At 38.0% G+C, this 72,089-nt stretch overlaps 1 long non-coding RNA gene across 2 annotated transcripts; it reads right to left on the bottom strand.

The window, feature by feature from the left end:
- Window positions 1–25,039: 25,039 nt before the first annotated feature.
- LOC116575481 lies at window positions 25,040–67,006 on the bottom strand. 2 transcript variants are annotated; one of them, XR_004279801.1, is made up of 7 exons: window positions 66,871–67,006; window positions 47,055–47,214; window positions 39,686–39,780; window positions 37,971–38,053; window positions 36,206–36,304; window positions 25,751–25,819; window positions 25,040–25,629 (listed from the first exon to the last, which is right to left on the bottom strand). It is a non-coding gene; the product is annotated as an uncharacterized LOC116575481 (long non-coding RNA). The 2 variants fall into 2 exon arrangements; XR_004279802.1 differs by lacking the exon at window positions 37,971–38,053.
- Window positions 67,007–72,089: the final 5,083 nt, after the last annotated feature.

Genomic DNA, 72,089 nt, shown 5'->3' with positions numbered 1-72,089 from the left:
AGGCAATTTGTCATTAGATAAAATATTTTTTAAATTACATGCATTTGACCCAGAAGTTATCCTTCTAAATATCGATTCTATAGATATGCATTCCAATTATAAAGATGAATTACTGTAGAATTGTTAATAAAACAAAAGAAATCCTGAAAGTAACCTGTCTTTCAAAGACAGAATAGTTAAATTATATACAGATACATTAAAGAATATTATATAGGGAAATCTGGGTGGTTCAGAGGGTTAAGCCTCTGCCTTCTGCTCAGGTCATGATCTTGGGGTCCTGGGATCGAGACCTTCATGGGGCTCTCTGCTCAGCAGGGAGCCTGCTTCCTCCTCTCTCTCTGCCTGCCTTTCTGCCTACTAGTGATCTCTGTCAAATAAAAAAAAAATCTTAAAAAAAGAATATATAGACTTTAGAAATAAGAAAGTAGATTTATGTGTGTTGAAATAAAATAAATAAATAAATAAATAAATAAATAAATAAATAAATAAAATAATCCCTATATGTTGTGATATAAAATGGGGGTGTTTAAGCGACTCAGTTGGTTAAGAACACAATTCTTTATTTCAGCTCACGTCATGATATCCACGTTATAAGATCAATCCCTGCCTCAGAGTCTGTTCTCAGTATGCAGTCTGCTTGAGATTCCTTCTCCGTCATCATCTGCCACGCCCCCCACCCATGCACGCCCTCTCTCTCTCTCTTTCTCAGCTAACTGAATAAATAAGAGAAACTGAGTCATGGTGTGACAAAAGAGTTTGCCTACATCTAGACACTAAGAAGTAAGAGCTAGTATTTGAGCCAAAGTCATCAGGCCCCAGAGGCTCTCATGTTAACATTTTCAGTGCACTGTTCAAGCATGATCTTTATGTGCTCAAGCATGATCTTTATAATTAAACATAAGTCTAAGCACAGATCTGGAAAGCATATGCCAACTGACTGAGAGTGGCTATTAAGGGTCAGAAACATGGGTTGAGGGTAAAAGGAAATTTAAATTTTACTTTTTATGCTTCTATAGTGTTCTGGTATTTTATAGTAAATACCAGATTTAGTTTCCAGAGTGGTGATAATACGAGTAGACCGTTGGAAAACAGCTTGGCAGTAGCACACATACCATAATTAGAAGCAGTAAAAAATTGAGACATGAAGAACAAGTAGGTACAATGAAGACCTAAAAATGTAGAGGAAAGATGATTGTATGTCTAGAAAGCATTGTTTCTTCATAATGGATAAGATTTTTTCCAGCTCTTTGAATATATTGTCCCACTGCCTTTAGTCCTCCTTGTTTGTATGTGACATCACTGTTAATCCTTTGTGTGTGTGAGTCATTTTTCTCTTGGCACCTTCCAAATTCCCTTTTGGCTTTGATGCTTTGAAGTTTAAATATAATGTGTCTAGGTGTAGATCTTTTTGAGTTTATCCTACCTGAAATTTATTGATCTTCTTAAATATGTAGATTAGTGTTTTTCCTTCTTATTTGTAAAGTTTCCATCCAATATTTCTATAAAATATTTCCTCTACCTGTTCCTCTCCTCCCCTCTGGGACTCCGTGTTGCATATGTTGGTAAACTTGATGGTGTTCCACAGGTGTCTGCAGCTCTGCTCATTTTTCTTCATTCTTTTTTTTTTCCGCCATTCCTTAGATTAGACTATCTCAGTTGACCTATTTTCCAAGTTCCCTGATTATTTCTTTTGTCAGCTTGAACCTGCTATTAAGCCATTCTGGCAGATTACTCATTTTGAATATTGTACTGAATTGTACTAAATTATTTTTTAAAATAATTTTATAATTTACTGTTATTTCTAATTTGGTGAGACATGTTGCCACACTTTAATTCTTCAGATATGACTTCTAGTTCTTTGAAGATATTTATAATTCTGGTTCAGAGACTTTATCTAGTAATTCCAACATCTGACTCCTTCTGTGACAGTTATTATTGACCATACTTTACTATCTCTTTGCATGTCTCATAATGTTTTTGTCGAAAATTGGACACTTCAAATAATATAATGTTGCAACTCTAGAAATCAGACCTCTTCCTTCAGGGCTTATTATTTGCTATTTGTTGTTGCTGCTGCTGCTGCTGTTTGTTTGATGATTTTTCTGGAAAATGCCAAAAGCCCATTGCTTTTAGTGAGATTCACCCATTTTTCTTAAATAAATGCCCATTAAATTTCCGAAGGCCTTTCATTTATTTCTAGGGTTCTGGAAGGGTTAATTTCAAAATTCATTGTTCTCATTTTTATGGAGGAGGAGGAGATTTTTAAATTTTGTTTTGTTTGTTTTTTAATTCTGAAAGTGCTTCTAAGTTACAAGCCTTGACAAGTAATAAGATAGCATGACATATGGTAATGTAAAGATAAAGAATTCAAACAAAAATCTGGAGTTGTAAGTTTTGACTTCTTTTTTTTTTTAATTTATTTTTTCAGCATAACAGTATCATTATTTTTTCACCACACCCAGTGCTCCATGCAATCCGTGCCCTCGATAATAACCAACACCTGGTACCCCGACCTCCCACCCCCCCACACTTCAAACCCCTCAGATTGTTTTTCAGAGTCCATAGTCTCTCATGATTTACCTCCCCTTCCAATTTACCCCAACCCCCTTCTCTCTAACTCCCCATGTCCTCCATGCTCCACAAATAAGTGAAACCATATGATAATTGACTCTGCTTGACTTATTTCACAGAGCATAATCTCTTCCAGTCCCATCCATGTTGCTACAAAAGTTGGGTATTCATCCTTTCTGATGGAGGCATAATACTCCATAGTGTATATGGACCACATCTTCCTTATCCATTCATCTGTTGAAGGGCATCTTGGTTCTTTCCACAGTTTGGCGACCGTGGCCATTGCTGCTATAAACATTGGGGTACAGATGGCCCTTCTTTTCACTACATCTGTATCTTTGGGGTAAATACCCAGGAGTGCAATGGCAGGGTCAAAGGAAAGTTCTATTTTTAATTTCTTGAGGAATCTCGACACTGTTCTCCAAAGAGGCTGCACCAACCTGCATTCCCACCAACAGTAGAAGAGGGTTCCCCTTTCTCCACATCCCCTCCAACACATGTTGTTTCCTGTCTTGTTAATTTTGGCCATTCTAACTGGTGTAAGGTGATATCTCAATGTAGTTTTAATTTGAATCTCCCTGAGGGCTAGTGATGATGAACATTTTTTCATGTGTCTGATAGCCATTTGTATGTCTTCATTGGAGAAGTGTCTGTTCATATCTTCTGCCCATTTTTTGATATGATTGCCTCTTTTGTGTGTGTTGAGTTTGAGGAGTTCATTATAGATCCTGTATATCAACCTTTCGTCTGTACTGTCATTTGCAAATATCTTCTCCCATTCCGTGGGTTGCCTCTTTGTTTTCTTGAATGTTTCCTTGGCTGTGCAGAAGCTTTTGATTTTGATGAAGTCCCAAAAGTTTATTTTTGCTTTTGTTTCTTTTGCCTTTGGAGACATATCTTGAAAGAAGTTGCTGTGGCTGATATCGAAGAGGTTACTGCCTGTGTGCTCCTCTAGGATTCTGAGGGATTCCTGTCTCATGTTGAGGTCTTTTATCCATTTTGAGTTTATCTTTGTGTACAGTGTAAGAGAATGGTCATTTCATATAGCTACATATAGCTGTCCAGTTTTCCCAGCACCATTTATTGAAGAGACTGTCTTTTTTCCACTGTATATTTTTTCCTGCTTTGTCAAAGATTATTTGACCATAGAGTTGAGGGTCCATATCTGGGCTCTCTACTCTGTTCCACTGGTCTATGTGTCTGTTTTTATGCCAGTACCATGCTGTCTTGATGATCACAGCTTTGTAGTAAAGCTTGAAATCAGGTAGCATGATGCCCCCAGTGTTATTTTTGTTTTTCAACATTTCCTTAGCGATTTGGGGTCTCTTCTGATTCCATACAAATTTTAGGATTATTTGTTCCAGCTCTTTGAAGAATACCTGTGGAATTTTGATCGGAATGGCATTAAAAGTATAGATTGCTCTAGGCAGTAGAGACATTGTAACAATGTTTATTCTTCCGATCCAAGAGCATGGAATGGTCTTCTAACTTTTTGTGTCTTCTTCAATTTCTTTCATGAGTGTTCTGTAGTCCCTCGAATACAGATCCTTTACCTCATTGGTTAGGTTTATTCCCAGGTATCTTATGGTTCTTGGTGCTATAGTAAATGGAATCAATTCTCTAATTTCCCTTTCTCTATTTTCATTGTTAGTGTATAAGGAAGCCACTGATTTCTGTACATAGACTTTGTATCCTGCCACGTTACTGAATTGCTGTATGAGTTCTAGTAGTTTGGGGGTGGAGTGTTTTGGGTTTTCCATATAAAGAATCATGTCTTCTGCAAAGAGAGAGAGTTTGACCTCTTCATTGCCAATTTGGATACCTTTTATTTCCCTTTGTTGTCTGATTGCTGTTGCTAGGACTTCTAATACTATGTTGAACAAGAGTGGTGAAAGTGGGCATCCTTGTCTTGTTCCTGATCTCAACGGGAAGGCTGCAAGCTTTTTCCAATTGAGGATGATATTTGCTGTGGATCTTTCATAGATAGATTTGATGAGGTTCAGGAATGTTCCCTCTATCCCTATACTTTGAAGCGTTTTGATCAGGAAAGGATGCTGGATTTTGTCAAATGCTTTTTCTGCATCTATTGAGAGGACCATGTGATTCTTCTCTCTTCTCATATTAATTTGTTGTATCACATTGATTGATTTGCGAATTTTGAACCATCCTTGTAGCCCAGGGATGAATCCCACCTGATCATGGTGGATAATCTTTTTATGTGCTGTTGGATCTTCTTGGCTAGGATCTTGTTGAGAATCTTAGAATCCATATTCATCAGTGATATTGGTCTAAAATTCTCCTTTGTGTTAGGGTCTTTGCCTGGTTTGGGGATCAGGGTAATGCTGGCTTCATAGAAAGAGTCAGGAAGATTTCCTTCTGCTTCAATTTTTTGAAACAGCTTCAGGAGAATAGGTGTTATTTCTTCTTTGAAAGTTTGGTAGAATTCCCCAGGGAATCCGTCAGGTCCTGGGCTCTTGTTTTTTGGGAGGTTTTTGATCACCGCTTCAATCTTGTCACTAGATATTGGACTATTCAGGTTGTCAATTTCTTCCTGATTCAATTTTCGTAGTTTATATTTTTCCAGGAATGCATCCATTTCATCTAGGTTGCTAAGCTTATTGGCATAGAACTGTTGATAATAACTTCTGATGATTGTTTCTACTTCGTTGGTGTTAGTTGTGATCTCTCCCTTTTCATTCATAATTTTATGTATTTGAGCTTTCTCTCTTTTCTTTTGGTTTAGTGTGGCCAATGGTTTATCAATCTTATTGATTCTTTCAAAAAACCAGTTTTTAGTTTCATTGATACGTTCTACTGTATCTCTGGTTTCTACCTCATCAATCTCAGCTCTAATCTTGATTATTTCCCTTCTTATGTGTGGAGTTGGTTTGATTTGTTGTTGATTCTCCAGTTCTTAAGGTGTAGAGACAGCGGCTGTGTTCTGAATTTTTCAATTTTTTGGAGGGAGGTTTGGATGGCTATGTATTTCCCCCTTAGAACCACCTTTGCTGTATCCCATAGGTTTTGGATCAAACTGTCTTCATTGTCATTGGTTTCCATGAATTGTTTCAGTTCTTCTTTGATCTCCTGGTTGATCCAAGCATTCTTAAGCAAGGTGGTCTTTAGCTTCCAGTTGTTTGAGTTCCATCGGAACTTTTCCTTGTGATTGAGCTCCAGTTTCAAAGCATTGTGATCTGAGAATGTGCAGGGAATAATCTCCGTCTTTTGGTATTGGTTGAATCCTGATTTGTGACCCAGTATGTGGTCTATTCTGGAGAAAGTTCCATGTGTACTTGAGAAGAATGAGTATTCTGTTGTTTTAGGGTGGAATGTTCTGTATATATCTATGAGTCCATCTGGTCCAATGTGTCATTCAAAGCTCTTGTTTCTTTATTGATTTTCTGCTTCGATGATCTGTCTATTTCTGAGAGAGGCATGTTAAGATCTGCAATGATTAGTGTATTCATATCAATATGACTCTTTATCTTGATTAACAGTTTTCTTATGTAATTGGGTGCTCCCATATTGGGGGCATAGATATATACTATTGTTAGATCATCTTGGTGGATAGTCCCTTTAAGAATGATGTAGTGTCCTTCTGTATCTCTCACTACAGTCTTTAGTTTAAAATCTAATTTGTCTGATTTGAGAATAGGTACCCCAGCCTTCTTTTGAGGCCCATTGGCATGAAAGATGCTTATCCATCCCTTCACTTTCTGTCTGGGTGTATCTTTAGGTTCAAAATGGGTCTCTTGTAGACAACATAAGGATGGGTCCTGTCGTTTTATCCAGTCTGCAACCCTGTGCCATTTTATGGGCGCATTTAGGCCATTCACATTGAGGGTGATTATTGATAGATATGTTTTTATTGACATCGAGTTACCTTTGAAGTTTTTCTTTCTGTAGATTGTCTCTATATTTCTGTTCAATGCTATTCTTGGGCTTTTTCCTCCTTTAAAGAAGCCCCCTTAATATTTCCTGCAGGATTGGCTTGGTGGTTGCACAGTCTTTTAAGCCTTGCCAGTCTTGGAAACTCTTTATCTCTCCATCCATTTTGAATGTCAGTCTTGCTGGATAAAGTATTCTTTGTTGCATGTTCTTCTCAATCAGTGCCCTGAATATATCTTGCCAGCCCTTTCTGGCTTGCCAGGTCTCTGTGGACAGGTCTGACGTTCTTCTGATGGGCTTTCCTCTGTACGTAAGGATCTTCTTTGTCCTATCTGCTTTCAAGAGGTTCTGCCTACAATTATAATTCTTCATTCTTACTATTAGGTGTCTCGAGGACTTTTGAGAATCTGTAATCTTGGAGGGAAACCTTTCGGCCTTTAGTACATAAACGCTGGTTCCATTCACGAGATTGGGAAAATTTTCATGAAGAATTTGTTCCACTATATCTTCTAGACTTCTTTCTTTCTCCTCCCCTTCAGGGATTCCAATAATTCTGACGTTGGAACGTTTCATGGCATCATTTATTTCCCTGATTCTGTTTTTGTGGCTTCTAAGCTGCTTGTTTCAGGCTTCCTCCTGATCCTTTCTCTCTATCTGTTTGTCCTACAGGTCACTAATTTTATCTTCTGTCTCAGTTACTCTAGCATTGAGAGAATTTAGATTAGATTGGAACTCAGTGAGAGCATTGTGAATATCATCCCTGGTAGCTTTCAGCTCTTGCCTCATACTGAAAACATGATCTCTCATTGTTTTTAGTTCGGCCCTAATCAATTCTGTTTGGTCACCCATGGCTTTCTCCAACCTAGCTATTGCTTGGATAATTGTTAGCCTGAATTCTCTTTCCGACATATTGTCTATGTTGATAGCCATTAGCTGTGTTGCAGAAGGCCCATACTCTGTATTTTCTTCTGTTGAGCAATCCTCCTCCTAGTCATTTTGGTGAGAGATGGCTGAATGGGTGTAGCTGGGTTTATCGACAGTGGTGCAGTCAAGGTGCACCCTGGAATGCTTCTGAGCAATCAGGGTTCCCCACCCAAATAAGAGGAAAAAGAAAAGGAAAAGAAAAAAAGAGAGGGAGAGATACAGGAAAGAAAGATGAGATAAAAGAGAAGGTTTAGCCCAAATGGGCCCCAAGGTAAGATTTATGAAGTATACAAACAGACACAGACAAACAAAAAGACTGATAAAAGTATATGACAAGAGAAAAAAATAGATATATATATTTGCATATATATATATATATATATATGAAGAACCTCCTCAAAAAGAACCCCGAGTGTAAGATTTATATACTATCAGGACAAACACAAAAACACAGAAATACTGGTGGAAGAAAAAGATCGGAGAGTGGTTGTAAATTCTCAGTGTGGGTGAGGAAGGTTGTTTTGATTCTTCCTGGATGTATCTTGATATCTTTGTTAAAGGAGTCAACTTTCCTAAGATAAGGGGGGATTAGGAATTGGTTTACCTATAGGGGTGGCATTGATTGGGGAAAGGGGATTTCCTTGAAGTTTAACTCTATATGAATACTAGAAAATAAAAATTAAAAAAAGGAATAAACTAAACTAAACTAAAAAAAAAAAGAAATTTAAAAAATAGAAATGCAAAAGGAAAACACAGGTGTATGTATCAAAAAGTTCAGGTTAGAAGGTTATTATGGAATTTGATGTACTGGACATCTCACTGTGATGGTAAATAGGTTAAAAAATTATCTATATAATAATAAAAAATAAACTATATAAAAAAATGAGCCACAATAGTGGGATCGAATTAATAATAAAAATTGTCCTATGAAGTAGTGCTGGTTGTTCACGCTTAGTCTTTTTCTTTTTTTTTCCTTTCCTGGTTGGTTTTCTGGGGGAGGGGCCTGCCAAGTGGGTTTTCAGTCCCTGAAGTTCTCTCAGCTAAGTCCTCCAGCCCCCCTCAAGGGGGTGGGCTCTGAGGAAACTGGTTTTTTTCAGGCCTTTGTTCTCTGGAGGTTTTTATATTTGTTCACTTTTGTTTTTCTCTCTCGACTTGACCGCTTTTGATGGTTTTTGTAGGTTTAGAGGAAAGCAAACTGCATCCTGACCTCCCTCTCAGAGAGAAGCCTCAGTCTGGCTGCAGGGCCCATATAAATCCCCCCTTGGCCGCTGGCAGAGCAGGTTCCCTGTCGCGGCCCCTGAGACTCAGGATTTTTTGCTTGTACCCAAAACCAGGGCAGCGTGGGCTGTCTGGGCAGCTCAAGACTGCCAGAGAAGTTTCAAGCAGTGATCACACACAGATTTTCCCACTGGCCCAGGCTGGGAGTGCCTGGTCTTTCTGGTCTGAGAGCACCGGGCTGCGGTTGTGTGCACCTCTCTCAGGGGAGGGCGCACCTCTCTCAGGGAAGGCGTGGGGCACAACGAGGACTCTGATGGCACAGCAGGGCACTCGCATGGGGACTGCAAAAAGGCTGTGCTTCTGTTGGCTGGCGAGGCTCCCAGCCCCTCATGGGAGCCAGGTGCCATGCGCTCTCAGGCGTGCTGATGGTTCAGGGACTGAGACCTGGTTTCTCTGCCACACTCTCTCTGGCTCTGTGCCAGGGGTGGCTCTCCTGGGTCTGGGGACTTAAGCTCAGACCCTAACATCCTGATTCCCGCAATTTCACACACACACACACACACACACACACACACACACACACACACACCCCACCCCCGGTGATCCTTTGCTTTTTTTGAGTGCTTTCTACCAGACTCCGGAGTTAATGCTGGTCCCCAGGCGCAAGGCACTCTCCTATTGGGATATTACTTCCCAATGGGTCGCCTCTGGTGGCTCCTCCCCCTTTTGTTTATCTTCCGATATCAGTCCGACTTTCCCACTCCACTTTACCTGCCCACTGGCATCTTCTGCTCCAGTAGAGATCCAGACATGTATAATTCTGATCTTAGGCTGATTTTGTGGGTGATTGGAGATCTTTGGAAGGTAATCAGCTCACTTTAGGATGCAGGTTGAACGGGCGCCTCCTCCTACTTCCCCGCCATCTTGTCTCCCAAGTTTTGACTTCTTAAATAATGTCAGTATTTAATGGCAATTGGTGAAAGAAGTAGAGAAATTGGAATATAAATAGCTATTTAACATGTATGGAACGCCTCTTCTATGCCGACTAGTTTTTAAACTATTTCCATGTACATGCAGTATGCCAGTCAATGTTCATCACTACTCTGAAGGAAGGGACCATTATACCTACCTTATAAATGAAGGAGAGAGAAAGAGAGAGAGAGAGAGAGAGAAACAAATGGACTAAGAATATGTCATACAGGTAGTAAGGGGCAGAGCCAGGCTGTGATGAAAGGACCCTGGCTTTTAGGCACTAATGTACATCTGTGGATGAGATGATGACTTTAGCCTATAGAGGATCTCAAAATCAAGGTTTTATTATTTTTTTTTTCCCACCAAAGGTCATTTGGGAAAGTCAGAAAATGGAGCAGTGTTTGCATAGGAAAATAGAAAAGTTCACCAACTATGAGTTTTTAGTCACTGAGAGATAATAAATAAGTAGTGTGAAAGGGTATGAATTTCAGAGCCTGGATCTCAGCTGCACCTGGGAATGATTCTATAGTTGTTACTGACTGGAGCAGACAGTTACCTTCCCATTAGGGAAGAAAGACTAACCTGAAAAAAATGAGTATTTTATGGCAGGATTTCAGGCCATGAAACAGGCACTCAGAAAGATTTTTGGGATCTAAGGAAGACTTTCCTAGTTCTCTCAAATCAGCCATCTTAAGTGCTCCATCCATGAGCAAATACAGCTGGGAATCTCTCTCCCCTTTTCTTTGATGAATCTCCCAATAGATGCTGTGCAGACTAACAGTGGCATATACAGAAGGTTATAACCTAGAAGCCGTTGTTGATGCCCCTATAGCCACAAGTTTCTGAGGATCACACTGATTCATTCTGAGTGTGGGGAAGAACTGGTAGAACTTTAAATATTCAATTCGTTAGGCAAATAATTTTTACAGTGGTCTATGACTGTACATGTTACTTAGACAATAAATCTAGCCAAATATAAAACCATGATCCTGAAAAACCTATGATTTATAAATATACATTTTCAAACTTAACTGACATGTCAGTATAAAATCTATAGTTAAACTGGAAAGCATTAGTCCCAAAACACTCTTGGATAAAGGAGTGTGTATTTCAATAACTGAAGACATTTTGTTGAACATAACCATCCACAGGAGTGTTACATGAGGGTGAAGGATATTTAGAGCTATTATTTTTCTGTTCATTTGGAGTCTAGAAGAGAAACCGTTCCTGTATTTCAAATGGAAGAAAGCTGATAATGGAATGCCACCTTTCTTACTTTGTGTTCTTTTAGAAAGGGGATAAGCCTGAAAGTCTACCTGAAGAGGATTAAAAGCAGAAGGTAAGAGAGTTGGCTTTTCAGGAAGCCAGACTTTTAGAGCTACTCCACATTCATAGAGTAGAAGTCATAAAGAAACAGATAAGCAGAAGAGGCATGTTTTGATAGGAAAAATGGCAGCTTTTTTTTTGCCAATCATGAAAGGGCATAACATCAACAGCGGTTACTTCTATTCATTCTATTTTGGAAATATATGCTCTCTTACTTTTCTGCTTTCCTAGAGGTGGGGAAGATACAGGAACTCTAAGGTCAGACTCTACCCCATAATTATGTAGACCCCAAGGGCTGCCATCTGAAAATATGATCTTTTTCTTACCTGCAGCATTTGTTCCATATTTTAAATGATTCTGGAGTTATTTTATAGCCTAGCTTTCTGTGCCCTCCCCATCCCAGACTGTCATAAATGTCGGTCTCGCCAGCAAGAACGACCGGGAGACTCGGAGTGACAAGCTTGCGAATCTTTATTGTTCTCCCTTTACCAGGATTTTTACCCCTATTTATATCCCCTCTCCTCCAATCAGCAGACTGTACATGTGAAAGGAAGCATGATCAACGCTTAGCATGATAGAAAGCACGCAGTGTCCACGGGCTTCCTGTTCTGGGCATAGCTAATCATCTTTCAGGTGGTGCGCAGGTCCTCTGCCTGGCTGCAGGCGCAAGCGCCACGTTGCACGTTATGTACATAGCTGCCCCCGACAATAAACCTAGGAACTGAGAAATCTTTGCTGACACACCTTATATATCTTTATGCATCACTTTTAATTCTTATAGGAAATATCAAAACTAGCAGTAATGATTGTGCTTAAAAAAATCCTATAATACAGGAAGTTAATTTTTAAATCAGTTTTCAAACACATAGGCACCAACCGAGATGGGAATCATGCACTTATTCAATAATTTAGGTATATATAAACAGCATTCTGCCCAAGAAATGGATATTTTTTAAAGGTTATAAAGTACAATCTCTAACTTTGAATTTTCATCCACAAAACAAAATAAATTCATTAAATCACAGTTTTTACAAATTTGGTCTTTTGGAATAGCCATGATTATTCTTAACATTTGACTGCCGTGCTTCTACACAGAGTATTATAACTCAGTTTTATGGAACATGAAGATATTAAGAGCCCTACATGAGATTTTCAGTGTTGTGTAAAAGAACTATGTTGTTCAGTATGAACAAATTATCAGCATACATAAAAATGATATAAAATAAGTTCAAATAAATAACATTTGCTTGAGTAACTTATTAAGAAATTAATGATGCTATTCTAATGAGCTCAAAAATTGAAATGAGGAGTTGTAGCAGAAGTTGCAGCTCTACATCCATCTTAGCATCAAATTAATTTTTTTTCTGTTACTTTAGTTTTTTCATTAAAATGTAATACATGTTTACTTATAACTTGAAAATACATCATTACCATCACCATTATCATTGTATAATTTGAATTATACAGAATATAGTAATTGTATAATTTAAATATTACAGAAGTATATAAAATAAAAGTAAAGACCAATTTTATTCCTCAAGTCTTTAAAATGGTCAAAACTGCAAGTAACTCTATATTACTTGCTTCATTATTTCTTATGAGCCAGGAATATTCTTTCAGAGATTTTAATAAAGCTTAATAATAGATGTAGAACAATCTGTTGAAAACTTGCCTAAGAAAATTTGGTCACTCACACTTACCAGATTTTTAAGGGGTAATATTCAAAGCTTTTAATACTTAGAAGTGTGCCAGTGTTATAGATTTTCTCTATACAATATAAAGGTCCAGAAATAGGTAACAATTAAGGTATGTCTTGTGCTGAATCCTGCCATGCATACCAATACTAATGAGTCTTAAGTTCCATCCCTTTAGGTGGGAGTGCCATGTAAGAAATCCCTCTTATTTATTTATTTATTTATTTGGGTTTCGTTTATTGATTTGAGAGAGAGAACAAATGGAGGGGAGAGGCAGAAGGGGAGGGATATGCTCCTTGTAGGGCTCACTGGAGGTCTTGTGGCGGGGCTTATGAGGGAATGCAATCCCAGGCCCCTGAGATCATGACGTGAGCTGAAGGCAGATGCTTAACTGACTAAGCCACCCAGGCGACCCTTGGAAAGGCCTCTTATAAGGCAGGTAAGTTTATATTCCATTGGCCAGTTTGGCTAACCATCAGGCCAGAGATTAGAGGCAAAATCCCCTTAAAATCCCTGAATCTAGAACCAGATGGGAATCTTGAGAAATCACCATTCCTTATAATTTGTGTAAGGTTTTACATTCTGTTTATGCAAACTATTCGTTTTGCCACTGAAAAGTCATCCTAATATCCATAATGCCTATTTGTAGATTTCTGGTGTTGAAATTGCCTTTTGTAGGTACCTGAATGGCTTGTGGTCAGTACAATAAAGTGTGGGTTTTTGATCTGGTTATTTAAATGGCGATTGTTGCTAAGAGTCTATCTCTGTTATGGTTCTTCAAATGTTAATTGTTAATCACCACGTTGTGGATTAAAAGCAACAACCAAGAAACATAGTTCTTCATATTTTCTAGGCTGAACAAGTTTAACTAATTAAATAAAAATTATTTTTTTAGGAGAGGAGTCAAGATGGCGGAGAAGTAGCAGGCTGAGACTGCTTCAGCTAGCCGGAGATCAGCTAGATAGCTTATCTAAAGATTGCAAACACCTGAAAATCCATCGGCAGATCGAAGAGAAGAAGAACAGCAATTCTGGAAACAGAAAAACAACCACTTTCTGAAAGGTAGGACCGGCGGAGAAGTGAATCCAAAGCGACGGGAAGATAGACCCCGGGGGGAGGGGCCGGCTCCCGGCAAGCGGCGGAGCAACGGTGCACAAAATCAGGACTTTTAAAAGTCTGTTCCGCTGAGGGACATCGCTCCAGAGGCTAAACCGGGGCGAAGCCCACGCAGGGTCAGCGTGGCCTCAGGTCCCACAGGGTCACAGAAGGATCAGGGGTGTCTGAGTGTCGCAGACCTTGCGGGTATTGGAACGGGAAAGCCAGCTACAGAGACAGAGCCGACAGTAAGCTCACAGCTCGGTGTTACCTTGAACTGGTCGCAGGCTCGGAGAGCTCGGAGCGCGGCCGGAGGTCAGGCAGACGGGAGTAACTGGGCGCTGTTCTCTGAGGGCGCACTGAGGAGTGGGGCCCTGGGCTCTCGGCTCCTCCGGGCCGGAGACCAGGAGGCCGCCATTTGTATTCCCGTCCTCCGGAACTCTACGGAAAGCGCTCAGGGAACAAAAGCTCCTGAAAGCAAACCCGAGCGGATTACTCAGCCCAGCCCCGGGTAAGGGCGGTGTAATTCCACCTGGGGCAAAGACACTTGAGAATCACTACAACAGGCCCCTCCCCCAGAAGATCAACAAGAAATCCAGCCGAGACCAAGTTCACCTACCAAGGAGTGCGGTTTCAATACCAAGGAGAGCAGCAGAATTCCAGAGGAGGAGAAAGCCAAGCACGGAACTCATGGCTTTTTCCCTGTGATTTTTTTTTAGTCTTGCAGTTAATTTAATTTTTTTCTTTTTCATTTTTTTTTTTTCTCGCCTTCGGGTACAATTTTTTTTTTTTTTAACTGTTACCTTTTTCTTTTTTAACGATTTTTTACTAGTTTATCTAATATATATATTTTTTCTTTTTTACATTTTTCTTAGGTGTTTTCCTTTTTTTTTTTTTTAATTCTTTTCTTTTCTTTTTTCTTTTCTTTTTTCTTTTTTTTTCTTTCTCCTTTTTGAAACTCTTTTTATCCCCTTTCTCCCCCCTCACGATTTGGGATCTCTTCTAATTTGGTTAAAGCATTTTTTCCTGGGGTTGTTGCCACCCTTTTAGTATTTTACTTGCCCCTTCATATACTCTTATCTGGACAAAATGACAAGACGGAAAAATTCAACACAAAAAAAAGAACAAGAGGCAGTACCGAAGGCTAGGGACCTAATCAATACAGACATTGGTAATATGTCAGATCTAGAGTTCAGAATGACAATTCTCAAGGTTCTAGCCGGGCTCGAAAAAGGCATGGAAGATATTAGAGAAACCCTCTCGAGAGATATAAAAGCCCTTTCTGGAGAAATAAAAGAACTAAAATCTAACCAAGTTGAAATAAAAAAAGCTATAAATGAAGTGCAATCAAAAATGGAGGCTCTCACTGCTAGGATAAATGAGGCAGAAGAAAGAATTAGTGATATAGAAGACCAAATGACAGAGAATAAAGAAGCTGAGCAAAAGAGGGACAAACAGCTACTGGACCACGAGGGGAGAATTCGAGAGATAAGTGACACCATAAGACGAAACAACATTAGAATAATTGGGATTCCAGAAGAAGAAGAAAGAGAGAGGGGAGCAGAAGGTATACTGGAGAGAATTATTGGGGAGAATTTCCCCAATATGGCAAAGGCAACGAGCATCAAAATTCAGGAGGTTCAGAGAACGCCCCTCAAAATCAATAGGAATAGGCCCACACCCCGTCACCTAATAGTAAAATTTACAAGTCTCAGTGACAAAGAGAAAGTCCTGAAAGCAGCCCGGGAAAAGAAGTCTGTAACATACAATGGTAAAAATATTAGATTGGCAGCTGACTTATCCACAGAGACCTGGCAGGCCAGAAAGAGCTGGCATGATATTTTCAGAGCACTAAACGAGAAAAACATGCAGCCAAGAATACTATATCCAGCTAGGCTATCATTGAAAATAGAAGGAGAGATTAAAAGCTTCCAGGACAAACAAAAACTGAAAGAATTTGCAAATACCAAACCAGCTCTACAGGAAATATTGAAAGGGGTCCTCTAAGCAAAGAGAGAGCCTACAAGTGGTAGATCAGAAAGGAACAGAGACCATATACAGTAACAGTCAACTTACAGGCAATACAATGGCACTAAATTCATATCTCTCAATAGTTACCCTGAATGTTAATGGGCTAAATGCCCCTGTCAAAAGACACAGGGTATCAGAATGGATAAAAAAACAAAACCCATCTATATGTTGCCTCCAAGAAACTCATTTTAAGCCCGAAGACACCTCCAGATTTAAAGTGAGGGGGTGGAAAAGAATTTACCATGCTAATGGACATCAGAAGAAAGCAGGAGTGGCAATCCTTATATCAGATCAATTAGATTTTAAGCCAAAGACTATAATAAGAGATGAGGAAGGACACTATATCATACTCAAAGGGTCTGTCCAACAAGAAGATTTAACAATTTTAAATATCTATGCCCCCAACGTGGGAGCAGCCAACTATATAAACCAATTAATAACAAAATCAAAGAAACACTTCAACAATAATACAATAATAGTAGGGGACTTTAACACTCCCCTCACTGAAATGGACAGATCATCCAAGCAAAAGATCAGCAAGGAAATAAAGGCCTTAAACGACACACTGGACCAGATGGACATCACAGATATATTCAGAACATTTCATCCCAAAGCAACAGAATACACATTCTTCTCTAGTGCACATGGAACATTCTCCAGAATAGATCACATCCTCGGTCCTAAATCAGGACTCAACCGGTATCAAAAGATTGGGATCATTCCCTGCATATTTTCAGACCACAATGCTCTAAAGCTAGAACTCAACCACAAAAGGAAGTTTGGAAAGAACCCAAATACATGGAGACTAAACAGCATCCTTCTAAAGAATGAATGGGTCAACTGGGAAATTAAAGAAGAATTGAAAAAAATCATGGAAACAAATGATAATGAAAATACAACGGTTCAAAATCTGTGGGACACAACAAAGGCAGTCCTGAGAGGAAAATATATAGCGGTACAAGCCTTTCTCAAGAAACAAGAAAGGTCTCAGGTACACAACCTAACCCTACACCTAAAGGAGCTAGAGAAAGAACAAGAAAGAAACCCTAAGCCCAGCAGGAGAAGAGAAATCATAAAGATCAGAGCAGAAATCAATGAAATAGAAACCAAAAAAACAATAGAACAAATCAACGAAACTAGGAGCTGGTTCTTTGAAAGAATTAATAAAATTGATAAACCCCTGGCCCGACTTATCAAAAAGAAAAGAGAAAGGACCCAAATGAATAAAATCATGAATGAAAGAGGAGAGATCACAACTAACACCAAAGAAATACAAACTATTATAAGAACATACTATGAGCAACTCTATGCCAATAAATTTGACAATCTGGAAGAAATGGATGCATTCCTAGAAACATATAAACTACCACAACTGAACCAGGAAGAAATAGAAAGCCTGAACAGACCCATAACCAGTAAGGAGATTGAAACAGTCATTAAAAATCTCCAAACAAACAAAAGCCCAGGGCCAGACGGCTTCCCGGGGGAATTCTACCAAACATTTAAAGAAGAACTAATTCCTATTCTCCTGAAACTGTTCCAAAAAATAGAAATGGAAGGAAAACTTCCAAACTAATTTGATGAGGCCAGCATCACCTTGATCCTAAAACCAGACAAGGATCCATCCAAAAAAGAGAGCTATAGACCGATATCCTTGATGAACACAGATGCGAAAATACTCAACAAAATACTAGCCAATAGGATTCAACAGTACATTAAAAAGATTATTCACCACGACCAAGTGGGATTTATTCCAGGGCTGCAAGGTTGGTTCAACATCCGCAAATCAGTCAATGTGATACAACACATCAATAAAAGAAAGAACAAGAACCATATGATACTCTCAATAGATGCTGAAAAAGCATTTGACAAAGTACAGCATCCCTTCCTGATCAAAACTCTTCAAAGTGTAGGGATAGAGGGCACATACCTCAATATCATCAAAGCCATCTATGAAAAACCCACCGCAAATATCATTCTCAATGGAGAAAAACTGAAAGCTTTTCCGCTAAGGTCAGGAACACGGCAGGGATGTCCATTATCACCACTGCTATTCAACATAGTACTAGAGGTGCTAGCCTCAGCAATCAGACAACAAAAGGAAATTAAAGGCATCCAAATCAGCAAAGAAGAAGTCAAATTATCACTCTTCGCAGATGATATGATACTATATGTGGAAAACCCAAAAGACTCCACTCCAAAACTGCTAGAACTTATACAGGAATTCAGTAAAGTGTCAGGATATAAAATCAATGTACAGAAATCAGATGCATTTCTCTACACCAACAGCAAGACAGAAGAAAGAGAAATTAAGGAGTCAATCCCATTTACAATTGCACCCAAAACCATAAGATACCTAGGAATAAACCTAACCAAAGAGACACAGAATCTATACTCAGAAAACTATAAAGTACTCATGAAAGAAATTGAGGAAGACACAAAGAAATGGAAAAATGTTCCATGCTCTTGGATTGGAAGAATAAATATTGTGAAAATGTCTATGCTACCTAAAGCAATCTACACATTTAATGCAATTCCTATCAAAGTACCATCCATCTTTTTCAAAGAAATGGAACAAATAATGCTAAAATTTATATGGAACCAGAAAAGACCTCGAATAGCCAAAGGGATATTGAAAAAGAAAGCCAACGTTGGTGGCATCACAATTCCGGACTTCAAGCTCTATTACAAAGCTGTCGTCATCAAGACAACATGGTACTGGCACAAAAACAGACACATAGATCAATGGAACAGAATAGAGAGCCCAGAAATAGACCCTCAACTCTACAGTCAACTAATCTTCGACAAAGCAGGAAAGAATGTCCAATGGCAAAAAGACAGCCTCTTCAATAAATGGTGCTGGGAAAATTGGACAGCCACATGTAGAAAAATGAAATTGGACCATTTCCTTACACCACACACAAAAATAGACTCAAAATGGATGAAGGACCTCAATGTGCGAAAGGAATCCATCAAAATCCTTGAGGAGAACACAGGCAGCAACCTCTTTGACCTCAACCGCAGCAACATCTTCCTAGGAACAACGCAAAAGGCAAGGGAAGCAAGGGCAAAAATGAACTATTGGGATTTCATCAAGATCAAAAGCTTTTGCACAGCAAAGGAAACAGTTAACAAAATCAAAAGACAACTGACAGAATGGGAGAAGATATTTGCAAATGACATATCAGATAAAGGACTAGTGTCCAGAATCTATAAAGAACTTAGCAAACTCAACACCCAAAGAACAAATAATCCAATCAAGAAATGGGCAGAGGACATGAACAGACATTTCTGCAAAGAAGACATCCAGATGGCCAACAGACACATGAAAAAGTGCTCCATATCACTCGGCTTCAGGGAAATACAAATCAAAACCACAATGAGATATCACCTCACACCAGTCAGAATGGCTAAAATCAACAAGTCAGGAAATGACAGATGCTGGCGAGGATGCGGAGAAAGGGGAACCCTCCTACACTGTTGGTGGGAATGCAAGCTGGTGCAGCCACTCTGGAAAACAGCATGGAGGTTCCTCAAAATGTTGAAAATAGAACTGCCCTATGACCCAGCAATTGCACTATTGGGTATTTACCCTAAGGATACAAACGTAGTGATCCAAAGGGGCACATGCACCCGAATGTTTATAGCAGCAATGTCCACAATAGCCAAACTATGGAAAGAACCTAGATGTCCATCAACAGATGAATGGATCAAGAAGATGTGGTATATATACACAATGGAATACTATGCAGCCATCAAAAGAAATGAAATCTTGCCATTTGCGACAACATGGATGGAACTAGAGCGTATCATGCTTAGCGAAATAAGTCAAGCAGAGAAAGACAACTATCATATGATCTCCTTGATATGAGGAAGTGGTGATGCAACATGAGGGCTTAAGTGGGTAGGAGAAGAATAAATGAAACAAGATGGGATTGGGAGGGAGACAAACCATAAGTGACTTTTAATCTCACAAAACAAACTGAGGGTTGCTGGGGGGAGGGGTTTTGGGAGAAGGGGGTGGGATTATGGACATTGGGGAGGGTATGTGCTTTGGTGAGTGCTGTGAAGTGTGTAAACCTGGTGATTCACAGACCTGTACCCCTGGGGATAGAGTATTATGCCTCCATCAGAAAGGATGAATACCCAACTTTTGTAGCAACATGGACGGGACTGGAAGAGATTATGCTGAGTGAAATAAGTCAAGCAGAGAGAGTCAATTATCATATGGTTTCACTTATTTGTGGAGCATAACAAATAGCATGGAGGACATGGGGACTTAGAGTGGAGAAGGGAGTTGGGGGAAATTGGAAGGGGAGGTGAACCATGAGAGACTATGGACTCTGAAAAACAATCTGAGGGTTTTGAAGGGACGGGGGGTGGGAGGTTGGGGTACCAGGTGGTGGGTATTATAGAGGGCACGGATTGCATGGAGCACGGGGTGTGATGCAAAAATAATGAATACTGTTATGCTGGAAATAAAAAATAAAAAAAAATAAATAAATAAATTAAAAAAAAAAAAAGAAAATATTTTTCTCTTTTGAGCCTCTTAATATCTTTGTTTGTTGCCAAATATGTCTTTTTTTCTTTTTTTGTAGAAGATCTTATTTATTTGAAAGACAGAGGGAAAGAGAGAGAGAGTGAGCAGGGTCAGGCAGAGGGAGAGGGAGAATCCCAGGCAGACTTCACTGAGAGCAGAGCCTGATGTGGAGTTCAATATCACAACCCTGAGACCTTGACCGGAGCCAAAATTAAAAGTCAGTCATTTGACCAACTGAATCTCCCAGGGGTTACTAAATACATCTTTGTTTTTGATGTTCAGTAACTTTGCTACATATGTCAGAGTATTTCCTTTAAATCTGTGGATTCCTGTCTTTGTTTATTTCTTAAAGAATTTGTTTTATTAAATTATATCTTTCAAAAGTGTTCTGTTCCCTTTATTATTTATTTTGAGGGTTTGGGGATACAATTACGTATATTTTTAGTCTCCTTTGCTTCTTTTGCTTCCCTATTATTTTTTCTCTAATTATTTAGTTGGTTGTTGATTTTTTTTTCTGCTCATTCTAATCTTTCCCATTTTCTTTGTTTCCTGTGGTGTTTATTATTCACAACTGTCAATTTTGTCCTCATTCCTGTGATATTTTTTGCTTCCAGTATTTTCCTGAGCTATGTCAACTCTTACTGCATTTTGTTTCGTGGTTTTGACATTTCATTTCTGACTTTTTGCATCCTGCAGTTTTGATATTTTTTAAAAGGGGATTTCTTTCAGATTGTTTTCAAATTTATTGCAAATGTTAATCAAATTCTTATATGCTGTAATGGCAACATATGTACTTCAAAAGAGTATTCTGTTCCCATTTTTATAAACAAAAGATTGTGGGTGTTCCCTTTAACAAATACACTGTGTCTTGAGTGTAAACTTTGTCAGCTTTTTCCAAAACCTGATACAGTAGTACTATTGTCACATCTTTCCACACTTCTGAACCACTTTTCCAATTATTTTTCAGGGTTCCAGGTATTTTCTAGTTAAAAAAAAAGCTTTTTCTGTTTTATTATTTTTTTACTTTTCAAGAGAAAGAGGCAGTTCTTGAGCATGCCTTAAGCATCACTGGAATATGTAATTAATTCCTTGGTTGTATCAGATTTTTAAAACTCTGTGTTGAAAATAAGGATAGATTTCATAGAGAACAGAAGAATATATAATTAACTCCCATGGGATATAGATAATTAAACTGTTATTTTGACACAAGTCACTAGTCTCTTTCTCAGCAAATAGGTACATTTCTGAATAAGTTCTCTTTTCAAAAAGACCTCATTAAGGAGCTGACTACTGGACACAAAGATAAGCCCCAAATATTTGGATGTGACATTCTAAGCACACCAATGTATATAACCTAAATTCCCAGAGATGTTGCCAAGGAAATTTCCCCATCATTATACCTATGAAAATAGCTGATAGCTCCCAGAAAGAAAAGGTAATTTTGAAAACAAATCTGTTTACTGAAGCCTTCCCATTAGTAAAAATGCATTCAGAGACTCTTAAATAAAACTACTAATCAGTTTAATCTTTGTTTTGATGTTTGATGAGGGCAATGAGAAGGCAGTGGATGTGGGATAAGGATATTTAACTGAAGTTTCACTGATTGTAAGAAGGACAAACTCTCCATCATGATATGTATTACACTCCCATTTTAACAATAATAAAAATGACTTGCTACATTTTGTTAAAGGTTAAACATTACCTTTAACTGATATGGAAATAATTCTTGGCTTTATTAGCTAATATTTTAGACTTAAACTTTAATATATTCAATAAACAATTTTATAATTAATTCAAATCATTCTCAAGCAGTAGGGTATATTGTTGTGAGAAAAAAGAATAAATTGTTTAATAAATAACATGGATGAAATCCAAATGAACATACTATGGTACCATCAGTTGATATGCTAGTGGACATGATGATATCTGAAAAGTAAATTACTAGAAAATGGGTAAATATTCTGTTGGAATACATCTAGAAAAAGCAAACAGATATACTGCCTTGAGCAAATTCCCTTTCACAAAGAACTCATTAAAGAGTTGGTTACTGGACATAAAGATAAGCCCCAAATATTTGGTTGTAATGTTCTATGTTCAGTCTAAGTGCTTCTTTATTGAACTTCAACCCTATATGTAAGGATTTCAATATGGTGTTTGCAGAAGTCAACAGAAATTTGCTTTTATTTTATAATAAACGATTCCATCACTTGTTTTGATTTGTTTAACCTGAATACATTTAAGCAAATCAAACAGGAAGTTAATAGATTAGGATTATTTAGTTAAAATAGCTATAGGGGCAGTTGAGTGGCCAGTTGGTTAAGTGTCTGACTTGGCCTCAAGTCATGATCCTGGGGTCCTGGGATCCAGTCCCAATCAGGCTCCACATTCAATGGAGAGTCTGCTTGTCCCTCTCTCTCTGCCTCTCCCTCAGCTTGTGCTTTATCTGTCTTTTTCTTAAATCAATAAATAAAATCTTTTTATAAAATAAAATAAAAGTAAAATAGCTAAGGAATAAACTCAGGTCTCAACCTTCTCAATATGGTCAGTAAGTCTTAGGAAAGAAAAAAAGAATATGCGTGTTTCTCTATATGTCTTTATCTGTATATGTATATGTTTGGAGTCTTGGTGAAATGATCAGACTTCATACTATACATAATGTATGCAAAATCATAGCATTCATTCTTACTCCTTATTTGAATTTGCATTATACACTTTCTCTTGAAGAAGTTTTGACTTGTGATGTAAGAGTTCCACCCCACTGCTATATCTTGTTCTCCACACTGTTTTGGGAACTGTCATCTTCCCACTCTGTTTTTAGATAGTAAATCCCAGGATTTAAGGTAGATGTTGATGAGTAAATTTATTCATTCATTCATTTGTTTAACAAATACTTATTTGGAGCCAGTCCCTGTTATGAGACTTCAGGGAACAAGAGTGGAAAAGACCCCATTTTAATTAATCTACTGGAAAACATTAAATGCAAGGAGTTCATTTTTTTTCTTTTAAAACAACAAAGGCAATGAGGCAAATTTTATGATATATTCAAGAATCACTCCCATTTTCCTGATTTTGACTAACTTCTGAAGATTTTCTAGTAGCAAAGTTGCTCAGAACTGAACACCCTTTAAGATAAAACTTTAATAATAAATTCTACCCCTTTATTCTCAGGAAATACCCAGGTATTTCCAACATAGCATAGTGTGGAAAACTAATAAATACATTTTCTCTGAGATTCAGTACAATGCAAAAATGCCCACTCTGGCCACTTCTATTCAATACAGTACTGGAATACTAGCAAGAACTATCAGACAAGAAAGAGACATAAAAGGCATAGAAATCAGAAAGGGATAAGTAAAATGATCTTTGTTCATAGATGGCATAATCTATATATAGAAAACTCCTCAGACTCACCAAAAAAGACTATTAGAATCAATGAACTCAGTAAAGTTGCATGATATAAAATCAACATACAAAAATAAGTTGCTTATCTACAATCTACACATGAACAGTGAACTATCAGAGAAAAATTAAGAAAACCATCTAATTTACAATAGTATCAAAAAGAATAAAAAACTTAGGAATAAATTTAAGCAAAGAGGTGAAAAATCTGTACTCTGAAAACTATCAAATATTGATGAAATAAATTGAAGATGAAAATAAATAGAAAAGCATTCCACACTTATAGGTTGGAAGAATTAATATTGTTAAAATGTCTGTACTAACCAAGGCAATATATAGCTTCAATGATATCTTTATTAAAATTTCAATGGGGTATTTCACAGAAATAAAAAAAATCATATAGAAGCACAAAGACCCTGAAGAGCCAAAGCAATGAGAAAGAAGAGAATGTTCTTGAGAAAGAAAAACAAAACTGGAGGCATCTTATTTATTTATTTCAAATGATATTACAAACCATAGTAATCAAAACAGTATGGTACTGGCATAAAAATAGACATGTGGAACAATGGAAGAGAATTGAAAGTCCAGAAAGAAACCCAAGCACATGGAGGTAACTGATCCTTGACAAGGGTGCCAAAATTGCATAATAGGGAAAGGACAGTCTCTCCAACAAATGGTGTTGGGAAAACTGAATATTCACATGCAAAATACATCAAACACAAAAAGCAACTCAAAACGGATCAAAGACTTAAATGTAAGGCTTGAAACTGTCAAAGTCCTGAAAGAAAACATAGGGACATGGCTCCTTGACATAAACCTTAACAATAACTTTTTTGATATAATACCAAAAGCATAGGCAACAAAAGCAAGAGTCATCAAGTGGGGCAAAATCAATTAGAAAGCACCTGCACAGCAAAGAGAACCTGAAAAGACAGGCAAATCATATATCTGATAATGGGTTAATGTACAAAATGTATAAGGAACTCATTCAAATCAATAGTACAAGACCAAGCAACACAAATGAAAAATGGGCAAAAGACGTGATCAGACATTTTCCCAAAAAGGGCATTTTTCTAAAAATGGCCAACAGGTACGTGTAAAGATGTTCAACATCTCTAATCATCAGGGAAATGCAAATCAAAACCACCATATCAGCCTAAGCCTGTTAGAATGGCTATTATCAAAAAGACAAGAGATAAGTGTTGGCAAGGATGAGGAGAAAAGGGAACTCTGGTACAATGCTGATGGGAGTATAAATTGGTAGTCATTATGGAAAAGAGTATGGAATGCTTCAAAAAATTAAAAATATCTCATTTTGGGGGGCAGCAGCAATTAGTAAACCTAAATGGGTAAGTAAATCCAGGAGCTGTGGAGCTGTTGGCATAATGCACTTTATTCTCAGGCTGCACTGCTGGGTACTGCCAGCTCTCCACACTCTGCAGACCCCTGCCCCACCAGGCCATAATATGCACTGAATGAGCTGATCCAGGCTGTGTCACATATCCGATTTGTGTGTACCTTGGTGGTTCCAGACACCCAGTTCCTAAGGATGTAACCTACAGGTAGCCTCTCCATCATGGTGTTAACCAGCTAGTTTGCTCAAAGCCTTCAGTCTGTTGTCCAGGAGAGAGCAGGACTCCACTGTGGGGCCTCTTAGAGTCTTGAGTTCTTATTCAATTAGTGAGGATTCCATGCACAAATTCTTTGAGGGTATCCTCATTGATTCATTGCATAAAACTATCAGAAGAAATCTTGGTCCAGAATGGATCACCAAAACAGTCCACAAGGCAGATGTGAAAGCTGACATCTGCAGGCTGCAAGAGCTGTGGTGTTAAGATGGGCCACAGTTCCCTCATACTCTTGGTGGGTCTTGTCCTTCAGGTTGGAGAAGATCCAATACTGTCTGATTCCACTTTTACTAACATTGGCCATGTTTGTAAAATTCTTACCTAATAAACAATTTATGATGGTCTAAAAACAAATTAAAAATGGTTTATAAAAAATAAAAAATTAATTAAAAAAAAAATGGGACTACCATATAATCCAACAATCCCTGTTCTGGATATATATCCAAAGGAAATGAAATTAGTACCTCGAAGAGAGATCAGCACTTCAATGTTCATTACAGCATGATTCACAGTAGCCGAGATCTAGAAAAAATCTAAATATCCGTGGAGATGAATGGATAAAAAAAAAATTGTGGTATATATGCGCTATGGAATATTATTCAACTTTTTTTTTTTTTAGGAAATCAGTTATTTCTTTTTTTTTTTTTTTTTTTATTTCCAGCATAACAGTATTCATTATTTTTGCACCACACCCCGTGCTCCATGCAATCCGTGCCCTCTATAATACCCACCACCTGGTACCCCAACCTCCCACCCCCCGTCCCTTCAAAACCCTCAGATTGTTTTTCAGAGTCCATAGTCTCTCATGGTTCACCTCCCCTTCCAATTTCCCCCAACTCCCTTCTCCACTCTAAGTCCCCATGTCCTCCATGCTATTTGTTATGCTCCACAAATAAGTGAAACCATATGATAATTGACTCTCTCTGCTTGACTTATTTCACTCAGCATAATCTCTTCCAGTCCCGTCCATGTTGCTACAAAAGTTGGGTATTTATCCTTTCTGATGGAGGCATAATACTCTATCCCCAGGGGTACAGGTCTGTGAATCACCAGGTTTACACACTTCACAGCACTCACCAAAGCACATACCCTCCCCAATGTCCATAATCCCACCCCCTTCTCCCAAACCCCCTCCCCCCAGCAACCCTCAGTTTGTTTTGTGAGATTAAAAGTCACTTATGGTTTGTCTCCCTCCCAATCCCATCTTGTTTCCTTTATTCTTCTCCTACCCACTTAAGCCCCCATGTTGCATCACCACTTCCTCATATCAAGGAGATCATATGATAGTTGTCTTTCTCTGCTTGACTTATTTCGCTAAGCATGATACGCTCTAGTTCCATCCATGTTGTTGCAAATGGCAAGATTTCATTTCTTTTGATGGCTGCATAGTATTCCATTGTGTATATATACCACATCTTCTTGATCCATTCATCTGTTGATGGACATCTAGGTTCTTTCCATAGTTTGGCTATTGTGGACATTGCTGCTATAAACATTCGGGTGCACGTGCCCCTTTGGATCACTACGTTTGTGTCCTTAGGGTAAATACCCAATAGTGCAATTGCTGGGTCATAGGGCAGTTCTATTTTCAACATTTTGAGGAACCTCCATGCTGTTTTCCAGAGTGGCTGCACCAGCTTGCATTCCCACCAACAGTGTAGGAGGGTTCCCCTTTCTCCGCATCCTCGTCAGCATCTGTCATTTCCTGACTTGTTTATTTTAGCCATTCTGACTGGTGTGAGGTGGTATCTCATTGTGGTTTTGATTTGTATTTCCCTGATGCCGAGTGATATGGAGCACTTTTTCATGTGTCTGTTCGCCATCTGGATGTCTTCTTTGAAGAAATGCCTGTTCATGTCCTCTGCCCATTTCTTGATTGGATTATTTGTTCTTTGGGTGTTGAGTTTGCTAAGTTCTTTATAGATTCTGGACACTAGTCCTTTATCTGATATGTCATTTGCAAATATCTTCTCCCATTATGTCAGTTGTCTTTTGATTTTGTTAACCGTTTCCTTTGCTGTGCAAAAGCTTTTGATCTTGATGAAATCCCAATAGTTCATTTTTGCCCTTGCTTCCCTTGCCTTTTGCGTTGTTCCTAGGAAGATGTTGCTGCGGTTGAGGTCAAAGAGGTTGCTGCCTGTGTTCTCCTCAAGGATTTTGATGGATTCCTTTCGCACATTGAGGTACTTCATCCATTTTGAGTCTATTTTTGTGTGTGGTGTAAGGAAATGGTCCAATTTCATTTTTCTGCATGTGGCTGTCCAATTTTCCCAGCACCATTTATTGAAGAGGCTGTCTTTTTGCCATTGGACATTCTTTCCTGCTTTGTCGAAGATTAGTTGACCATAGAGTTGAGGGTCTATTTCTGGGCTCTCTATTCTGTTCCATTGATCTATGTGTCTGTTTTTGTGCCAGTACCATGCTGTCTTGATGACGACAGCTTTGTAATAGAGCTTGAAGTCCGGAATTGTGATGCCACCAACATTGGCTTTCTTTTTCAATATCCCTTTGGCTATTCGAGGTCTTTTCTGGTGCCATATAAATTTTAGCATTATTTGTTCCATTTCTTTGAAAAAGATGGATGGTACTTTGATAGGAATTGCATTAAATGTGTAGATTGCTTTAGGTAGCATAGACATTTTCACAATATTTATTCTTCCAATCCAGGAGCATGGAACATTTTTCCATTTTGTTGTGTCTTCCTCAATTTCTTTCATGAGTACTTTATAGTTTTCTGAGTATAGATTCTGTGTCTCTTTGGTTAGGTTTATTCCTAGGTATCTTATGGTTTTGGGTGCAATTGTAAATGGGATTGACTCCTTAATTTCTCTTTCTTCTGTCTTGCTGTTGGTGTAGAGAAATGCAACTGATTTCTGTGCATTGATTTTATATCCTGACACTTTACTGAATTCCTGTATAAGTTCTAGAAGTTTTGGAGTGGAGTCTTTTGGGTTTTCCACATATAGTATCATATCATCTGCGAAGAGTGATAATTTGACTTCTTCTTTGCCGATTTGGATGCCTTTAATTTCCTTTTGTTGTCTGATTGCTGAGGCTAGCACCTCTAGTACTATGTTGAATAGCAGTGGTGATAATGGACATCCCTGCCGTGTTCCTGACCTTAGCGGAAAAGCTTTCAGTTTTTCTCCATTGAGAATGATATTTGCGGTGGGTTTTTCATAGATGGCTTTGATGATATTGAGGTATGTGCCCTCTATCCCTACACTTTGAAGAGTTTTGATCAGGAAGGGATGCTGTACTTTGTCAAATGCTTTTTCAGCATCTATTGAGAGTATCATATGGTTCTTGTTCTTTCTTTTATTGATGTGTTGTATCACATTGACTGATTTGCGGATGTTGAACCAACCTTGCAGCCCTGGAATAAATCCCACTTGGTCGTGGTGAATAATCCTTTTAATGTACTGTTGAATCCTATTGGCTAGTATTTTGTTGAGTATTTTCGCATCTGTGTTCATCAAGGATATCGGTCTATAGCTCTCTTTTTTGGTGGGATCCTTGTCTGGTTTTGGGATCAAGGTGATGCTGGCCTCATAAAATGAGTTTGGAAGTTTTCCTTCCATTTCTATTTTTTGGAACAGTTTCAGGAGAATAGGAATTAGTTCTTCTTTAAATGTTTGGTAGAATTCCCCCGGGAAGCCGTCTGGCCCTGGGCTTTTGTTTGTTTGGAGATTTTTAATGACTGTTTCAATCTCCTTACTGGTTATGGGTCTGTTCAGGCTTTCTATTTCTTCCTGGTTCAGTTGTGGTAGTTTATATGTTTCTAGGAATGCATCCATTTCTTCCAGATTGTCAAATTTATTGGCGTAGAGTTGCTCATAGTATGTTCTTATAATAGTTTGTATTTCTTTGGTGTTAGTTGTGATCTCTCCTCTTTCATTCATGATTTTATTTATTTGGGTCCTTTCTCTTTTCTTTTTGATAAGTCGGGCCAGGGGTTTATCAATTTTATTAATTCTTTCAAAGAACCAGCTCCTAGTTTCGTTGATTTGTTCTATTGTTTTTTTGGTTTCTATTTCATTGATTTCTGCTCTGATCTTTATGATTTCTCTTCTCCTGCTGGGCTTAGGGTTTCTTTCTTGTTCTTTCTCCAGCTCCTTTAGGTGTAGGGTTAGGTTGTGTACCTGAGACCTTTCTTGTTTCTTGAGAAAGGCTTGTACCGCTATATATTTTCCTCTCAGGACTGCCTTTGTTGTGTCCCACAGATTTTGAACCGTTGTATTTTCATTATCATTTGTTTCCATGATTTTTTTCAATTCTTCTTTAATTTCCCGGTTGACCCATTCATTCTTTAGAAGGATGCTGTTTAGTCTCCATGTATTTGGGTTCTTTCCAAACTTCCTTTTGTGGTTGAGTTCTAGCTTTAGAGCATTGTGGTCTGAAAATATGCAGGAAATGATCCCAATCTTTTGATACCGGTTGAGTCCTGATTTAGGACCGAGGATGTGATCTATTCTGGAGAATGTTCCATGTGCACTAGAGAAGAATGTGTATTCTGTTGCTTTGGGATGAAATATTCTGAATATATCTGTGATGTCCATCTGGTCCAGTGTGTCGTTTAAGGCCTTTATTTCCTTGCTGATCTTTTGCTTGGATGATCTGTCCATTTCAGTGAGGGGAGTGTTAAAGTCCCCTACTATTATTGTATTATTGTTGATGTGTTTCTTTGATTTTGTTATTAATTGGTTTATATAGTTGGCTGCTCCCACGTTGGGGGCATAGATATTTAAAATTGTTAAATCTTCTTGTTGGACAGACCCTTTGAGTATGATATAGTGTCCATCCTCATCTCTTATTATAGTCTTTGGCTTAAAATCTAATTGATCTGATATAAGGATTGCCACTCCTGCTTTCTTCTGATGTCCATTAGCATGGTAAATTCTTTTCCACCCCCTCACTTTAAATCTGGAGGTGTCTTCGGGCTTAAAATGAGTTTCTTGGAGGCAACATATAGATGGGTTTTGTTTTTTTATCCATTCTGATACCCTGTGTCTTTTGACAGGGGCATTTAGCCCATTAACATTCAGGGTAACTATTGAGAGATATGAATTTAGTGCCATTGTATTGCCTGTAAGTTGACTGTTACTGTATATGGTCTCTGTTCCTTTCTGATCTACCACTTGTAGGCTCTCTCTTTGCTTAGAGGACCCCTTTCAATATTTCCTGTAGAGCTGGTTTGGTATTTGCAAATTCTTTCAGTTTTTGTTTGTCCTGGAAGCTTTTAATCTCTCCTTCTATTTTCAATGATAGCCTAGCTGGATATAGTATTCTTGGCTGCATGTTTTTCTCGTTTAGTGCTCTGAAAATATCATGCCAGCTCTTTCTGGCCTGCCAGGTCTCTGTGGATAAATCAGCTGCCAATCTAATATTTTTACCATTGTATGTTACAGACTTCTTTTCCCGGGCTGCTTTCAGGATTTTCTCTTTGTCACTGAGACTTGTAAATTTTACTATTAGGTGACGGGGTGTGGGCCTATTCCTATTGATTTTGAGGGGCGTTCTCTGAACCTCCTGAATTTTGATGCTCGTTGCCTTTGCCATATTGGGGAAATTCTCCCCAATAATTCTCTCCAGTATACCTTCTGCTCCCCTCTCTCTTTCTTCTTCTTCTGGAATCCCAATTATTCTAATGTTGTTTCGTCTTATGGTGTCACTTATCTCTCGAATTCTCCCCTCGTGGTCCAGTAGCTGTTTGTCCCTCTTTTGCTCAGCTTCTTTATTCTCTGTCATTTGGTCTTCTATATCACTAATTCTTTCTTCTGCCTCATTTATCCTAGCAGTGAGAGCCTCCATTTTTGATTGCACTTCATTTATAGCTTTTTTTATTTCAACTTGGTTAGATTTTAGTTCTTTTATTTCTCCAGAAAGGGCTTTTATATCTCTCGAGAGGGTTTCTCTAATATCTTCCATGCCTTTTTCGAGCCCGGCTAGAACCTTGAGAATTGTCATTCTGAACTCTAGATCTGACATATTACCAACGTCTGTATTGATTAGGTCCCTAGCCTTCGGTACTGCCTCTTGTTCTTTTTTTTGTGTTGAATTTTTCCGTCTTGTCATTTTGTCCAGATAAGAGTATATGAAGGGGCAAGTAAAATACTAAATGGGTGGCAACAACCCCAGGAAAAAATGCTTTAACCAAATTAGAAGAGATCCAAAATCGTGAGGGGGGAGAAAGGGGATAAAAAGAGGTTCAAAAAGGAAGAAAGAAAAAAAAAAAAAAAAAAAAAGAAAAAAGAAAAGAAAAGAATTTAAAAAAAAAAGGAAAACACCTAAGAAAAATGTAAAAAAGAAAAAATATATATATTAGATAAACTAGTAAAAAATCGTTAAAAAAGAAAAAGGTAACAGTTAAAAAAAAAAAAATTTTACCCGAAGACGAGGAAAAAAAAAAAAAAATGAAAAAGAAAAAAATTAAATTAACTGCAAGACTAAAAAAAAATCACAGGGAAAAAGCCATGAGTTCCGTGCTTGGCTTTCTCCTCCTCCGAATTCTGTTGCTCTCCTTGGTATTGAAACCGCACTCCTTGGTAGGTGAACTTGGTGTCGGCTGGATTTCTTGTTGATCTTCTGGGGGAGGGGCCTGTTGTAGTGATTCTCAAGTGTCTTTGCCCCAGGCGGAATTACACCGCCCTTACCCGGGGCCGGGGTGAGTAATCCGCTCGGGTTTGCTTTCAGGAGCTTTTGTTCCCTGAGCGCTTTCCGTAGAGTTCCGGAGGATGGGAATACAAATGGCGGCCTCCTGGTCTCCGGCCCGGAGGAGCCGAGAGCCCAGGGCCGCACTCCTCAGTGCGCCCTCAGAGAACAGCGCCCAGTTACTCCCGTCTGCCTGACCTCCGGCCGCGCTCCGAGCTCTCCGAGCCTGCGACCAGTTCAAGGTAACACCGAGCTGTGAGCTTACTGTCGGCTCTGTCTCTGTAGCCGGCTTTCCCGTTCCAATACCCTCAAGGTCTGCGACACTCAGACACCCCTGCTCCTTCTGTGACCCTGCGGGACCTGAGGCCACGCTGAACCCGCGTGGGCTTCGCCCCAGTTTAGCCTCTGGAGCGATGTCCCTCAGCGGAACAGACTTTTAAAAGTCCTGATTTTGTGCACCGTTGCTCCGCCGCTTGCCGGGAGCCGGCCCCTCCCCCCGGGGTCTATCTTCCCGTCGCTTTGGATTCACTTCTCCGCCGGTCCTACCTTTCAGAAAGTGGTTGTTTTTCTGTTTCCAGAATTGCTGTTCTTCTTCTCTTCAATCTGCCGATGGATTTTCAGGTGTTTGCAATCTTTAGATAAGCTATCTAGCTGATCTCCGGCTAGCTGAAGCAGTCTCAGCCTGCTACTTCTCCGCCATCTTCGAATATTATTCAACTTTAAAAAAGAAGATGTTGCCATTCTTGCAACATCATGGATGAAACTAAGAGATATACCAGCTATAATTGAACTTATTTGCTTGTTATTAATTAACTTTCTTTAACTTATATAGTAGCACATGGTAAAAAATCTCAAACACTGTACACATATGACAAAATATGTACCTCCCTTCACTTCAGACTATCAGGCACCCAGGCCCCCACCTCAAATGTAAACAATGTTTTCAATTTTTTTGTGTATTGGTTTATGAATTGGTATTTTGTATTGGGCATACAAAAATCTAGATCCACAATTTTATATATATTTGGGAGGATATTATGCATGCTAATATGCTCCTTGCTTTTTCATTTGAAAGTATTTCTTGGAGATCATCCTATACAACAAAGAGACATAGGCTGCTCAAAATGTTTTATAGATCAGTTATCATTTTTCAAATGCAATATCAAATAATATTAGCTTCCAACTTTCTACCTGAAAGGTAGGTCTGCAGTCAGCTGAACTGCCTCCACCCAAGCCATAGAAATAGCTCTGTTCACTCAGGTGGAGACAGGTCAGGGGCTTCACTTCACCCTACAACTGAGCAACTGAGAAATTGTCAAGTGACACAGTTAGCATAGTTATTTGTTACTCTCTGCAGGGAGCAACCAGGGGTGGGATCCAATCAAAACCTTCTTTTCCTTGCTAGAAGAGAAAGGAACAAATCTCTAATACATGTATGGAGACTAAACTATCAATATGAGAAAGCAGGATTTTTAAGTAAAAAGGGATTTGCAAATGCTATGGATTTTCCAGTAGTACAGAAATAAAGAATAATTTTTGAAAGTGACATAGAGACCTGGCACAGCTTGTATAACGCCAGAATGGTCACAGTCTTAGTCCCCTGCTCCCAAGAGAAGAGATAATCACTGTCAGATGGTGCCAAGAGCTTCAGACACCTTTTGAGAAATTCCCTAAGGAGTTTTATAACAAAGTTGAAGTGCTAGATCAAAAAGCACCCAAAATTTAGTTTTGAAAAATACTTTGAAAGGCTTTCAAAGAAAGTCTCTTTGAAAGAGATAAGTGTCTCTCCTAAAAAGTTGTACTGATTTACACTCCAAGCCAAAATATATGTAAGTTTCTGTTTTTCCATATTTTGACACAAGGTGTGTATTTTTAAAATATGGTGATATATATAGATATCTATATACAGATAGATAGATATAGATATAGATAGATATAGTTTGTAGAGTTCCAAAATTACCCCATTACCTTTTTTATTATTATCACATTAAATTTATTAATATCAAATATCTGAATCCTAACCCATTTTTGGATGAATTTGCCAGTAAGAGGCAAATCAATCAGCACCTGGAAGTTATAAGGGCAGTCCTCAGTTACCAATATAAAATGAAAATTGATCCCCTAACAAGGCAGAAACAAGGTTCTGAAACAGAAAAAGAAACTTTCTGGATGATAGAATTCTGCTTCAAGACTGTAAAATAGGAAAGTTCTGCTTAAAATTGGAACTTCCTGACTGCCCTATCAGTTTTAGACATGCCATCCTTTATAATTGCATGTGCTGATTCCTTAAAGCAAATCTGTCTTTCAAATCTATCTTCATAAAGGAAATCAACTTAAAACAAATCTATGATATATATATATATTTCTCCAGAGAAGTACAATTAATTGGAGTATATATCTAATCTACTGGTTCTACGTCTATGGAGAATGCTGACTGATACAAGTATTAATGCAAACTGAAATGCAAAACAAAATGTACGCATTCAGTGAATTAGAACTGAATATATGCATTGATGTCTGTGAAGAAGCCAAGACATATTAGATAGAGTTCAAGTGATCCGTTATCAGATTATTTTTTGTCTTTGTAATCTTCAGGAGTTTTTTAAATCAAATCACAGATTACATGGCAAAACTGTTGCAAAATCATTTCTGATTTCATCTAGTAGTTTTTCATTTTCTTAGATTGTGTTTCTTTAGACATTGGAGAACTTGCAATTGTTATCTAGTTTTCTTTTTCTAAATTCTGGAATAAAATGTACCATATAATATATGTAATTCTGGTTCAAAATACTGCAAACTGAGCTCAGTTTTGAGCTGAGGTCCTACGTCTTGGTGGCACTCTGCTTGTGATCACTAAAGACTTGTGGAAACATCCTGGATTACACTTCAGTGATTCCATCTTCTTGCATGCTGGCAAAGTAGCAGAGAAATGAATAGATACATTGGTTGCCACCACTTTGAGATGGGCCTTTAAAAAAAAACAAAAAACCTGCATAATGTCTGATTTAGAAGAGTAAACACCACTATTAACAGCAGCTTTTAATGAGCTATCTGACCCACTTGTCATTTGAAGTAAATAAAAGAACAACTTTTCACATATCCAAAGGTCTGACTATATTTAAATAGCCTGTGTAGGTTGAAAGAATTAAGGTGATCATTCCATGGACATCAGTTATGCTTTTTATTCTATATAGACAGCCTATGGTTCTATTTCTCTGGATAAATATGTATTATAAAATACATGAATATGAAATTTTCTTTTTAAATAGGCTTTACACCCAGTTCCATGGGCGTAGCAACATGGGGCTTGAACTAAGGACCTTGAGATCAAGACCTGAGCTGAGATCAAGAGAGGGGCAGTCATCCATCTAAGCCACTAGGTGCCCCTATAGGAGAGATTTTTTAAGGAATCAGCTCATGGGGTTGCCTGGCAAGTCAAAATTGATAGGCAGGCCAGCAAGCTAGAAACTTGGGCAGAATTTTTCTATTTTACATTCGCGAAGCAGAAGCTCTTCTTACAGACACTTCAGTTTGTTCTCTTAAAGTCTCTGACTGACTGGATGGGGGCCCACCCATATCACTGAGGTCATCTCCTTCCTTTAAAGTCACCCAATTGTAGATGTTAATCACATAGACAAAATACCTTCACAGCAACTACCATAACACACATAAAGGACTTTGATCACTACTTTTTTTTGGAATAAATAGATGAAGTTCAGTAACATGCAGTTATAAAAGTAGTTGAAAGTTCAATCCAAACAAGATTAACTTTTGAGTCTGATTCTCCCTGAAGATCATCTATGTGAGTGAAATATATTCAATAATGATGCAATTAATCATGTGTCGCTTATGTAAGATGACTAATTTTGTGGAAGTCAGCTGTGTGTCATAAAACTATACCTAATCACAAAGTGAGCTTGAGTTTAGCTCATTGCACCAAGTGGAGATTTGGCAACATCTAAGTAATCTAACTGAAGATAGCCATACTTTCTAATTTACTCATCTGTGAGTAAACTTATGTAAATGTGTGGAACCTAATCTCAATGAATAAGCAAATGCCAATCAACACCAACAAGCTTGAGCATGTAGATAAGTTTGAAGGCAAAAATTATGTGGCCCACAGAAGCTGAAAGAATAACATGCTTCCGACTACTGTAAGAATCAATGAAGTTAAAATTTTGTAGATTGGAAGGATAACAGATAGTATCTTGCTAGGTTCTTTCATGTTACAACCCAGGATACTAATGCTTTTAAAATCCCACCCATACCTTCTGACTCTGAGTCCAGTGCTCATTCTGTTATGCCTCAGTGTGCTTCATGCATTGTTGACAGTCTGATCAGACATCTTTTTGTGTGTGCTAAGGGTTCTGTGATGAGAACAGTAGAATTAACCATTATGAACTTCACAAGACAGGTCAAATTTTCCACCATACAACTGAAATCAATACTAACATAGACATAAGCCATTTCCATTTTCTCCATGGGGATTCTCTATAACCTAACATACCTAGGGCTCAAAATTCTGGCTTAAACTACTAACACCATGGATACAGAATTACATTAATGACAAATGAGAGTATTTATCTTACCACAAGAGCCTTCAAAAAAATGGGATATTTCCCCCCTCTCTCTCCTCATCACCATGCTTTTGGTTTATGCATGCAACTACTTTATTTGGAGTCATTGTCAATGAAATATATTTCTTTTCTCAGGATCTCTTTCTGCTCATAATAACAAAGAAATTAAAGTAAAAGATTTATTCAGTATCTAAAGTCCATTTAAATACTTTGTGCACTTTTCAGTGTCACATTCCTTTTCAAATTTCAAAAATGCTTACATATTGTCCATATTTGTACCCTTAAGTTTATAGTGTTCACATTACAAGCAACTGTTTTTTTTTCTTTCTTCAAAGAAAATTTAGATAGTACTGAAAAATAGAAAAGAAAATACATTGTCCTATTCCTGAAAGTAAAACACTAGTAAATATGACTATTATATTGAGCTATGAAAAGAGCCAGATTCTCAGGGCCAGAAAAATGTTCATGGCAGGAGTGGGGTGCACAGAGGCAAAGACTCTCACCCAGATACTGACGATAGGCTCAGATGTATGTAAGGCAGTTTATGAAGGGATTTTGCACCACACTAAGGGCTTGCATATTATGTTTTGAACTGTGTGGAATCTTCAGAGTATTCTAGATATTCTAAAATATAAAATGGAAGTGATGCCAAGGTTGTTTCTGAAAGCATAAAACTTTCCTTGCTTAAGGTTCATAATACATATAATGTAATTAATAGCCTTATTGATTCACTTTAAGATTTATTTTCATAAAAAGGAAAAAATCACTTTCAAGGAAAAAAGTACAAAGGAATAGTTAGAAAGAAACTTTCTAGCTTTAGAGATAAATTAGGTAATAACTCCTAATAATATTTATTACAAGTAAACAGAATTATCCATACTCTTAAATTGCAGAATGATTATTTGCTCTTATCAAAAAATCATTTTCTTTGTTAAATAATTCAGTGGTGTTGTAAAGACAACATTCTCTGGAGTCTAACTGATTTGGCTGAATATTGATTAAATTGAATAATTTAATTTATCCAACCAACACTACCCTTGGATCTAAGCAAGAGAGGTTCTGATCCCAGCCCCTACATCAGGTACAACACTCTCCCACTTCAGAGTGCTTTCATTTGGGAGCTCTAAGTTCTCTGATATCTGGGATTGGTTTGCTCTGATAATACCATCTGTCCAGTATGGGCCTTGGTATCCATCTCTCTCCTTCAGCAGACTTTCTATCCCCACTGTGTGGGAGGTGACCAGATGCCCAAAGACCTTCAGGCCTACACCTACAGCCATATTGCTAAGCCTTAGTTCATAGGGGATGTCCTGGCTAGTACGTTGTTTCTTTTGCATATTCATGCAAGATTGGGCCACCAGATAGTACTAACATGTTGATTTGGGATGACTTTCAAATCAGACACAGGATGAGTCCAGATTTCTGTACTACTTACTAATAATGGTATCATTCCTACCCTGGGCTTGAGCCATGTGTGGGGTCCCACACATCACTTGATCCATCTGTGTTTCATCATAGGGCCAATCTGGCTGACAACGCCTTAGGGGAACAGGAATTATTTTACTTTTTACTATCATCTATTTATTTATCCATCTATCATCTATCTATTTATCTATCATCTATCATCTCCTATTAGTTATATTTTTCTGGTGAACCCTAACTGACATGTGTTGCGTAACATAGAGGTTTTAGGAGTTGTCTCTGAATTTGATAGAATTTAGTAATTTCCCAAAATGACCAAAGTTCATTACATGTGAAGATACCAATTCTCTTACATAAGAGTGAACTATGCACAGGGTGTAAGAAACCAGAAACTTGAAGTGAATGTGAAGAGAAGTATCTGTGCTTTTTTGCAGACTGGAGTCCTCTCGACCATAAACATCCTAGAATTCCAGAGTAAATGGAGCAGTTCTAGATACCGAAACTTCAAGAAAATTATTAGGCTCTTGTCTTTTCAAACAGTATAACTTGTGTTTAACATGCTATGTGTTGCCTTAGAATACAGCTGCTTTTAAATGGGTATGTTGAAAATACAATCAGGTGCACAAGTTTACTTTTAGGCAGGACACTGTAGTCACAAAACATGTTGTCATTTAATTCTATGCTGCACATTTCTACAGTCTCATTCTCTAAGATAATGTTAGGAATCTCTAATATATAACACACAAAGCAAGAGATCCAGTTTTTCAAAAAGTGGTCTTCCTAGTTTGCAAATATTATTAGAGCCACTGTACCAAGAGGTTGCTTAGTCAGTTAAGGATTACAGCTTTCCTTGCTCAGGTTTTTGAGATATAATTGACATATAAACATTTTTGTAAGTTCGGGATGTACGACATGATGCTCAGATAGAGGTATTACTTTATTGTAGCAATAAAGTTAGTTAACATTCATTTCCTCACATAATTATAATGTATGTATGTGGTAACAATATTTAAGACGTACTCTCTTAGCAATGTTCAGACTGACTGTAGTCACCATGCTGTACAGTATATCCCCAGAATTTATTCACCTTTAAACTGGAAGTTTGGACCCTTGACCAGCATCTCCCCATTTTCCTCACTCTGTAGCCACCCTTCTATTCTGTTTCTTTGACAAATTTGGACATGGATAAACACAAACAAAGAGACAGAGAGAGAAAGAGAGAGACAAAAGATAATGCTTTATGAATTTTGGAACAATCAGAACATGCGCATTTTAATCAAGTATTCTGAAAAACCTTGGGAAAAAGTCATAAAAGAAAGTTGAGAGTAACAAAAATATGTGCTTTCATTTTGCTAAAGGTTTTAACAGAATGCAGTTTGAGACAACGCAAGAATATCACCTAAATTTCAAGTGAAGTGGTGAAGGAAACCAATTTGGGGTGAATAATGAGCCTCGTGAGTTGGATACAATGGATGGAGGAGCCAAAGTCTGCAAGAAGGAGAGCTGCAGGGGTGTCCGCTGAGAAGCCGCCACCTAAAATTTTTCCAACTTAAAATGTAGGAGGTTTTTAGGAGGATTAAGTAGCCATATCTTAAGAGCAAGATTTCAACTGTTAGTTTGTTTTTCACAACTGTTTTCATTACCTCTCATGTTAGAAAAGAATTTTCCCTAGTTGGCAACCACTGGTCCAGAGCATGAAAATTGAAAATAACTTTATTACATTCCAATAAAAGTTAATCTTTTACTTACTCATAAGTTTGGAAAGATCACTTCATCTTTCTGTGCTCCATTTCTGCAAATATAGGATGATGTTTATAATAGTAAAGACCTCAGAAAATGGACTTCTGGAAAATTAAATAAGATAAACCATATACAATTATAACCTCAGTCCATGTGCATAAAAATCTAAATATATATTTTAGTTGGCTAATGATTTTCTAAATAAAGAACTAAATGGGAACTCTTAATTTCTGTTACAACCATGAATTTCTTAGTTGATTTTTCAAAAGTGTCATGAAGCCTAGGGTTTTAGTACTGTAAATTGTAGGTCTTTGGTTTCTTATAAACAGGGAAATTCCATCTAGTTATGGAACTGGTGTGAGAAGTTAGTGATATTTTGGACCTATGGAAATTACTTGACACAGAGAAGATGCTTAATGCATAGATGCTATTGTGGTTATGCTTCAGTTCTGCATGTACTGAGCTCATTGTGATACCAGATAATTTTTAGGGAAAGGAGCTGAGTCCAGAATTGCCCTTGAGAGACAGCAAGTTGTGATTTTGAAGGGGGATCTTCTCCCAACTAAGGGCTCAGGGTACATGAGATGCCACCATTCTATTCTATGTTGTTCTTGGAGACATAAAATATGACCCTCTCATGCTGGCTTTAAAGATTTTAATTATTTATTTGAGATAGAATGTGAGAAAAAGAGAGAGCACAAGAGAGGGGAGAGTCCAAGGGAGAATGGGGAGCCCAGTTTGGGACTTGATCCTGGGACTCCGGGATCATTACCTGAGCTGAAGACAGCTGCTTAACTGTCAGAGCCACTCAGATGCCCTCATGTTGGGTTTAAATGGTCACAGTAAAATCATTTAGACTATTTCAGTATGTTTTACTATTTTCCTGTTTTCCACTTGGGAATATCCGTAAAGCTGCTGTTTTCTGGCGAGTCATATTATCTCTCCAATCTTATTCCCTTCCTTATTGCAAGTCTATGTCATATATTTACAAATACTTGATGCCAATAATATTATAAAATAATTAAAAAAAAAACCGAAAAACAAAAACAAAGAATTTACCCCTACATAAGGAGGCAACTTTCTAGACTTTCCTAAAAATATTTCATTAAAGGAAAAGGTTCCAAAGTAACCAATGCCATTAACTCAAACTTTTTCTAAATGAACAAAATCAGAGTTAAATTATTTATGACAAATGTATGTAGTCCAGGGTCTGCAGCGCTGAGATTTAGGAGTGTCATGACATTCAGGATCATTCCCAGGGGTGTGTCCTTGCCTCAAGCCTTACTGTCCATGTTTGTATCTTGCTTCCGAGCCTCCTTTTATCCTTGTGTTGGATCCCATAAACCACAGAGTGCTCTTCCAATAAATTCTGAAGCTAACCAGAATCCATTGCTGGATCTTGCAACCAAGAATAATGATTGATATAACTTCTTAATCTTTGTTTAATTTATCAGTTTTTCCTTGATCACTTAATTTCTAGATGCATTTTTTTAAAAAGTTAACATTGGTTATACAAGCAATTACATAAGTTTTGTGGGTTTTATAGATATACAACCATTAGTACATTTTCTAGGATAAAATATCTCACAGTCCAAACTCATTTTGCGAACAACTTTTGCAAAGATTAGTTGTTTTTTCAGTTGGGAGTTCCTAAATCATTAGCAGGCAGAATTTTCCTTTTAATACCAAGAAAATTCATCGTAAAAAAAATTTTTTTTTCACAGCCAAGCTTTCTAACTATCAAACTTCCTAGCTAAGCTTTCTTCTTCAAAAGCCTGTTATTATCCCAGTTAAGGAACTATATATAGGAGCTCCAATTTCCATCATATTGATGAAATGTCAGCTTTTTCAGAGAATGGGTTTTCAGTAATCCAACTAGTTATGGCTTGAAATTAAAAAAAAAAAAAACTATGAGATTTCAAAATAAAAGACAAGAAAAAATATTTAAATCCTTTTGCCATATTATTTTGACAGAGCATACTTACTTAATGGAAGGTTTTCACCAGAAATAATAGTTTCCATCAAGGCCATTTGTTATGCTCAAACTGTAATTAGTTTGGATTTGCTATGGTTCAGATCTCATTCTCTAATTTACAATGAAAATTATGACTGGAATTTAAAACTTTCGAAATTGTCCTTTGAATTTTGTCTTTGCCTCTTTCTCAGAGAAGAAATTGTCTTTAAAAAGGATGGTTTGACTAGAAGCCTAACATGAATGCAAAGTTGTAAAAGATTATCTCAAGGTTACATGCCAGTGAGTGGCAAAATCAAGATCTGAATATAGACCTTCTGCTCCAAGGTAATATACTGTTATTAGCAAGACACAGTCTTTCTTAAGTTATCACCATTTCAGAATATTTTCTGGGAACAAATTCCTGAAATATATCATAGAAAACTATCCCAATTGCTTTCTTCATGTTCATCTGAATGTGTGGGGTAATTTTGAGTTCCTCTACGCCCATACATAGGAGAGCTTGTGTTAGAAAATTCTAAGGCTATTAATGTTAAAATCAACTAAAAACTCAAAATTCAATTTAATACTATTTTATTTAAATCCAATTAGCCAACATATAGTACATCATTAGTTTAAGATGTAGAGTTCAGTTAATCATCAGATCCACAAAACACCCAGTGCCTATTACATCACATGCCCTCTTTAATGCCCATCACCCAGTTACCCCATCTTTCCACCCACCTCCCCTCTAACAACCCTCAGTTTGTTTTCTATAGTTAAGAGTTTCTCACGGTTTATCTTCCTCTCTGACTTCTTCCCATTCAATTTTCCCTCTCTTTCCCTATGATCATCTGCACTGTTTTCTATATTCCACATATGAAACCATATGATAATTGTCTTTCTCTGGTTGACTTATTTCGCTCAGCATAATACCTTCCAGTTCCACCCATGTCAATGTAAATGGTCAGTTTTCATCTTCTTTGATGGCTTAGTAATATTTCATTGAATGTATGTATGTGTGTGTATGTGTGTGTGTGTGTGTGTGTGTATAATGTGTGTATGTGTATATATCTCACATCTTCTCTTTCCATTCTTCTGTCAATGTACATCTGGGCTCTTTCTACAGTTTGGCTATTGTGGACATTGCTGCTATAAACAGTGGGGTGCAGGCATCCCTTCAGATCACTACATTTGTATCTTTGGGGTAAATATCTTGTAGTACAATTGCTGGATCATAGAGTAGCCCTATTTTTCACTTCTTGAAGAACCTCCACACTGTTTTCCAGAAAGGCTGTACTAGCTTGCATTCCCACCAACAGTGTAAGAGGGTTGTCTTTTCTCTGCATCCTTGACAACATTTGTTGTTTCCTGGTTAATTTTAGCCAATATGACTGGTGTGAGGTGCTATCTCAATGTGGTTTTTGATTTTTATTTCCCTGATTCCAAGTAATGTTGAACATTTTCATGTGTCTATTGGACATTTGTATGTCTTCTTTGGAGAAATGTCTGTTCATGTCTTTTGCCCATCTTGACTGGATTATTTGAAAGAATTAATAAGATCAATAACCCCTAGTTAGACTTACCAAAAAGAAAAAAGAAATTACCCAAATAAAAAATCATGAATGAAACAAGAGAGATTACAACCAACATCAAAGAAATACAAACAATTAAAAGAGAATATTATGAAAAACTATACACCAACAAATTGCACAATCTGGAAGAAATGGAGCAATTTCTAGAAACATATAAATTACTAAAACTGAAACAGGAAGAAATAGAAAACCTGAACAAACAGATAACCAACAAGGAAATAGAAGCAGTAATCAAAAAACTTCCAACATATAAGTCTAGGGCCAGATGGCTTCCCAGGGGAACTCTACCAAACATTTAAAGAAGACTTAATAGCTACACTTCTGAAGCTGTTTCAAAAAATAGAAATGGAAGGGAAACTTCTAAACTCATTCTATGAGGCCAGCATTACCTTGATCTTAATACCAGAAAAGACCCCACCAAAAAGGAGAATTACAGATCAATATTCCTGATGAACATGAATGCAAAAATTCTCACTGAAATACTACTCAATAGAATCCAACAGTAAATTAAAAAGATTATTCATTATGACCAAGTAACATTTATTCCTGGGCTGTAAGAGTGATTCAATCCACAAACCAACCATTGTGATATACCACATTAATAAAAGAAAGGACAAGAACCATATGATCCTCTCAATATATGCAGGAAAAGCACCTGACAAAATACAGCAAACTTTCTTGATTAAAACTCCCTACAGTGTAGGGATAGAGGGAAAATACCTCAATATCATAAAAGCTATGTGTGAAAGACCCACAGTGAATATCATTCTCAATGGGGAAAACTGAGAGCATTCCCCCTAAGGTCAGAGACACAACAGGGACGTCCACTCTCACCACTGTTGTTCAACTTAGTACTAGAAGTCTTAGCCTTAGCAATCAGACAACAAAAAGAAATAAAAGGCATTCAAATTTACAAGTCCAATTCTTACTCTTTTGTTTAAAATTTTTTATTAACATATAATGTATTATTTGTCCCAAGGGTACAGGTCTGTGAATCATCATGCATACATATTTCACAGCACTCACCATAGCACATATATCCCTAAGGTCTATGGCCCAGCCACCCTATTCCTCCCCTCCACCCACTAACATACCTCCATTTGTTTCTTGAGATTAAGAGTCTCTTGTGGGGGTGCCTCGGTGGCTCAGTGGGTTAAAGCCTCTGCCTTCGGCTCAGGTCATGACCCCAGGGTCCTGGGATCGAGCCCCACATTGGGCTCTCTGCTCAAAAGGGAGCCTGCTTCCTCCTCTCTCCTCTCTCTCTGCCTTTCTCTCTGTCAAATAAATAAATAAATAATCTTTATAAAAAAAAAAAAAAAGAGTCTCTTGTGGATTGTCTCCCAATCCCATCTTGTTTCATTCCCCCCAACCCCCACAAGCCCCTGCCCTGCCTCTCAAATTCTTCATATCAGAGAGATCATATTATAATTGTCTTTCTCTGATTGACTCATTTCACTCAGCATAATACCCTCTAGTTCCATCCACATCATTGCAAATGGCAAGATTTTGGTTTCTTTGATTGCTGTATAATATTGTAATACACACACACACACACACACACACACACACACACTACCTCTTCTTTATGTATCCATTCATTTGTTGATGAATATCTATGCTCTTTCCATAGTTTGGCAATTGTGGACATTGCTGCTATATACATTCAGGTGCACGTGTCTCTTTGGATCCCTACATTTAAATCTTTAAATCCTGAGCTGAGATTGACTGAGCCACCCATGTGCCCCTATTTTTAATAACTGAGGTACAAAAGATATTATTTGAAGCTCATAAACTAGATAATAGAAGTAAAGAAATATTTAGCAGTATAAAATAACTCTGCACAGTACACAAAAATTAAATGAAATGAGTAACGGAAAAAATAAATTATATAAAAAATAAATTACATGTATTAAAAAGAAATGGAAATGGTTGCCATAAATCTATGACACCCATAGATTTATGACAGCCCCTTTCCTTCACCAGACACATAGAAATACACACAGACACACACATACACATGTAAAACATCATCACCAGATCTTAGAGTGAAATGCTACCAAAATCTTTAGGGAACTGATGGTTCTGGTGCTATTCAAACCATTCCAGAACATTAAAAAATATACTTTCTAAAAAAAGTACTTTCTAAATTTTTCATAAAATGAGGGTAATAATGAGCTAAAAATCCACAAGAAGTAATAAATTTAAAAAGTAATGTACAAAGAATAAGTAGCCTTTATTTCAAGGATATCAAGGTATTTTCATTTGAAAAAATATATCCATTTAAAAATCTATTATAATATTTACTGTATTATTATTAAACAACAGAAAAATGTAGATTTTCATATTGAAAGTTTTAAAATTTACCATCTATTTTAATTAAAAACTTTTAAGTGACATATAAAGATTTGGAAACATTTTAAACCTAGTAATACATACCATTAAGTATTGTACATAATGAAGAAACATCAGAAGCAGTCTCATTAAAGTCAGAATCAAGATAAGGATACCTGTATTCAATTTTATTTAATCTTATATATTATTTTCAAATTAATAATGTACCATAAAAAATTCCAGGAATAAAAACTGAAAGTCTTTTGCAATTAACAACAAAATACAATCATAAAATATACTAGAAGCAAATACTTTATTGACAATACCTACAAAGGTAATTCAATACTTTGGAATAAACTTACTTAGGGATAAATACTTAGGCAAAACCAAAATATGTACAGATATCATGTGTGCCAAATCTATAGGGAGAAAATTCTTCATGTGCCCAAGAAGTAAAAGTGAAGACTCAATGAAAGAAAGAGGCAGGCCATGTTCTTGGAAATAGCCAACTCATAAAACCCTTCCTCATAAAACTTTTTCCTCACTAATCTCTGAATTTAGTGTGCACTCTGATTCCCATTTCCTGCACTTCTAGCTTCCAGCCTGTAGTCTCCCCTATGCGGTAGCACTGATATTTGCAGGTTAACTGTGAATGGGACCTCCTCTCTGCTGAGACACTAGCAAGGAGCCCCGGGGTGAGGATAAGCTGTTGGAAAATCTCAGAAAGAGTTTGGTGTTTAAGGTTTAGATGATCTCAAGGGGGAGAAGTTCCATGTTGATTAGTGTGATTGTGCTAAGTTGACATAACATTCAAAGAACCAGAAAGGAGAATGATGGGCATGCTGGTCCTTTTCTGCACTGCAGACTAGCTGGCAGGAATTTCCTCCCACATCCCCCCCACACACATAGCTCCTGTGTTTAAATTTCCAAACAAATGACAAAAAATTAGACCACAAACCATTAATAAATGAGGACCTGGTTCTATTTTATGTGACTGCACAATTTCTCTCAGGTCCTAATCACAGGCACATAAATGTTAAGCACCTAAGTACACCTAAGTGATAGTTTATAAAAAACCGAGGCAACATTAAAACTGGATTGTGTGTGTGTGTGTGTGTGTGTGTGTGTGTGTGTGTGTGTGTTCCAGTAGACCTGTGGTTCTCAGGGGGATCACCAAAGAAGATCTTGTAAGCACAGAGCCCATGCTCTGCTTACTATTTTCCAATACCATGTTCCTGCCTGCCACCAAGCACGTGGGTTTCCCTCTCATCATCTCAGTCTCCAACCCCCTGACATCAGCTGAGTACCCTACAATTCAATTCAATTCTGAAACTAACTACAGGTGAAGGGTTCAGTTCCATAGGACTGCTCCCACTTCAGACACTAATCCGAATTCCTGGGCCTCTTTTATTCTTTATAAAATGGTGGTTGCTACAACCCCATTCCTTTTTGCTAATTTACTAGAATGGCTCACAAAACTCGGGAAAAATAATTTACTTACCATAACTAGTTCGTTATAAAGAATACAACTCAGGAACAGCTAAATTGAAGTGATGCATGGGCCATGGTATAGGGGAAAGGAGGATGGAGTTTGGCCGGTCTGGGCTCATCCCCGTCATAACACCTTGATGTGTTAACCAACCAGGAAACTAACCCTGAAACTGAACCCTGTTATTAAGGGTTTTATGAAGGTTCAATTATGCAGGCATGATTGATTAAACGAACTCATCTCCAGTCACTCTCCCCTTCCTAGAGGAGATAGGAGGGAGACAGTTGAAAGTTCCAACCATCTCATCACATTGTTGGTTCTTCTGGCAAACAGCAGCCATTCTTGAAGTTAAGTAGGGGCCACCAGCCACCCATTATTTTGTTAGCATACAAAAGAGATTCATTACAGTACAGATTCCAAGTCTTTAAGGAGTCAGGAACAAAAATCAAATATTTCTATATTTTTTAACTGTAGTGCACTCTTGGTGTGCTGATATGGCTATTATTTAATCCAGGTTACTGTTATTTGAAATAATGTTTATTCCAGGGCATTTTAGTGCCCTTCCTGATCTCTTATTGAAGTCTTTGGCTTAAATTCTGATTTGTTTGACATAAGTATGGCTACTCCAGCTGTCTTTTGATGTCTATTAACCTGATAAATGATTCTCTACCTCCTCACTTTCAATTTGGAGGTGTCTTTGGGTCTAAAATGCACTATATCAATCGGTCTTGTTTTTTACCCATTCTGATAACCTATGTCTTTTGGTTGGGCTATTTAGTCTATTTATATTCAGAATAAGTATTGATAGATATGAATTTAATGCCATTGTATCACCTGTAAAGTTGCTGTTTCTGCAGATTGTTTCTGTTCCTTTCTAGTCTTTGTTGATTTTGGTTTCTCTTTCCCACTCAATTGTCCCCTTTAATAGTTCTTACAGAACTGGTTGAGTGCTCATGAATTCCTTTAGTTTTTGCTTGCCTTGGAAACTCTTTATTTCTCCTCCTATTCTGAATGACAGCCTTGCTGGAGACAGTATTCTTGGCTGCATATTTTTCCCATTTACCACATTGACTATATCATGTCACTGCTTTCTGGCCTGCCAAGTTTCTATGGATGGGTCTCTGCTATGTATCTACCTTTGTTGGTTAAGGACCTTCTGTTCCTAGCTGATTTCAGAATTCTCTCTTTACTTTTGCGTTTTGCAAGTTTCACTATGATATGTATTGGTATTAATCTGTTTTTGCTGATTTTGAGGGGATTTCTTTGTGTCTTTTGGACTTGAATGCCCTAGATTAGAAAAGTTCTCAGCTACAATTTGTTCAAATAAACCTTCTGTCCTTTTTTGCCCCACTCCTCTCTGGAACTCCTATAATACAGGTATTATTGCACTTTATGGAATTGCTGAGTTCCCTAAATCTATATTCATGATCTAATAGTTTTCTTTTCCTCTTCAGCTTCATTATTTTCCATAATTTTATCTTTTTTTTTTTTAAGAAGGGGAGGGGCAGAGGGAAAGGTTGAGAGAATCTCAAGCTGGCTCCACACCCAGCAGGGAACCCAACATTGGGCTCAATCTCATGACCCTGAGACCATGACCTGAGCTGAAATTGAGTCAGTCACTTAGCCAACTGGGCCATTCAGGCACCCCCATAATTTTATCTTCTTTATCACCTGTTTGTTCCTCTGTTTCTTCCATCCTCATTGTGTTTACATCCAGTCAGTGTTTCATCTTAGTTATAGCATTTTTTATTCTGGCCTGACTAGTTTTTAGGTCTTTTATCTCTGCAGCTGGAGTTTCTCTGGTGTTTTCTATGCTTCTTTCAAGCTCTGCTAGTATTCGTATGACCATTGTTCTAAATTCTTGTTTGGATATATTGCTTATATCTATTATGAGAAAATCCATGACTGTGATTTCTTCTTGGTTTCTTTTGGGGAGAATTCCTCCATCTTATCATTATGTCTAAGTTTCTGTCTTTTGCATATTATGAAAGCTTGTTATGTTTCCTGCTCCTCAGAGTAATGCTATATTAGAAAGGGGTCATATGCTGTCTAGGGCCTGGAGCTTCAGGAGGTGATTCTGGTGTATGTCAGAATGGTGTGGATTCTGCTGTTATGTTTTGGCAGTTCTATGCCACAGGTCAGCCCTCTGTAGAGTTCCTTCTTGGTTGGGGTGTGTTTGGACATTTAAATAGGCGTGCTTTGATTTGTCTGTTAAGATAAGTCTGATTTTTAATTAAAAAAAAAAAGGAGGGTTTGCTTGTTTGGCTCAGTCAGTTAGGCATTTGCCTTTGCCTTTGGCTCAGCTCATTGACCCAGGGTCTTATGACAAACCCCATGTCTGGCTTCCCTGCTCAGTGGGGAGTCTTCCTCTCCCTCTGCTGTTGTCCTTGCTTGTGCTCTCTTTTTCTCAAATAAATTTAAAAAAAAAAGTTATAAAAATTTTTTAAAAGAAGCCTGATCCAAGAAATGAGAAAAGGAAACAAACAACAAACAAATGGACAAAAAAACTATAAGCCTGGATCCAAAGAGGGTGGAAAAAAAAAAAAAAAAAAAAAGCCTGGTCCTATTTCCACCAGAACTGAAGCTGACCCTTCAGAGCACTTCATGATCAGTAGACTTGGTACATGCAGGGAGCCTCTGTTGATTCTCTTGGGGTTGGCCCACTATGCTGACTCACAGTCAGATCTGCCCTACTAAAGATGGTCCTACAGGGCACAAGGGATCATGATTTGGTGTAAGTGGCTCCAGCTTCCACTGGCACTGTGTTGCTCACTGAAGTCCAACTGAGCTTGTGGGCAGAGGTAGAAGACGGCATCATCCTGCTCTCTTGTCCCCAAGGTAGGGGAACTCATACCCATCCGAGGCACTCAAAGAAAGGCAAACAATCTCCCCTCCCATGCCCCAGGCTTCTGTCAGGTTCTTGCCCCCAACCTGTCCATTCCAGGCTAGGTGCATGCCCAGCACCGCTGGGGGCACCTGTGCTTTATCTCTGGCCCAGGGCTAGGATTCAAAACTCCAAATCTTAAAGGACCCTTCAAGTCACAGACCTACTCCCTTGCCTGGAAAAGAGCCTCGCAGCACTGCACCTGGTGCTGCTTTGTCCCAGAAAAGCAGTTGATGGGCCATGCAGGTATCTGGAGTCTACGATGAAGCAAAGTAAAAAAGCTACAAACAGATTATCTGCCCTCTGCATGTGCCTCTGAGCCCTGTTGTTGAATGGTCACTCAACAGTGCACAGTGGGTCTTTTGTCCTTGGAGAAGCAATATACGCTCTTCCAAATGTACTCCAGGAAGGGGAACATTCTCCTCCAGTGCTACCCGGGGATTCCCACACCATGGCACCTTACATGAACCTTGTGAGCCAATCTCTCTTCCTGTCTCTTTTTCTCTCCCTGACCTCTGTCCATGAAAAGGGTTCCCTTTCCTCTGCAGCACCATGGTTTTTCTCTCTCCCAATCCATGTCTTAGAACCACACGTCTCCCGTGTTCTGTTCCTTTAATTGTCCAGATTATCTTCTTAATCCTTAAATATATTTCATAGTTGTTCAAAATGATTTTGATATTCATCCAGCTATGTTTAAGGGGTAAGGTAATCCCAGGGTCCCCTACTACTCCTCCATTTTAACTCTAACTCCTTCCCATCTATTTCAGGACATATTAGAAGGCAAAACCAGGATAAAGTACACTAATTAGAATTTTTGCCTTATATTGATTTGTTGAAACTTTTTTCCTGGCTTTATTGAGATATTATTGACATATAATATTATGTACGTTCAAAGTATACAATGTGATGAGTTGATATATACGTATATGATGAGCATTTTACCACAATAAGGTTATTTAAAAATCCTTCACCTCAGAAAGAGGTCAAGATGGGGGAGAAGTAGCAGTCTGAGACTACTTCAGGTAGCAGGAGATCTGTTTCTAGAATTGCTTTTCTTCTACTCTTCGATCTCCCATTGGATTTGTAGGTGTTTGCAATCTTTAGATAAGCTATCTAGTTGATCTCCTGCTACCTGAACTAGTCTCAGCAGGAGATCAACCAGATAGCTTATCAAAAGATTGCAAACACCTACAAATCCAACAGGAGATCGAAGAGAAGAAGAATAGCAATTCTAGAAACAGAAAATCAACCACTTTCTGAAAGGTAGGACTGGTGGAGAAGTGAATCCAAAGAGGCGGGAAGATAGACTACAGGGGGAGGGGCCAGCTCCCGGCAAGCGGCGGAGCAACGGAGCACAAAATCAGGACTTCTAAAAGTCTGATCTGCTGAGGGACATCACTCCAGAGGTAAATCGGGGTGAAGTCCATGCGGGGTCAGCGTGGCCTCAGGTCCACAGAGTCACAGAAGGATCAGGGGTGTCAGAGTGTCACAGAGCTTGCTGGTATTAGAACGGGGAAGCCGGCTACAGAGACAGAGCCAAAGAGTGGGCCCTCAGCTCGGGCTTACCTTGAACTGGTCGCAGGCTCGGTGAGCTTGGAGCGTGGCCAGAGGCCAGGGAGATGGGAGTTACTGGGCGCTATTCTCTGAGAGTGCACTGAGGAGTGGGGCCCCGAGCTCTTGGCTCCACCGGGCTGGAGACTGGGAGGCCGCCATTTTCATTCCCATCCTCCAGAACTCTACAGAAAGCGCTCAGGGAACAAAAGTCTCCAAAAGCAAACCCGAGCGGATCACTCAGCCCGGCACCTAGTAAGGGTGGTGCAATTCCACCTGGGGCAAAGACACTTGAGAATCACTACACCAGGCCCCTCCCGCAGAAGATCAAGAAGAAATCCAGCCAGGACCAAGTTTACTTACCAAGGAGTGCAGTTTCAATACCACGGAGAGCAGCGGAATTCCAGAGGAGGAGAAAGCAAAGCACGGAACTAATGGATTTCTCCTCATGATTCTTTAGTCTTACAGTTAATTTAATTTATTGTTATTTTTCAGTTTTTTTCCTCTTCTTCTGCTAAATTTTTTTAACTTCTACCCTTTTCTTTTTTAACGTTTTTTAACTAGTTTAATATATATATATGTATATATATATTTCTTTTTTAATATTTTTTCTTTATTAGTTTTCTTTTTTTTATTGTTTCTTTTTCTTTTTCTTTCTGAACCTCTTTTTATCCCCTTTCCCCCAGCCCCCACGATTTGGGATCTCTTCTCATTTGGTTAAAGCATATTTTCCTGGGGTCTTTGCCACCATTTTAGTATTTTACTTGCTCCTTCATATACTCTTATCTGGACAAAATGACAAGGTGGAAAAATTCACAACAACAAAAAAGAACGAGAGGCAGTATCGAAGACTAGGGACCTAATCAATACAGACATTCGTAACATGTCAGATCTAGAGTTCAGAATGATGATTCTCAAGGTTCTAGCCGGCCTCGAAAAAGGCATAGAAGATATTAGAGAAACCTTTTTGGGATATATAAAAGCCCTTTCTGGAGAAATAAAGAACTAAAATCTAACCAAGTTGAAATCAAAAAAGCTATTAATGAGGTACAATAAAAAATGGAGGCTTTCACTGCTAGGATAGATAAGGCAGAAGAAAGAATTAGTGATATAGAAGACCAAATGACAGAGAATAAAGAAGCTGAGCAAAAGAGGGACAAAGAGCTGCTGGACCACGAGGGGAGAATTCGAGAGATAAGTGACACCATAAGAAAAAACAACATTAGAATAATTGGGATTTCAGAAGAAGAAGAAACAGAGAGGGGAGCAGAAGGTATACTGGAGAGAATTATAGTACAGAATTTCCCTAATATGGCAGAGGGAACAAGCATCAAAATCCAGGAGGTACAGAGAACCTCCCTCAAAATCAATAAGAATAGGTCCACACCCCGTCACCTGATAGTAAATTTTCAAGTCTTAGTGACAAAGAGAAAATCCTGAAAACAGCCCGGGAAAAGAAGTCTGTAACATACAATGATAAAAATATTAGATTGGCAGCGGACTTATCCACAGAGACCTGGCAGGCCAGAAAGAGCTGGCATGATATATTCAGAGCACTAAACGAGAAAGACATGCAACCAAGAATACTATGTCCAGCTAGGCTATCATTGAAAATAGAAGGAGAGATTAAAAGCCTCCAGGACAAACAAAAACTGAAAGAATTTGCAAACACCAAACCAGCTCTACAGGAAATATTAAAAGGGGTCCTCTAAGCAAAGAGAGAGCCTAAAAGTAGTAGATCAGAAAGGAACAGAGACAATATACAGTAACAGTCACCTTACAGGCAATACAATGGCACTAAATTCATATCTCTCAATAGTTACCCTGAATGTTAATGGGCTAAATGCCCCAATCAAAAGACAGAGGGTATCAGAATGGATAAAAAAAACAAAACCCATCTATATGTTGACTACAAGAAACTCATTTTAAGCCCGAAGACACTTCCAGCTTTTAAGTGAGGGGGTCGAAAACAATTTTCCATGCTAATGGACATCAGAAGAAAGCAGAGGTGGCAATCTTTATATCAGATCAATTAGATTTTAAGCCAAAAACTATAATAAAAGATGAGGAAGGACACTATATAATACTCAAAGGATCTGTTGAACAAGAAGATCTAAAAATTTTAAATATCTATGACCCTAACATGGGAACAGCCAACTATATAAACTAATTAATAACAAAATCAAAGAAACACATCAACAATAATACAATAATAGTATCATCCAAGATCATCCAAGCAAAAGATCAACAAGAAAATAAAGGTCTTAAATGACACACTGGACCAGATGGACATCACAGATATATTCAGAGCATTCCATCCCAAAGCAACAGAATAAGCATTCTTCTCTTGTGCTCAAGGAACATTCTCCAGAATAGATGACATCCTTGGTCCTAAATCAGGTCTCAACCAGTATCAAAAGATTGGGGTAATTCCCTGCATATTTTCAGACCACAATGCTCTGAAGCTAGAACTCAATCACAAGAGGAAATTTGGAAAGAACCCAAATACGTGGAGACTAAAGAGAATCCTTCCAAAGTATGAACGGGTCAGCCAGGAAATAAAGAAGAATTGAAAAAAATCATGGAAACAAATGATAATGAAAACACAACAGTTCAAAATCTGTGGGACACAACAAAGGCAGTCCTGAGAGGAAAATATATAGTGGTACAAGCCTTTCTCAAGAAACAAGAAAGGTCTCAGGTACACAACCTAATCCTACACCTAAAGGAACTGGAGAAATAACAAGAAAGAAACCCTAAACCCATCAGGAGAAGAGAAATCATAAAGATCAGAGCAGAAATCAATGAAATAGAAACCAAAAAACAAAACAATAGAGCAAATCAACAAAACTAGGAGCTAGTCTTTGAAAGAATTAATAAGATTGATAACCCCCAGCCCAGACTTATCAAAAAGAAAAGAGAAGGGACTCAAATAAATAAAATCATGAATGAAAGAGGAGAGATCACAACCAATACCAAAGAAATACAATTATAAGAACATACTACGAGCAGTTCTACACCAGCAAATTTGACAATCTGGACGAAATGGATGCATTCCTAGAGACATATAAACTACCACAACTGAACCAGGAAGAAATAGAAAGCCTGAACAGACCCATAACTAGTAAAGAGATTGAAACAGTCATTAAAAATCTCCAAACAAACAAAAGCCCAGGGCCAGACGGCTTCCAGGGGGAATTCTACCAAACATTTAAAGATGAATTATTCCTATTCTCCTGAAAGTGTTCCAAAAAATATAAATGGAAGAGAAACTTCCAAACTCATTTTATGAGAACAGCATCACCTTGTTCCCCAAACTAGACAAGCATCCCATCATAAAAGAGAACTACAGACCAATATCCTTGATGAACACAGATGCAAAAATTCTCACCAAAATACTAAACAATAGGATCCAATAGTACATTAAAAAGACTATTCACCAAGACCAAGTGATATTTATTCCAGGGCTGTAAGGTTGGTTCAACATCAGCATATCAGTCAATGTGATACAATACATTAATAAAAGAAAGAACAAGAATCATATGATACTCTCAATAGATGTTGAAAAAGCATTTGACAAAGTACAGCATCCCTTCCTCATCAAAACTCTTCAAAGTGTAGGGATAGAGGGCACATACTTCAACATTATCAAAGCCATCTATGAAAAACCCACCCCAAATATCATTCTCAATGGAGAAAAACTGAAAGCTTTTCCGCTAAGGTCAGGAACACGGAAGGGATGTCCATTATCAACACTGCTATTCAACATAGTACTAGAAGTCCTAGCCTCAGAAATCAGACAACAAAAGGAAATTAAAGGCATCCAAATTGGCAAAGAAGAAGTCAAACTATCACTCCTCGCAGATGATATGATACTATATGTGGAAAACCCAAAAGACTGCACTCCAAAACTGCTAGAACTTGTACAGGAATTCAGTAAAGTGTCAGGATATAAAATCAATGCACAGAAATCAGTTGCACTTCTTTACACCAACAACAAGGCAGAAGAAAGAGAAATCAAGGAGTCAGTCCCATTTACAATTGCACCCAAAACCATAAGGTACCTAGGAATAAACCTAACCAAAGAGGCTAAGAATCTATACTCAGAAAACTATAGGACTCATGAAAGAAAATGAGGAAGACACAAAGAAATGGAGAAATGTTCCATGCTCCTTGATTGGAATAACAAATATTGTGAAAATGTCTATGCTACCTAAAGCAATCTACACACTTAATGCAATTCCTATCAATATACTATCCTTTTTCTTTTTCAAAGAAATGGAACAAAAAGTTCTAAAATTTATATGGAACCAGAAAAGACCTCGAATAGCCAAAGGAATATTGAAAAAGAAAGCCAAAGTTGGTGGCATCACAATTCCGGACTTCAAGCTCTATTACAAAGCTGTCATCATCAAGACAGCATGGTACTGGCACAAAAACAAACACATAGATCAATGGAACAGAATAGAGAGCCCATAAATATACCCTCAACTTTATGGTCAACTAATCTTTGACAAAGCAGGAAAAAATGTCCAATGGAAAAAAGACAGCCTCTTCAATAAATGGTGTTGGGAAAATTGGACAGCCACATGCAGAAAAATGAAATTGGACCATTTCTTACACCGCACACGAAAATAGACTCAAAATGGATGAAGGACCTCAATGTGAGAAAGGAATCCATCAAAATCCTTGAGGAGAACACAGGCAGCAGCCTCTTCAACCTCTGCCGCAGCAACTTCTTCCTAGGAACATTGCCAAATGCAAGGGAAACAAGGGCAAAAATAAACTATTGGGATTTTATCAAGATCAAAAGCTTTTGCACAGCAAAGGAAACAGTCAATAAAACCAAAAGACAACTGACAGAATGGGAGAAGAAATTTGCAATCGACATATCAGATGAAGGACTAGTATTCAAAATCTATAAAGAGCTTAGCAAACTCAACACCCAAAGAACAAATAATGCAAACAAGAAATGGGCAGAGGACATGAACAGACATTTCTGCAAAGAAGACATCCAGATGGCCAACAGACACATGAAAAAGTGCTCCACATCACTCGGCATCAAGGAAATACAAATCAAAACCACAATGAGATACCACCTCATGTCAATCAGAATGGCTAAAATAAACAAGTCAGGAAATGACAGATGCTGGCGAGGATGCAGAGAAAGGGAACCCTCCTCCACTGTTGGTGGGAATGCAAGTTGGTGCTGCCACTCTGGAAAATAGCATGGAGGTTCCTCACAATTTTGAAAATAGAACTACCCTATGACCCAGCAATTGCACTACTGGGTATTTACCCTAAAGATACAAAAGTTGTGATCCAAAGGGGCATGTGCACCCTAATGTTTATAGCTGCAATGTCTACAATAGCCAAAGTATGGAAAGAACTAGATGTCCATCAACAGATGAATGGATAAAGAAGATGTGGTATATATACACAATGGAATACAATGCAGCCATCAAAAGAAATGAAATGTTGCCATTTACAACGAGGTGGATGGAACTAGAGGGTATCATGCTTAGCAAAATAAGTCAATCGGAGAAAGACAACTATCATATGATCTCCCTGATATGAGGAAGTGGAGATGCAACATGGGGGGTTAAGGGGGTAGGAGAAGAATGAATGAAACAAGATGGGATTGGGAGGGAGACAAACCATAAGTGACTCTTAATCTCACAAAACAAACTGAGGGTTGCTGGGGGGAGGGGGATTGGGAGAAGGAGGGTGGAGTTATGGACATTGTGGAGGGTATATGCTATGGTGAGTGCTGTGAAGTGTGTAAACCTGGCGATTCACAGACCTGTACCCCTGGGGATAAAAATATATTATGTGTTTATAAAAATTTAAAAAAATTTTAAAAAATCCTTCACCTCATATAATTACTATTTTAGGTATTATTACTATTCTCGACAACTTTCAGGTATTCAATATGGTATTGTTTTTTATAGTGACCATACTGTACACTATACCCCTAGAATATATTTATCTTATTAACTGAAAGTATTTATGCTTTGACTGGCATCTTCCCACTTCCCCCACCCTTTGGCCCTGGCAACCAGCCTTTACTCTTTGTTTCTATGAGTTCAATGTTTTTAGATTCCACATATAAATGAGTTCATACAGTATTTGCTTCTCTTTTTCACTTAGCATAATGCTCTCAAAATTCATCCATGTTGTTACAATGGGTAGGATTTCCTTCCCTTTTTTTAATAGTTGAATGATGGTAATTAAATATATGTATTTTATTTGAATTTCCCTGATAATTAGTAACATTGAATACCTTTGGCTATTTTTACGTTTTCTTTGAAAAAATGTCTGTTCAGGAGATCTGCCCACTTTTTTATTGCTTATTTTTATGCTATTGAGTTCTTTTAGTTGCTTGTATTTTTTGGATATTAACCTTTTATCAAATATATGGTTTGCAATTATTTTTTCATATTCTATATGCTGCCTTTTTTTGTTGCTGTTGTACAAAGAAAAAAAAAAGAAAGGAAAAAAAACTAGTTTCAGGTGGTCTCACTTCTCAATTTTTACTTTCGTTGCTTGTGCTTTTCTTGTCCTAACCAAAAAAATCATTGCCAAGACCAATGTCAAGGAAATTTTTATGTTTTTCTCTAGAAGTTTGACAGTTTCATGGTTTATGTTTGCATCCTAACTCATTTTGAGTTAATTTTTGTGAGTGGTATAACATAGGGGCCAAATTTCATTTTTTTTGCATTTGAATATCCAATTTTCCCCAACATCATTTATTGAAGAAACTAACTTTTCACCATTGAGTATTCTTGCCGCCTTTGTGACATATTAGCTGGCCATATATGTGCGGTTTGTTTCTGGTCTCTCTGTTCTGTTCCATTGGTTTATGTGTCTGTTTTTATACCAGTGACATACTGTTTTGATTATTGCATTATAGCTTTATAATATAGCTTGAAATCAGGAAATGCATTGCCTCCCACTTTGTTCTTCTGTCTCATGATTGCTTTGGCTTTGGGTGGTCTTTTGTGTTTTGATATAAATTTTAGGATTGTTTTGGTTTAATTCTGAGTAAAATTTCATTCAAATTTTAATAGAGATTGCACTTGGGGTTGTATGGACACATAACAATATCAATCCTTCAACCCATGAAAACAAGATATCTTTTCATTTATTTGTGTCTACTTCAATGTTATTTTCATCAATGTTCTATAGTTTTTAGTGTATAAATCTTTCACTTCTTTGGTTAAATTTGTTCCTAAATATTTTCTTATTTTTGATGAGCTCATAAATGCGATTTTTTTTTTCATTTTATTCACTATTAGTGTATAAAAATGCAACTGATTTTTGTGTGTCAATTTTGTATCCTGAAACAACTGAATTCATTCATCAGGTTGAACATTTTTTTTGTGTGTGTGTGGTGTCTTCAGTGTTTTCTATATGCAAAGTCATGTCATCAGCAAAGAGAAAATTTTACTTCTACTTTAAAAATTTGAATCCTCGGGTCTCATACTCTGTTATCTTGGTGACATCATTTGTGTTGTATCATAACTCTTATATTGTTTTACATAGCAGGTTAGGCTGGAATTTTTCAATATAGGTATAGTCTCCAGGTGACTTTGAGCAAGCATATTCGGGGGAACCACTGCACCATCCCCTCAGTGCTTCTGTCATAAATATCATAGTCTCTGGTTTCAAAAAGCTGTTATCTAGTGAAAGAAACATATGAACCATGTTCAATGATGGTAAGTGCTAACAGTGGGAAATTCACAAGAGGTGGTTTGTTGAACAAAGTGACATAAAACAAAACTAATTGAATAGCAATGACTAGAAAGCTCTAGTTTAATCTTGAGGCTTCCTTTCTTTCCTCCAGCCATCAAGTCACCTATTTACACTGCCTACTTATATCTAAAATATAGACAATAAAAATTGAAATTAAATAATTTCCCATCCATTAAGGATCATCTTAAATATATGACATCTTAAATTTATGACATCTTACCTTCTTTGGCAATAAGATAATGGTTTCTGTTCATTATTTAAGTTTCCTCAATGTCTGAGTGGCATTGTATAAAATGGATTCAGGGACCATGTTCATTTTATCCTCTTCCCAAAATACACTATTACATGGAAACTGAGATTTCAGGGTGTCATTGCAAACCCTTTGGCATGGCCAAGAGCACTGTAACAGCATAAGCCATAGAGTCAAATGTTTTCTATCCATGCAAACTTATGAAGTATTCAGGATGGCAAAATTACAATATTTACAGATTTAGTCCTCTAATTTCTCTAAAATCTAATTTTGGTAGCACAAGAAAATACGCTTTTAATGACTATCTCTTGAATATATTAAACTCCACTATGAAAAAGAGTGAAGTCTGAAATTTACACACTGATGGGTCAGCCATTACCAGAAATAATAAGCCTCCCTTATGCTCAGGTGATCTGACTTGTCAGCCCCATAATTGTGTTCATTCATGCCATCTGTCTGACTAAACTAGTAAAATCTTTTTTTTTAATTCATTTTATTTTTTTTATAAACATATAATGTATTGTTGGCTCCAGGGGTACAGGTCTGTGAATCGCCAGGTTTACACACTTCACAGCACTCACTGTAGCACATAGCCTCCCCAATGACCATAACCCCACCATCCTCTACTTACCCCTCTCCCCCCAGGCACCCTCAGTTTATTTTGTGACATTAAGAGTCTCTTATGGTTTGTCTCCCCCCTAATCCCATCTTGTTTCATTTATTCTTTTCCTACCCCCCAAATCCCACACATTGCATCTCTACTTCCTCATATCAGGGAGATCATATGATAGTTGTCTTTCCTGATTAACTTATTTCACTAAGTATAATATCCTCTAGTTCTCTCCATGTCATTGCAAATGGCAAGATTTCATTTCTTTTGATAGCTGCATAGTATTCCAATGCATATATATACCACCTCTTCTTTATCCATTCATCTGTTGATGGACATCTAGGTTCTTTCCATACTTTGGCTATTGTGGACATTGCTGCTATAAATATTTGGGTGCATTTGCCTCTCCAGATCACTTCATTTGTATGTTTGTATCTTTAGGGTAAATACCCAGTAGTGCAATTGCTGGCTCATAGGGTAGTTCTATTTTCAACTTTTTGAGGACCCTCCATGCTGTTTTCCAGTGGCAGCACCAACTTGCATTCCCACCAACATTGGAGGAGGGTTCCCCTTTCTCCGCATCCTCGCCAGCATGTCATTTCCTGACTTGTTAATTTTAGCCATTCTGACTGACATGAGGTGGTATCTCATTGTGGTTTTGATTTGTATCTCATTGTGGTTTTGATTTGTATTTCCCTGATGCCGAGTGATGTGGAGCACTATTTCATGTGTCTGATGGCCATCTAAGTGTCTTCTTTGCAGAAATGTCTGTTCATGTCCTCTGTCCATTTCTTGATTGGATTATTTGTTCTTTGGGTGTTGAGTTTGCTAAGCTCTTTATAGATTTTGAATACTAGCCCTTCATCTGATATGTCGATTGCAAATATCTTCTCCCATTCTGTCAGTTGTCCTTTGGTTTTGTTGACTGTTTCTTTTGCTGTGCAAAAGCTTTTGATCTTGATGAACTCCCAATAGTTCCTTTTTGCGCTTGCTTCCCTTGCATTTGGCTATGTTCCTAGGAAGAAGTTTCTGCAGCTGAGGTTGAAGAGGCTGCTGCCTGTGTTCTCCTCAAGGATTTTGATGGATTCCTTTCTCACATTGAGGTCCTTCATCCATTTTGAGTCTATTTTCGTGTGCGGTGTAAGAAATGGTCCAATTTCATTTTTCTGCATGTGGCTGTCCAATTTTCCCAACACCATTTATTGAAGAGGCTGTCTTTTTTCCATTGGACATTCTTTCCTACTTTGTCAAAGATTAGTTGACCATAAAGTTGAGGGTATATTTCCGGGCTCTTTATTCTGTTCCATTAATCTATGTGTCTGTTTCTGTGCCAGTACCACAGTGTTTTGATGATGACAGCTTTGTAATAGAGCTTGAAGTCCGGAATTGTGATGCCACCAACTTTGGCTTTCTTTTTCAATATTCCTTTGGCTATTTGAGGTCTTTTCTGGTTCCATATAAATTTTAGAACTTTTTGTTCCATTTCTTTGAAAAAGAAAAAGGATAGTATATTGATAGGAATTGCATTAAATGTGTAGATTGCTTTAGGTAGCATAGACATTTTCACAATATTTGTTATTCCAATCAAGGAGCATGGAACATTTCTCCATTTCTTTGTGTCTTCCTCATCTTCTTTCATGAGTCCTATAGTTTTCTGAGTATAGATTCTTAGCCTCTTTGGTTAGGTTTATTCCTAGGTACCTTATGGTTTTGGGTGCAATTGTAAATGGGACTGACTCCTTGATTTCTCTTTCTTCTGCCTTGTTGTTGGTGTAAAGAAGTGCAACTGATTTCTGTGCATTGATTTTATATCCTGACACTTTACTGAATTCCTGTACAAGTTCTAGCAGTTTTGGAGTGCAGTCTTTTGGGTTTTCCACATATAGTATCATATCATCTGCGAGGAGTGATAGTTTGACTTCTTCTTTGCCAATTTGGATGCCTTTAATTTCCTTTTGTTGTCTGATTTCTGAGGCTAGGACTTCTAGTACTATGTTGAATAGCAGTGTTGATAATGGACATCCCTTCCGTGTTCCTGACCTTAGCGGAAAAGCTTTCAGTTTTTCTCCATTGAGAATGATATTTGGGGTGGGTTTTTCATAGATGGCTTTGATAATGTTGAAGTATGTGCCCTCTATCCCTGCACTTTGAAGAGTTTTGATGAGGAAGGGATGCTGTACTTTGTCAAATGCTTTTTCAGCATCTATTGAGAGTATCATATGATTCTTGTTCTTTCTTTTATTAATGTATTGTATCACATTGACTGATATGCTGATGTTGAACCAACCTTACAGCCCTGGAATAAATATCACTTGGTCTTGGTGAATAGTCATTTTAATGTACTATTGGATCCTATTGTTTAGTATTTTGGTGAGAATTTTTGCATCTGTGTTCATCAAGGATATTGGTCTGTAATTCTCTTTTATGATGGGATGCTTGTCTAGTTTGGGGAACAAGGTGATGCTGTTCTCATAAAATGAGTTTGGAAGTTTCTCTTCCATTTATATTTTTTGGAACACTTTCAGGAGAATAGGAATAATTCATCTTTAAATGTTTGGTAGAATTCCCCCTGGAAGCCGTCTGGCCCTGGGCTTTTGTTTGTTTGGAGATTTTTGATGACTGTTTCAGTCTCTTTACTAGTTATGGGTCTGTTCAGGCTTTCTATTTCTTCCTGGTTCAGTTGTGGTAGTTTATATGTCTCTAGGAATTCATCCATTTCGTCCAGATTGTCAAATTTGCTGGTGTAGAACTGCTCGTAGTATGTTCTTATAATTGTATTTCTTTGGTATTGGTTGTGATCTCTCCTCTTTCATTCATGATTTTATTTATTTGAGTCCCTTCTCTTTTCTTTTTGATAAGTCTGGGCTGGGGGTTATCAATCTTATTAATTCTTTCAAAGAACCAGCTTCTAGTTTCGTTGATTTGTTCTATTGTTTTGTTTTTTGTTTTTTTCAGTTTCTATTTGATTTCTCCTCTCCTGATGGGTTTAGGGTTTCTTTCTTGTTATTTCTCCAGTTCCTTTAGGTGTAGGATAAGGTTGTGTACCTGAGACCTTTCTTGTTTCTTGAGAAAGGCTTGTACCACTATATATTTTCCTCTCAGGACTGCCTTTGTTGTGTCCCACAGATTTTGAACTGTTGTGTTTTCATTATCATTTGTTTCCATGATTTTTTTCAATTCTTCTTTATTTCCTGGTTGACCCATTCATACTTCGGAAGGATTCTCTTTAGTTTCCACGTATTTGGGTTCTTTCCAAATTTCCTCTTGTGATTGAGTTCTAGCTTCAGAGCATTGTGTTCTGAAAATATGCAGGGAATTACCCCAATCTTTTGATACTGGTTGAGACCTGATTTATGACCCAGGATTTGATCTATTCTGGAGAATGTTCCATCTGTACTAGAGAAGAATGCTTATTCTGTTGCTTTAGGATGGAATGCTCTGAATGTAGCTGTGATGTCCATTTGGTCCAGTGTGTCTTTTAAAGTCTTTATTTCCTTGTTGATCTTTTGCTTGGATGATCTATTTCAGTGAGGGGATGTTAAAGTCCCCTACTATTATTGTATTATTGTTGAAGTATTTCTTTGATTTTGTTATTAATTAGTTTATATAGTTGGCTGTTCCCATGTTAGGGTCATAGATATTTAAAACCCTTAGATCTTCTTGTTGGACATACCCTTTGAGTATGATATTGTCTCCTTCTTCATCTCATATTTTAATCTTTAGATTAAAATAAAATTGATCTGATATAAGGATTGCCACCCCAGCTTTCTTTTGATGTCCATTAGCATGGTAAAATTCCCACCCCCTCACTTTCAATCTGTAGGTGTCTTTGGGTCTAAAATGAATTTCTTGTTGGCAGCATATTGATGGGTTTTGTTTTTGCATCTATTCTGATACCCTGTATCTTTTGATTGGGGACATTTAGCCCATTTACATTCAGAGTAACTATTGAGAGATATGAATTTAGTGCCATTGTATTGCCTGTAAGGTGACTGTTACTGTATATTGTCTCTGTTCCTTTCTGATCTGCTACTTTAAGGCTCTCTCTTTGCTTAGAGGACCCCTTTCAATATTTCCTATAGAGCTGGTTTGGTGTTTGCAAATTCTTTCAGTTTTTGTTTGTCCTGGAGGCTTTTAATCTCTCCTTCTATTTTCAATGATAGCCTAGCTGGACATAGTATTCTTGGTTGCATGTCTTTCTCGTTTAGTGCTCTGAATATATCATGCCAGCTCTTTCTGGCCTGCCAGGTCTCTGTGGATAAGTCCGCTGCCAATCTAATATTTTTATCATTGTATGTTACAGACTTCTTTTCCCGGGCTGTTTTCAGGATTTTCTCTTTGTCACTAAGACTTGAAAATTTACTATCAGGTGACGGGGTGTGGACCTATTCTTATTGATTTTGAGGGAGGTTCTCTGTACCTCCTGGATTTTGATGCTTGTTTCCTTTTCCATATTAGGGAAATTCTGTACTATAATTCTCTCCAATATGCCTTCTGCTCCCCTCTCTCTTTCTTCTTCTGGAATCCTAATTATTCTAATGTTGTTTCGTCTTATGGTATTACTTATCTCTCAAATTCTCCCCTCATGGTCCAGCCGTTGTTTGTCTCTCTTTTGCTCAGCTTCTTTATTCTCTGTCATTTGGTCTTCTATATCACTAATTCTTTCTTCTGCCTCATTTGTCTTAGCAGTAAGAGCCTCTATTTTTTATTGCACCTCATTAATAGCTTTTTTTATTTCAACTTGGTTAGATTTTAATTCTTTTATTTCTCCAGAAAGGGCTTTTATTTCTCCAGACAGTGTCTCTCTGATATCTTCCATTCCTTTTTTGAGCCTGGCTAGTACCTTGAGAATTGTCATTCTGAACACTAGGTCTGATATATTACTAATGTCCGTATTGATTAGGTCCCTAGCCTTTGGTCTGCCCCTTTTTCTTTTTTTTTTGTGGTGAGTTTTTCCACCTTGTCATTTTGTCCACATAAGAATATATGAAGGAGCAAATAAAATATTAAAAGTTTGGCAACGACCTCAGGAAAATGTGCTTTAACCAAATCATAGGAGACTCCAAATCATGGGGCAGGGGGAGAAATGGGGTGAAAAGAAGTTCAGAAAAAAAATTAAAAAAAGAAAACAAATAAATAAAAAATATGAAAAAGAAAAAAATATATATATATGACTGTGACTAGGTGACTGATGACAGGGTGACAAGGTCACCCACTTAATTTTGGGAGTATTTTGGTCTCTTAGAACAAAATACCTCCCCAAATTTTAAAGAATGAAAAACGTATATAAGGGTAAACCCAATGAAGGAATGGAATATGACTATAAAGATAAAAAAAAAATATTTTTTTTAATTTCTAAAAAAGGAGTTGATAAGGTAAGTTGGTTGGGAGAATAAAGAAAAAGAAAGTGGAGAGAATTTGTTTGGTTGGAGACTAGAACAAGCCCAGCGCTAAACTTAGGGTGTATTTTGATCTATTAAAAGAAGTTGTACCCCAAATTTTTTAAAAGAAAATGCCTTCTGGGGCACCTGGGTGGCTCAGTGGGTTAAAGCCTCTGCCTTCGGCTCAGGTCATGATCCCAGGGTCCTGGGATCGAGCCCCGCATTGGGCTGTCCGCTCCGTGGTGAGCCTGCTTCCTCCTCTCTCTCTCTGCTTACTTCTGATCTCTGTCTGTCAAATAAATAAATAAAATCTTAAAAAAAAAAAGAAAAAGACTTATATGTATACAAAAAATAAAGTTAGATACAATAAAGGATAAAATATGACTATAGTAATGAAGTTTCAAAAAAAGGTTTTTTTTAATGAATGGTATTGTTAAGATAGAATAGTTAAAAAATGTTAAAAGAGGAAATGGTAAAAGTTAAAAAAATTAATAGAAGAAAAAATAAAATTAAAAAAAATTCATTAACTTTGCAAGACTAAAGAATCATAGAGAGAAAGCCATGAATTCCATGCTTTGCTTTCTCCTCCCCTGGAATTCCGCAGTTCTCCTTGGTAAGTGAACTTGATCTTGGCTGGATTTCTTGATGATCTTCTGGGGGGGGGCTGGTTGTAGTGATTCTCAAGTGTCTTTGCCCGAGGCAGAATTGCACCACCCTTACCAGGGAATAGGCTACGTAATCCGCTTGGGTTCGCTTTCAGGAGCTTTTGTTCCCTGAACACTTTCCTTAGAGTTCTGAACTCAAGAATGAAAATAGCAGCCTCCCAATCTCTGACCCGGAGGAGCCAAGATCTCGGGGCCCCACTCCTTAGTGCACACTCAGAGAAAAGCGCTCAATCACTCCCGTCTCCCTGGCCTCTGGCTGCACTCTAAGCTCACCCAACCTGTGACCAGTGTGTCTGTTTCTGGCACACAGCTCCACCTGGAGTCTCCAAACCCTGTAGATCCTTGAGCTCTTCCAGGGGGGTCTCCCCCAATCTTGTGGGGACCCCACTTATAGAGTTGTGGCCTGTGCCACAGATTATGGTTCAAGGTAGCCCAGAGTTGAGAGCTCACTCCTTGGCTCTGTCTCTGTGGCTGGTTTCCCCGCTCTAATACATGTGAGCTCTGTGATTCTCAGACACCCCCAATCCTTCTGTGACCCTACAGGACCTGGGGCCATGCTGTCCCTATGTGGGCTTCACCCCAGTTTAGCCTCTGGAGCAATGTCACTCAGTGGAGCAGACTTTAAGAAGTACTGATTTTGTGCTCCGTTGCTCCACCGCTTGCCAGGAGCCGGCTCCTCCCCCCACGGTCTATCTTCCCTTCGCTTTGGATTCACTTTTCTGCCAGTCCTACCTTTCAGAAAATGGTTGATTTTCTGTTTCTAGAAAACTAGAAACAGCTCTTCATCTCTTTAATCTCCTCTTGGATTTGTAGGTGTTCAGAATGTTTTGATAAATTATCTAGCTGATCTCCTGCTACCTGATGTCATCTCAGCCTGCTACTTCTCTGCCATCTTGACTCCTCCCCTAGTAAAATCTTTTTTAAAAAGATAAAATAATTTAGGATTGGCTTAGTTAATTATTATCTGCAGATCCTTGTTTTTTGTTTTGTTTGTTTAGTTTTTTAAATAATCTGATATAGTTTAGGAGCACCTGGATGGCTCACTCAGAAAAGTGTGATTCTTGGTGTTGGGGTTATGAGCTCAAGCACCATATGAGGTGTGGAGATTACTTAAAAAAAAATTGATATAGTTTAACGTGTTAACCTAAATGCTCTTGTCATATGAGAACACAGATAACATTAAATGAATTAAAATAAAAATTGTTAATGCTTATAAACTGTGATTTATAAACTTATATTTAGAAGATTCTAAAGAGTGTTTTCTTCCAAGGATATTGTATTTAGAATTAAACATTATGAATGGTACTCAAAAAGTATCAAATTAATGTCATGTTCATAACAGAAAAAAGGATTTTGAAGTCTGTCACACAAAGAATTTCAACTAAGTGAAATCAGATTATTGATCTAGACTCCTCTTTTATGAGTGTTATTTGCATGGAAAACAGTGTTAGCATTTTTCTGCAGATTATTGATTATTCTTGGTCATTGTTCTACTGCATTTTTGTGAAAGGAATTACTTAATGGGTAACAACAGTTATAAATATTTGGACATCTTTTTGTGGTTAAATGTCAGAAGAAATTGTTCACAGTGAGATTAAATGGATTTGTTATCCTTGACAGAAGCACAATACTCAGACACACCAGGTTCCCCAGGGTGCCCATCCATGGTGTTTCAGTCATTGCTCTCATCTGTGTTGTTTCAGTCATTGCTGGCAGGCAGTCAGACCTGGTCATTGCCCACAAATGTTCATGCTCGGCAGCTGGCAGATGCTCCCAGATGCCTCATAAGAAAGAGATTTTCTTAACAATCCACCTCTTTTCTTCCAGCTATCTGTGCATATCAGAGCCCTTAGTACTAGAAGTATTCTCTCCCTCTGTGGACCCCTCATGTCTCTGTGCCTAGGATGTTAACAGAAACCAGAGTCTCTGAAATAATGCATTGAGATGAGAAGCATAAAGACAAATGGTCAGGGAATACTGGAATGCAGTGTTTTCTTGGGAAAAAATAGTTTTTGGTGTGAAAGCCCTTGCTGACTATATTTCCCTTACCTCACATTCTCAGGGACCTTAGTCTACGCTGGGAGTGGTACTGGAGGTACCAGAGTTATGGTGACTATAAAAATTAAAAAAAAAATAAAACCCCACAAAACTATGGGTCACAATCCAGATTAACTTTATCTGTTTTTATTTCATTTTTTCATTATTCCATTAAAAATATTATTCATCAATTACCGAGTACAATTTCCCTTTTGGGGGCAGTCTCAATTTCAATTGCATTGCTACATTATCCTCATAAAACATAAAGATGTATTAGAATTTCCCCTGACTGATTTCCCAAGTTGTCTCTCATTTGCCAAAGGGGTACAGATGCCTTTTGTCAATCCAGGAGCTTCTATATTTGAATTAGAAACTAGAGTCATTGTTATCAGAGGATAGCAACAGAAAGTCACAAAGGCCAGGAAGACTAGGGCTGCCCTCCCTGGGCTTTGATTTCTCAAAAACTGTTTAAATTTTGTGTGCTTAAGTCTAGTGGTTAGTTATCTATAAAAAAACTATCTGTTTATTTGAGAATTCCAAACAATAAGAATCCATATATGATCAGTAGTTCTCAGGAAAGGTAAGACAAATCCACATGAAGATTTATATTAAATATTAAAGCACGGGCTGTGATTTTTTAAAAGAAAGATAGAGACTATAAGTAATGTTCTGTTCAGAGGGGTAAAAGATATCATGAGGTTGAAATAAACATCAAACAGTTAGGATTTTACCCAAGTATCACAGCCTATTGTGCCTAAGAATAGACAGAGGACCCTCAGAAGTACTGTGGACAGAACCAGTTCCTGTAACTGATGAAGAATTTTACTGAACAGAGCCCCTGAAAAAGAGAAGCAGCATTCAAAAGCAGGTGGCCTCCAACTAGAGAGAGTTTTTTTGGAGTTTTGGGCTTGGGCCTCTGATATGTCTGCTAGGTTCTCTCCTTTTAGAAAGCAGTTATGGGTTTGCTACTAAAGCATCTGTGGAAATTAAATGCTAACCCTTAGAGGTCTGCTGAATCCCTGGCTTGACATGCCCATTTATAGGGTAAGGAGGGGAAAGGAAGGGCTCATTTGACTTTACTTTGATTGATAACTGAAAAGGGCTCCAAAAGCTTCCAGTTAAGAATGTCTGTCAAAGTAGCATCTCAGCTTTGCTGAAGTGATAGCTTTTCCTGTAGGGGGAGGAGCTGCATCTTCCACTCCACTGCCCAAAGCAAAATCCTGACTCTATAGGCTCTTCAATTCACAGAGGTCCCCTAAGCTCTTGAGCCTGATACACTGGTGTTAAGTAAGCTGAATCCCCATGGTGAGCACTGTGGCTGTCCAGCACTGTCAGATGGAAAGCAGACATGTTAGCTCTGCTCTGACTCCTGGACTCTTGCAGATGTAGGACATCCCCTTCCTGGGCTGGGAACTGTGGGTATGGAATGTAGTCATCTATCAGACTATCTGGATCACTCCTGCAGATGCCCACAGGAAGGGCTTTTGCTCAAATCCGGCCCCTGATGGAGCCTGCAACATTGTTTATCCCCACATCACTGCCTACATCTGTCCCTGTTTTAGACACAGGAACACATTCCCCCACCACACCACACATAGGGCCCAAAGTGAAAGACTCAGAGTTTCTAATGCAGAAGTTATCACTGCATACCAGACCCTAACAAAGGATGCTCTTTTGCCTCTCCCTGGAGGAAGCTGCCTGGAGAATGTTCCTGGGTGCACTGCACCCCTCTCAGGGCTCTCTCTCAATTCTGGCTAAACTGCAGGACTCACCATACTGACCTGATACAGACATGAATCTGTGATGATGTTGAACTTACCATAACCCTGTGATTTTGAAAAGAGTGATGATCAAGAATTCTTTACTCTCCTGTGTTGGGCAAACAACCTACAGCAAAGGACCACACCTCCCCATATGACCCAGGTAAGTCTGTGGATGTCCCTTAGTTTTTCTTTGATAAGGTCAGATGCAGCTTCTCCAAATCAAATGCCTTTTGTCTCATAAATGATGAGCTGAACTCTTTGGCCCCCTGCCCAGTTGGGATGGACAAAATGTCCATAAATGTGATGTGTTCAAGTCCCTACATTTCCCTCTTTCCCTCAGGGCCTGAACTTTGGCCTAACCTTAAGCCCCAAGCACAAAACACCAAGCCCTCCTTGATGGCTGACCAACTGTCCATCAGGCTACCCACTCATCCCAGCTCCCGGTTCTCTCTAACCTTGCTTACTCTTCCTTAGAAAAGAAAAACCCTCCTGTCTATTCTTTAAGATGCTTGCATATCCTACTGTTAGAGTGTTTTCCCTTTTGCAGTAGTCCCCTTCCCTCCCTTACTGAATCATCTCCCTTACCCAAGTCTGAATTTGCTTTCATTTCACATCTATGTGAAGTACTAGACTTTGTGATCAGATGTGGTTTGATAATGTGCCTTTGTGACAGAAGCTATTCAATAATGAGCTGATGGTTCGACAGCTTACCTCACCTCCCTGTACACACATCTTAGTAAGGCAGTTGGGATCATTCAATAAAGCAGCTATTCCCAGAAAGGAGCACCCTCCTCCAGGTTGCTTACTGGATCGTGGTCAGTGTGAAAGGTGGGAGGGTGGTACAGACTAAGGGTGAAAATTTTAAGAATTCAGGATTCTCCCTGACTATTGCAGAGCATGATATATTAATCTTTCTCCTAACAGAGACAGTTAGTCATGTCCTTAGGGTGGCAGCCTGTCAAAAAAGGGGCTTAGAAGATACTAACTTAATTCTGATAGATTGGGGGGTTTTGTCCTTGTTTTTTTTTTTTTAATGTTTTAACAAGTTGTTTTTAGAGCAGTTTTAGGTTTGAAGCAAAACTGAATGGAAAGCAAAGTGTTCAAATAACCCCTTCCCTTACACACCATGGCCTTTCCCACTAGCAAAGACTTCATCGAAATGGTACATTTGTGGGGCACCTGGGTAGCTCAGTGGGTTAAGCCTCTGCCTTCAGCTCAGATCATGATCTCAGGGTCCTGGGATCGAGCCCCACATTGGACTCTTTGCTCAGCGGAGAGCCTGCTTCTACCTCCCTCTCTGCCTGTCTCTCTGCCTACTTGTGATCTCTGTCAAATAAATAAATAAAATCTTTTAAAAAATGGTAAATTTGTTATAATTGATGAACCTGCATTGGCATATAATCATTGAGTCCTTAGGTTACACTAGGGATCACTCTTGGTATTGTACATTCTGTGAGTTTGGACAAGTATGTGATGCCATATACCCATCACTACAGTATCATATAGAATTTGTTGCCGTTAAAAAAAAAATCATCTGTAATCTGCCTATTCATCCTTCTTTCCCTTCAACCCCTGGCAACCACTAATCTTTCTACTGTTTCCATAGTTTTGCCTTTTCCAGAATGTCATATTCTTGGAATCATACATTATAATACACAGCCTTTTCAGAGTAACTACTTTCTTTTATTGTGACAAGAAACGTATAACTTAAATCTACCCTCTCAACAATTTTTAAGTACACAGTATAGTATTGTTAACTACATACAATGTTGTACAACAGACCTCGAGAACTGTTTCATCGTTCATTAGTGAAATTCCATGCATATTGAATAATCCCACCCCCCTATCCTGGTAACCACCTTTTCCTTTCTATTTCTATGAGTTGGATTACCTTTGATACCCCATATAAGTGAAGCCACGTAGTATTTGCTTTTCTGTGTGAATTTGTCTTTATTTCATATGCAAGGATTTCCTTTTTTTTATGGTTGTATGTATGTAGGTATGTACATATGTATGTATATACCAGCTCCCTTTCTTCTCATCCATCAGTGAACATTTAGATTGCTTCCACAACTTAGCTATTGTGGAAAATGCTGCTATTAATATGGGGGTGTGAAAATATTTCTTTGAGAGCCTTTTTCCTTTGGATAT

The sequence above is a fragment of the Mustela erminea genome, chromosome 16, assembly GCF_009829155.1.
Source record: "Mustela erminea isolate mMusErm1 chromosome 16, mMusErm1.Pri, whole genome shotgun sequence".
Lineage (NCBI taxonomy): Eukaryota > Metazoa > Chordata > Mammalia > Carnivora > Mustelidae > Mustela > Mustela erminea.
The sequence above is the reverse complement of the archived record's forward strand: the minus strand, read 5'-3'. Positions and strand labels throughout refer to the sequence as shown.